Source organism: Cebus imitator, unplaced genomic scaffold (assembly GCF_001604975.1).
Source record: "Cebus imitator isolate Cc_AM_T3 unplaced genomic scaffold, Cebus_imitator-1.0 Scaffold307, whole genome shotgun sequence".
In the NCBI taxonomy this organism is placed as follows: domain Eukaryota; kingdom Metazoa; phylum Chordata; class Mammalia; order Primates; family Cebidae; genus Cebus; species Cebus imitator.
Window position 1 is genome coordinate 459,800 of NW_016107622.1, and position 72,089 is coordinate 531,888.

Consider the following 72,089-nt stretch of genomic DNA (forward strand, 5'->3'; position numbering starts at 1 on the left):
AATAAGCAAGAGAATTTATCTGGAGAGAGGTACCTTGTGCTGCAGTGGATTGAGGAAAGATTTCCCCCAACCTGAAGCTTCATGAGAGATTGATAAATAATACTTGGAAAGCTTTATATGTGTTACAGTGGTCTAATATCTGACACAAGCAAGCAAGGACATCATCAGAATTCTCCTGTGGTGTGATTTGGTGAGGCTCCTGTCTCATATCCTCCAAGCCTTGGTACTTCAAAGATTCTGTAAACAAATGAATGCCTTTTAATAAACAGCTTTCCTGCTTAAGGTAAAATAGACTTTTGTATTTGCAACTAAGAAGTAAGGGTGCCTCAAAGTCCCTTCTCTCTTCTTCCCACAGAAATGAATGCATTGGGCTGGGCGTGGTGGCTCACATCTGTAATCGCAGCACTTTGGGAAGCAGAGGTGGGTGGATCATGAGGTCAGGAGATAGAGACCATCCTGGCAAACATGGTGAAACCCCGTCTCTACTAAAAATACAAAAATTAGCTGGGCATGGTGGCATATGCCTGTAGTCCCAGCTACTTGGGAGGCTGAGGCAGGAGAATCGCTTGAACCTGGGAGGCAGAGGTTGCAGTGAGCCGAGATTGTGCCACTGCACTCCAGCCTGGGTGACAGGGCAAGACTCTGTCAAAAAAAAAAAAAAAAGGAAAAGAAAAGAAAAAGAAAATAAAACGAAGAAATGGATGTACTGAAATTACTTGAGCCTGGTACCACTGACACATGTAATGAGCATTCCCTTGCTCAGGAAGCAGCCTCATAATGATCACTGTGTCTACAAGGAGGAAATGCACAGAAAATGCTGGTGTATTCTAGAAACTGAAAGAGTTGTACTTCTTATTCTTAATTCATGAATTATACTTCCAATTAGTGCACGAGTCTTTTGTGAGCTTGCATTATTATGAATTAATCCTAAGAGACAGACATATTTGCTACGTGCTGACAAAATCAAGTTGCTGAACTTAAAAGTTACCATCACAAACTGGGCCATGTCACATTGTTTTGAGTTAGTTGGGCCCTTGTAAAGATACAGCCGGGACCACTTTTTGGTGACACTTTGATATTGCAATGAGATTTTCCTTTGAATATTTACAGTTCTTACTGAAGTTTCAAGAAGTATTACCCATGTGGCCATTTTGGACATGTTGAGTAGATTAATGAAATGTACTTTCTAAAAAAGATAAACTGCTTCGCCTTTAACAAAATTTTTTTTCTACCTAATGCTTTAAAGTTTTAATTTGATCCAGGTAATTGCTTTCTCTGCATTAACCCATCCAACCTAAATAAAAGGTGAAAAGAATCAGCCTCTTTTAAAGTCAAATTCAGGTTTATAGCTTTACATGTAAAGTGAGGAAGAGAGGCTATGGAAATGACAAGACAGATTTCGACACAGTCTAGAAATCTAGATCTATTCTGTTATCTCAGATAACAGAATAGATCTTTAATTTGCAGAATTCTTTTTACTGGAATGATTCCCCTTTAATGTTTAAACAATCCTATTGAGTGTGATGAGACTCTGTGAACCTGAGTTACATGCTCTCGTTTGGGCAATTCATTACAATTTCTTCTGTATTCTTTCAAGTAATTGAATCAACTTAAAAATTTGCCTTGGTGACCAAGTGAATAAGAAACTGCTTGTTAAGAAAGAGTGATTTAGATTTGATGATTGTGAGTCAGTCTCAAAAGGCACTTCCATAAAAAGCATAAAGTGAAAGTGTTCAAGTATACTTCAGGGAATTAATAGCAAAATTGAAAATGGCTTAGGAGGAATAGAAAGTGCCAGAACCTAGAAAAAGCCCTAACAGTCATGTAGGAAGCATTAGAAGTAATGTTAGTGGTCAGAGTGAAAGTTACCTTATGGAAGATTTGTTCTACAACAATCTCCAAAACCAGACATTTCAGTCAATTAGTCTTAATTTAAATTTTATGGAGCTATGTCAATTGATTTAGGAATTCACAAATAATTAGATGTGAAGAACATAGCAATCACATTTGGAAAATGATAGGATGGTATCTATTAAAACTAAGTATACACATAACCTGTGATCCAGCATTTCTACTCCTAGATATATGTCCAAGAGAAATGAGTTCATACACCCACAAAAATCCACGTGTAACAACGTTCATAGTGTATTTATTCACAATAGCCCCAACTGGAAACAATAACCTAAATCTCCATCAGTTGGAATGGCAAAATAAATTGTGAAATATTCTTATAATGGAACAGGGAAAAAACAAGAAGGAAAACTACAGCTACCCACAATAAAACGTATCAATTTCATAGATATAATATGAGAGTGAAAGAAGTCAGAAACAAAAGAGTACAAACTGTATGATTATATTTTTATAAAGTTCAAGAGTAGGCAAAGCTAAGTTATAGATTTATAAGTCAGAACAGTAATCACCCATCAGTGAAGTATTGACTGGAGGGGGACATGTGGTAACTTCCTGGGGTTCTGGGAATGTTCTTCTCTATTTGACAGTATAGTGGTTGCTCAGGCGTACATGCATGAAAGGTTCACTGAGTTGTGTTCTTAGAACTAGTGCACTTTATTGTATAGTATACTTCAACAAAGCCAGTTTTTAAAACTCGTATTCAGAGAGGATAATCCAATCATGTGATGCATAACAATGTTTTGGTTAACAATGGATCACATGTATAATGGTCCTGTAAGATGATGGTAGAGCTGAAAAATTTCTATCACTTAGTGACAGAGCAGTGCAACTGCTTTATTTTAAAAATAAATTCAGTGTAACCTGAGTGCACAGTGTTTATAATGTCTACAGTAGTGACAGGAATGTGCTACAGCTTCACATTCACTCACAACTCACTCATTGGCTCACCAGAGAAACTCCAGTCCTAAAATATTCATTCATGGTAAGTGCTCCATATAGGTGTGCATAATTTTAAAAATCTTTTATACTGTATTTTTCTGTACCGTTTCTATATTAGACATGTTTTGATACACAAATACCATTGTATTCCAAATACCTGCAATATTAAGTACAGTAAATGTTATATAGGTTTGCAGCTTAGAAGCAATAGGCTATACCATCAAGCCTAGGTATGTATTAGGCTATAACGTCTAGGTTTATGTAAGTACAAAATGAATATACTTGATTTCATGCATCTTTCTTTCCCACTTCTCAGCTAGATACTTTCTGCTTAGTAAACAAATACTTACATTATTAAATGAAGATTGTTAAATAGAACCTAAGGCTATGTGGCTACAACTCAGCTGCTGGAGTATTGCTAGTCATAGGTAGGAAAATCTCTTGTAAACTCAATATTTCTTATCCCTAAAAGCTGGTGTTGTCTATAGCCTTTCACATTATATAATCTGCCTCTTCTAGAATGGTATTTATCAGACTCAAAAATAACAGCAACCCTTTTCTGAAAGAAATCTTTCCGTTAGTTTTACTACCTGTCATCATGGTTTCATGAGAGTATCACTCAGGTGCAAGCTCTGTGACTTTGTTCATTCAAGCAGATTTAAAAAAAATATTTTATTGCATTTTAGGTTTGGGGGTACATGTGAAGAATATGCAGGATTGTTGCATAGGTACATACATGGCAGTGTGATTTGCTGCCTTCCTCCCCATCACCTATATCTGGCACTTCTCCCCATGTTATCCTTCCCTAACACCCCACCCCCCACTGTCCCTCCCCTAGTTCCCCCCCTACAGACCTCAGTTTGTGATGCTCCCCTCTCTGTGTCCATGTGTTCTCATTGTTCAACACCCACCTGTGAGTGAGAACATGCGGTGTTAGATTTTCTGTTCTTATGTCAGTTTGCTGAGAATGATGGTTTCCAGGTTCATCCATGTCCCTACAAAGGACACAAACTCATCATTTTTTATGGTTGCATAGTATTCCATGGTGTATATGTGCCACGTTTTCCCTGTCCAGTCTATCATGGATTGGTATCTGGGTTGGTTCCAAGTCTCTGCTATTGTAAACAGTGCTGTGATGAACATTCATGTGCACGTGTCCTTATAATAGAATGATTTATAATCCTTTAGATACATATCCAGTAAGGGGATTGCTGAATCAAATGGAATTTCTATTTCTACGTTCTTGAGGAATCGCCACACTGTCTTCCACAATGGTTGAACTAATTTACACTCCCACCAACAGTGTAAAAGTTTTCCTATTTCTCCACATCCTCTCCAGCATCTGCTGCCTCCATATTTTTTAATGATTGCCATTCTAACTGGCATGAGATGGTATTTCAGTGTAGTTTTGATTTGCATTTCTCTAATGACCGGTGATGATGAGCATTTTTTCATATGTTTTTTGGTGTCATATATGTCTTCTTTTGTAAAGTGTCTGTTCATGTCCTTTGCCCACTTTTGAATGGGCTTGTTTTTTTCTTGTAAATCTGTTTTAGTTCTTTGTAGATTCTGGATATAAGTCCTTTGTCAGATGGGTAGATTGCAAAACTTTTTTCCCATTCTTTTGGTTGCCAGTTCACTCTAATGATTCTTTCTTTTGCTGTGCAGAAGCTCTGGAGTTTAATTAGTCCCATTTGTCTATTTTGGCTTTTGTTGCCAATGCTTTTGGTGTTTTAGTCATGAAGTCCTTGCCTATGCCTATGTCCTGAATGGTTTTACCTAGATTTTCTTCTAGGGTTTTTATGGTGTTAGGTCTTATGTTTAAATCTTTAATCCATCTGGAGTTAATTTTAGTATAAGGTGTCAGGAAGGGGTCCAGTTTCTGCTTTCTGCACATGGCTAGCCAGCTTTCCCAACACTATTTATTAAACAGGGAATCCTTTCCCCATTGCTTGTTTTTATCAGGTTTGTCAAAGATCAGATGGTTGTAGATGTGTGGTGTTGCCTCTGAGGCCTCTGTTTGTTCCATTGGTCTATATCTCTGTTTTGGTACCAGTACCATGCTGTTTTGATTACTGTAATCTTGTAGTATAGTTTTAAGTCAGTTAGCATGATGCCTCCAGCTTTGTTCTTTTTGCTTAGGATTAACTTGGCTATGCGGGCTCTCTTTTAGTACCATACGATGTTTAAGGTGATTTTTTCCAGATCTGTGAAGAGGTCATTGATAGCTTGATGGGGACAGCGTTGAATCTATAAATTACTTTGGGTAGCATGGCCATGTTCATGACACTGATTCTTCTTAACCATGAGCATGGAATGTTTCTCTATCTGTTTGTGTCCTCTCTTATTTTGTTGAGCAGTGCTTTGTATTTCTCCTTGAAGAGGTCCTTTACATCCTTTGTTAGTTGTATTCCTAGGTATTTTATTCTCTTTGTAGCAATTGTGAATGGCAGTTTGTTCTTGATTCAGCTCTCTTTCTTACTTTTTTTGGAGACAGAATTTTACTCGTTTCCCAGGCTGGAGAGCAATGGTGCAATCTTGGCTCACCACAACCTCCGCCTACTAGTTCAAGTAATTCTCCTACCTCAGTCTCCCTAGTAGCTGGGATTACAGGTTACAGGTGCCTGCCACCACACCCAGCTAATTTTTTGTATTTTTAGTAGAGCTAGGGTTTCACTATGTTGACCAGGCTGGTCTCAAACTCCTGACCTCAGGTGATCTACCTGCCTTGGCCTCCAAAAGTGCTGGGATTACAGGCATGAGCCACCACACCTGACTCAAGCAGATTCTTATTCTTAACTCTACTCAGAACCACTGTGCATTTAACTAACACAATTTAAAACTATTTCCAGTTGCATTAAAAATGCGATGACGCAGCATGAAGACCCTCACTAAATGCTAGCACCCTGTTCCTGGACTTCCCAGCCTCCAGAACCATGAGCCAAATACATTTATTTGCTTTATTTAAAAAACAAAAAAAACAAAAAAAACAAAAAAAACCCTGTGTATTTGATTTGAAGAGTAAGTCAAGGAAAAAACAAAACCAACCATAGAAAAATAAAAGATAAATATACCCTTCCAAACTAAATACGAAAGAAATAGTAGGCCAGGTGGGGTGGTTCATACTTAACATCCCAGTTCTTTGGAGGGCCGAGGCAGGAGGATTGCTTGAGGCCAGGAGTTCTAAATATTGACCAGCCTAGTCAGTATAGTGAGACCCTGTCTTTTTTAAAAATAACAAAAAAATTAGCTGAGTGTGGTGGTACATGCCTCTAGTTACTCAGGAGTCTGAGGTGGGAGAATTGCTGGAGCCCAGGAGTTCAAAGCTATAGTGACCTATGATCATGCCACTGCACCCTAGCCTGGGAAACAGACTGAAACACCATCTCCTTAAAAAACCTTGAAAATAAACGAAGAAATTAAAAAAAAAAAAAAAGGCAGTAGCATAGTACCTAAAAAGTGCTAATTAATTCAAATAGGCACTTGCCTGACATGTTGCTATCATCACACCTAAGTCTGGACTATGATGCTGAGAGATTCCCATCAACTAATTCAGGAACATATGGAAATAAAACAGAAAGCTAAGACTTTAGTATCATTTCTTAAGGTACATATGCCTTTTGTATTGATGATATTAAGTGGAGTCTTATAATTTATTAACCTGGGGTACATTTCTACAAGAAAGAACTAAACTTGCATATGATCCTCAGAAATGCAAAATACGAAATCTGTAACTGGAATGTGATTGCAACTGACTATGGATGTGGCCCTTATTCTGAATGAAATAGAATATCAGTCTCTGGGGCGTGCTTCACCAGTTGCTATCTTTATGACTTTGGAAAAATGAGTCTTTATATCAGATAAAAGAAGGGGAAACTGAATTTATAACTATTTATTTCGGAATATTAAACACATGCCCTCATTAACTTCTACACCCTCTGAGCCCCTCAGTATATGTAGAGAATTGATTCCAGGACCCCCTTAGATGCTAGAATTTGAGGATGCTCAATTCCTTTATATACAATGGTGTAGTATTTGCATATAACTTATGCGCATCCTCTTGTGTACTTAAACTGCCTCTAGGTTACTTATAATAACTAATGCAGTGCCTACACATTGCTTCATTCAAGTGGGTTCAAATAGTACTCAGGGTGTGGCAAATTCAAGTTTTGCTTGTGAAATTTTGTGGATTTTCTTGCAAATATTTTTCATCCATAGTTGGTCAAATCCACTGATGTGGAATCCTTGGGTACAGAGGGCCAACTATACGTATAAATAAATGAACAAAGCATAAGCCCATAAAGACACATAAAATGTATGAAGTGCAGCAGGATCAATATGAAAGCAAATATCTAGAGAAAGAAAGCATGTGATTGTGAAGTCTCTGACTGAGCAGTGTGGATGGGGCACCAACAGGATGCAGGTACATGCTCATCCCACTGGAATTGGAATGATCAATTCCTGGAAGGTGAAGGTGAGTGGTTGTGCTAAAAACAGGGGAATCAGTTCCAAGTTGTATAAGGAGCAAGCAAATCTTTCCAAACCCATCCTACATGTCAGGTGGTCAGTTAACTACTGCTCTTCCACCTAGAAGAAGAGGAGCAGCTTCTCCTCTGGAAAAATGTAACTGAGGGACTGTATTCCTGGAGCACCAAAAACACTAAAGGGCAGGGGCAAAGTGCTAAAAACCAAAGGATTATGTAAAAGTCTAAAAAAGTCATTAAGTTTCTTACGAAGCCCCCCCTTCTGTGTTCCTAAGTGCTAGCTACCAAGTTTATAACCTTCAGTTTTTCTTGACTGGTCAAGGAGAAAGATCAATAAATGTTGCCGTTCAGATAGTTTACCCAAAACAGACTGATTTCTCCCTAATCGCCATAAAGAAAGCAATAGTTAAACTTTTAGTGCCCCATTATTAAATATGAATGAAACAAAAACCATCCTGGATATTTGAAGTAAGCTTCCAATACGAAAAAAAAAATAAAACAAACAAACAAAAAAAAAACAGAGACAAATGAGAAAAACAACTAAAGTCATTTAAAACCCATACATAATGTTCTTCTGAGAAAGTATTGTCTCCATATATTGGAAAGAGAAAACTGTAAATTGGTACTGAAAATAGAAAGCTTTTAGAAAATTGAAAACAAAACATGATGGTATAAATTTCAAAGAGATTCACAGAAAAATGAAACACAGAATTTGATAAAATCTCCTGAAAGCTAGGGTTAAAGGACAAAGAGGTGGAAAGCAAGAGAGGGAAAAAATTAGAGGGAAGAGAAAGAAGGCACCGTATCTGACAAGCAGAATTTCCAAAAATAATAAATAAAATGATGGTGGTTGGAGGTGGCTATCAAAGAGATAATATCAAATGTGACTTCAGATCAAAAGGCCCACTGTGTGTCCAGCACAGTGAGACAGAAAGAACTTCCATCATCATGCAATTTACAAATAAAGCTAAGGAAAGGAAGGGAATCACAAATGATTGTGTGATCAGATTGCGAATCAGATTAACACTAGACTTTTCAACAATACATTGAAAGCTAGAAAATAATGAAAAATCTCTTCAAAATGTAGAGGAAAATTTCTTTCCAATCTAGGGTTCTATATCTAGATAAATGAGTGTAAATGTGGAGGAAATTCATTTTCATATAGGGAAGAGCTTCAAAAATTTTGCCTCATCTTCACTCATCAAGCTGACAGAACCATTGCTCAATAAATACATTAATAAAAAAAACATAATGCATAAACAGAGGATTCTATGCAGGAGAAAGAAAAAAGCTAATGACTAAAGGAAGTCATTCTAAAGACACCTACCTATAAAAGAGAGAGAGTAGCTGGCTTAGATAGCACACATTGGATCAGGAAGACAAAGGCTCCAGGAAGAATTTCTAGAAAAAAAATTTATATGTTAGTGTCTCAATCCATTCGTGTTGCTATAATGGGATATCTGAGGCTCAGTAATTTATAAAGAAAAGAAGTTTATTTGATTCACGGTTCTGCAGGCTGTACAAGAAGCATGCTACTATTGCTTCTGATTCTAGTGAGGGACTCAGGTTGATTCTACTTGCGGAGCAAAGAAAAGAGGAGCCAATGTGTACAGAGATCATGTGGCAAGAGAGGAAGCAAGAAAGAGAGGAGGAGGTGCCAGACTCTTTTCAGCAACCAGCTCCCTAGGGAACTGAGAGTGAGAACACACTCAATCCCATAAGAAAGGCACTGAGCCATTTGTGAGGGATTCACGCCCATGATCCAAACACCTCCCACGAGGCCCCACCTCCAACAATGTACATCAAATTTCAACATGAGGCTTGGCAGGGCCAAACAAATCACATCCAAAACATAGTAGTTAGATTTCCTGATGTGATGATTTTTTATAGTTCTGTTGAATATCTGGGAAATAATTCGTGATAGAAACACTGAAATTAAGCAAAAAATAAAATAAAAAAGAGAGAAAAGGTACAATCCATAATTTCCAGAAAAATAAAACTATGTAAAAGAAAAGTGATGTTGTCATTGTATATTATGTGTCTCAGCACAATATACAATATGTAAAATATTTACAAGGTAATAATGATGTAAACACTGAATACTGAGAAGAGGGAGAAAGGGAAATGTGGGTGTACAAGTTGAACAAAGAGAGACATGACAGGTGGTATTTTCCAAAGGTGGCCCTATTAATGCTTCCCATCCATATGCTCTTTTCTGATGTGACCTCATTCATCTCTCATCAGGAGATAGAGTCCAATTTCACTTCTGATGAATCTAGATTAAGCTCCTGACCTAGTTGTTGCTGACGGAATGCAGTGGAAGTGACACGAAGTGACTATTGAGCCTAGGCTAGCCAAGTCCTTGCAATGCATGTCTGTTTCTCCTGGAACTCCTGCTTTTAGAACCTCATAGGTCATGGAAGAAATTGGTTTACCCTGAGACCACAGTGCAGAGAGACCATGTATATGCCCACAGGTTTCAGCTGTTTCAATCCTCAGTCATCTGAGTCATCACAGTCTGGTCATTCAATGTGTGAATGCAGAAGTCTTGAAGAAGACCCCAGACTCAGCCACTGTTTGACCGCTGCCACGTGAAGAACCCTGAGACAGCTAGATGTGTCTAGCTGAACCTAGTCAAACCATACAACTGTGAGAAGTGGTAATAATTGATTGTTGTTTTAAGCTTTTATGTTTTGGGGTCAATTTTTATAAAGCAATAGGGGAGCCGAACAAGTGCTAATACCTTATTTTTCATAATTTAAAGTCAAAAAAACAGCAAACAAAGTGAGCACATGTGAGACAGAGGGTCGCTGATCTTAGCTGTAACTCTTACAGGACTGTTTAGCTTTCAAAGTTAAATATTCATATTTATTTGATAAAAATTAAATTAAAAAAAATGGGGCTATCTACCCTGGTCTAGGAACCACACATTGTGAGTTCAAAATTTCCCAGAGTTTATGAGCATGAAAGTACTTTGAAAACTCTAAAATACTATCAATAGGTGGCATTTTACCTGTCATTATTCTTTAATTTCCCATTCTGCCTTCAAGCCTATTCAACAAAACTCTGAGAAAAATTTAGTTTAATTTATTATGAAAATACGGGTATAGTACCAGTTTTATTGATTTTATTTATTTATTCATTTATTTTTTGAGACGGAGTTTTACTCTTGTTACCCAGGCGGGAGTGCAATGGCGCGATCTCGACTCACCGCAACCTCCGCCTCCTGAGTTCAGGCAATTCTCCTGCCTCAGCCTCCCAAGTAGCTGGGATTACAGGCATGCGCCACCATGCCCAGCTAATGTTTTGTATTTTTAGTACAGACGGGGTTTCACCATGTTGACCAGGATGGTCTCGATCTCTTGACCTCGTGATCCACCCGCCTCGGCCTCCCAAAGTGCTGGGATTACAGTCTTGAGCCACCGCCCTCGGCTTAGTACCAGTTTTAAACTACAATGTTCAAGCCCTTCATCCAAGTCTCAGTTTTCTTACTTATTAATAAAGAATTGAGTAGGAGTGGACATAACACTGAATAAGTCACCCCAAAATGTTATAATATTTAGCATCTCTGGAACTCTACATTAGAGCTCATTATTGCTAGGTTCTATGTTAGACTTAAAATGGTCTAAGACAAGAATTCCCAAAGTTTGGGTTTCAGGAGACCTATGCACTCTTTCAGTCATTGAGGACCCCAAATAGCTATTGTTTATGTGAGTTACAGCTTTTGATAATTACTCATTAGAAATTAAAAATGGAAAATTTTAAATACTTATTTTAAAACAGTAAGCCCATTACATGTTAGAATATTTTTAATAAAGAATAATTGCTTTTCGAAATAAAACAATTTAATGAGAACAGTGAGACTGTCTTATATTATTGCAAGTTAATGTTGGCTTAACAGACAAGGGCTATATTATATTTGCTTCTGTATTTAATCCACTGCAGCATTACATATTAGGTAACTGCTGAAAACTCCACTGCACACTTGGGACAGAATGAGAGTGAAAAGGGCAAATAATGCCTTACTATTACTATAAAACTGATTTGAACTTCAGGGACCCCATGAAAGGGCTTTCAGAGGACCTCCAGGTGTAAGACATTAGAACCCCTGGTTTACAACAATGAAATGCACTGACTTTGAAGAAATTGAAAGAGTGAGCTTCTAAAAAGGCAATCAGCCTTTAGAAAGTCAGTAGACATAGATCAGAGATGAATCATCTTTCTTTGTTTTAAAAGTATAAGTGTGAACAGGATGTATCAACGAACTTAGGGCAGGAGCAGCATGTGATGTTTGAGAGCCCTGCCTCTGGAATCAGTCATCAAGGGTTCAAATCCTGTCCCTATTATTTACCAGCTGTGGCAACTAGGTCAAGTTACTTAGTTCCTCTGTGCCTCCAGTGTTAGTTTCAAAGTTAAGTGAGTAAATATCTTTAAATATTTAGAATATTGAATGGTGTGTAATTAATACTAACATATGTTTGTGAAATAATATAAATTTCTTCCAGGAAAAAATGTCAAATTCAGCTTATTATGTAAATACTGACCACAGACAGAGGTCCTGAGTTCTCTCCAGGCTTTACCACCAGTGAATCGCATGGCCATGGGAACTGGTATTCAAACACCTGGTCCCCAGTTTCTCTGAGCATCCATCCTTTATAAGACAGGTGTGTGTCTCATCTGAGATGATAATTATGAAAGCTTTTAAGGAAAAGTTGAGTCCTATGTTGCTCTGCAATATTAAAAGGTTATTCTTGTTCATATTCTCACCTGTGTGATGATCGGCTTTCTGTGAATGTATTAAGACTTTTCTTAACTTCAAGTATTCCTGGTCCTCCTGGATTTCCTTTGGCTTTGGAAATCAGAAAGGCAATGCTTCGAATATTCTTTTCTCTGCCTCTTGGCATTTTGATTTCTGCTTTCTGGGTAATGTTCTCTTCCAAAATAACCTCATTAGGAAGCTTTTGGATGTGTGATTTAGGTTTCACATCATGTAACATTTGCTGAGTTTATCAGTCCCCTGAGGCTTCTGCAGGACAGAAGAGGAGAGAGTGACAAAAAGCTCTTAGAAATACCATTATTATTGCAATTATTCACTAAGGCAGAAGGTGGTTTTATCTTAGATTCAAAGCTTTGCTGGGAGAAGGGAAGAGGGAGGAGCACATTGGCCAGAGATGCTCTAACCATATTGGAAGGACAAGAGGTCATAGGACATCTGGTCCCATTCCATCAACTTAGATCTGAGGGAGATGAAGTAGACATGGAAACTGAGCATTCAATCTAATAGAGCCAATGTCAGGCCCTCAAACTAGGCTATCCATGGATTCAGCTCGAGCTGCAACCAGGAGCATAGATTCTTTCAGGACTCAGAGGCCTATAAAACACAGTGCAAAACTTTTTACATAACAAAATCTGCAACACTTCCTACACCTCTATTCCCATCATGGAACTATGTGGAGCTTCCAGAATCTGCTGTGCTCTTTGGCCACTTTTCCTTTGCTCATGCTAGGGCTTCTGTCTGATGTGCCAGCTTTTAGGCTTGGCAAACACTTATTTTTCTTTCAAGACTCAGGTCAGTTACTAGCTTCTTTGGGACTCCCTAAGAAAACTTAGGTACTTCTTTTTGGCCTACTAATAGCATCTCAGCTTAACTTAAAGGCCCTAGGGAATTTATTCATAAATGTTTGGTTGACATAACTATAACTATTTCTACAATAGATATTGAAACAGGAGAGTTCCCTGACTCCCTTGAGAGATGTATGACAGGAGTGTGGCTCATTTATTTGGCCTCCATGTGCTCAAACCCCTATGGGAGGGGAGCATTCAGGTGAGCAAGTGCAGGAACCAAGATGAGCGCTTTTGGGCTCTGGCACCTTGGCAGTGCCTAGAGGTGTTACAAAGCTCTTTTAGCCCTGCTGTCGGGATGACTTAAGTGTTAAACAGCTCAGTGGAGAGTCAGTGTGATGGCCTTTTTTGAGATCCTTCACCTAGTGAGTCCTGAATTCTTGTCTGGTGTTCAGGAAGAATTAGGTCACACAGACTTGAAGGATATTGAATGTGGGGATTTTACTAAGTGATGGGGGTAGCTCTCAGTGAGTTGGGGAGCTGGAGAGGGGATAGAGGGGAAAGATGATCTTCCCCTGGCCATCCTGCAGCCAATCTCCTTTCTGACCAACCCCAGCTGAACTCCTCTTGAAGTTCAGACGCATCCTCTCCTGTCTCCTTCTCTGCCATTCCCTTCTATTGCTCTGCCACTCTGTTGCTCTTCTCATGGAGCCTGGGATTTGGAGTTTATACAGGCACAGGACTGGGGGGTGTAGTGGGCCAAAAGGCAAGATTTAGGCATGAAAACAGGAATGCCTGTTCTCATTTAGGGCCACGGGTTTCCAGGCTCAAGGGTGGAATCTTTGCTAGGGAGCTACCCACTTCTACCCATTATTTCCCTCCTCCTATCCATATCAAGATTAAGATTTTTGTGGATAAGGACTCTCACTGAAGTTTGCACATCTCTAAAAACTTAAGAGCATCCATAGTTCATATAGGAATATTAATAAATATTAGCAGAATGAATGCATAACAAATGCCAAGAATGCTACATGTCTGGAGTCTTACTGTAGGAGAAAAACGTTGAATTACTGCGGGAAACTTCCCTCCTTGGATCCTGGCAATCAGGCTACAGTGTGGCTAATAGCAGGAATACAGGCAGCGAGATGGTGACCATGTGGGGGCTGTGTTGGTGAGGGTGAAGTTCAGTTCTTGCTGAGACTGTTGCATAAGAGTGGGGTGGTACAAGGGGGCTAGGCAGAGAATATTACGACTCAAAGTCTCCATCTACCCACTGTTTAGATTATTATTGCTAAAATATACCCCAGCTAACAGACCAAATGGACATCCTGTGGCTAAAATGAGACACACCAGAAATGGAATCAAATGGCCATAACTGGGAGAAGGATCGGTCAGGTACCCCTATATTACCAGTTGCCATAAGGTCTTCTTTCCTGTAATTGAACAAAAACTATCTCTTAAAATAGCTACAATTTTAAGAGAGTTTCCCAACTGACCTGGGTGGACCACCCAACTCCAGCCAACTGAATTGCCCCCACCCTGCCTTGTGGCCCCACTAGCAACTCCGGCTGGAGCGGAGACTGACCTTACAAACATTCTTGCCTGATAGCCACAGACTTCAACCCAGTTTCAGCCAGCTTATGGAGCATGTGCAAATGTCTTCATGCTCTGTAGTTTACCTTTTGACATAGAATTTCACCTTATTTTAATGTTAAAACTCCATCTAAAAGTAAGCACATTTCTTTTATGTATATGTTTGCCTAATACCACAGGGCTTGACTTCCCTTGTAAATATTCATAGACATCCTCCAAACCTGCTAAATACACATGCTAGATGGCCCCTGAAAGACATAAATTCCAGTTCTTCCTCTCCCCTCTGCAGAGTGCACTTCCATTTTATACCAAAGGCTATGTCTTCCCAATCTTTAGATTTTTTTTTAAATAGAAAATAAAGCTCTCCTTTTTTCCTTCACAGATCTCATGGTCTTTTGTTAACATTATAAACATGTTGATTTCAGTCAGAATCCAAGAGGTAAGAAGGCGCTGTGGAGGGAACTTGGGCTTTGGATATCAAAGCCCACCACTAAATGGGAGCCCAGTTTTGTACAATTTATGTAACTACATCTATTCTCAGCCTGCTAGTTTTAAAACAGACTGAAACTTTAAGTTAGTGAGGAATTTTAAAAATTAAAGAGGATAGATTTTGCAGAGCTCCATATACAAACTTCAGCTCAGGCACTGACTGAAGTCCTGGGACAACATCAGTTTTCCCCTCTTTACACAGGAGCAAAAATAGTTTCTGGATGGTTATAAGCATTAAACGACTGAAAGCACAGAAAATGCTTTCCATAATGCCTGACATAAGAGCTTAAGAAGTGTAAGCTGGAATTTTTATTAAAAATTATGTAAAGGACTCAGCACACAGCAAAAACTCATCACATGTTAACTCCCTTACCCTTCAATATGTTGGACTCTGACCTAGTGGTCAATTGATCTCATAAAGGTTGGATAAATGTAGTATATGGAAATGCGAGCTTCCTTCTTCCTTCTCTCCCTCCTTCCTTCCCTCTCTGCCTTCTTGGCTGATAAAGAGCATTTGAAACTGCACAGGATTTTGCCCTCCTAGAACACCTGTTGGGCTTTGCACAATCCAGGCAAATCATGTTCCTACGGTGGCAGATTTCCTGTGCAGCCTGAGGATGAAAATGCCAAGGGGAAGGCCTGTTTCCTCTATGTTAAATGAACGTGTATTTTCTTCCCAGAAAAACACATTCAAATCTTGTGATGAAGAAGGTGTGCTTCAGAAACTCATGTTCCTGCTCTCCTGTGACTCTGATGATAAATCACAAGCACCTCCAACACTGATGTCTGGGAGAAAACCACATTGGAGCTGACAAAATACAGTTTAACTAAAAATAGAATCACAAGCTTTTAATCTATATTTTAAAAGTGTGTGGCAGGAATGGTAGGGCCCTGGAGGAGGGAAGGAAAAGAAAAGAGGCGATATTACCAGTTCAGCTAGAGCTTCTGCTCCTTTCCTAAGGAGCACTTAAATGCTGAGCTGCTGACTGTGACCTTGGCTTGGGACAGCCTTTTGTGGTGTTGAGGTTCAGGTGGGTCCCCAGCCTTTCTAGACCTAAATGAACTCTTTTTCCCCTAGAGCCAGCAGGAAGCCAGAAAAGGACCTCACTTCTACAGTATGGGAGGGCTGCAGGGTTCAGGGGATTAGCAAGTGGAGCTGAAGCTTCTTCAGTGGGTTGGATCCAGGCAAGACAGTTAGAAATATCTCAGGGATGCCTGTCAGCTGTTCAGTGGCTTATGAGAATTGAGTGTGGGTAGCTGCTAAGTTCCTTTGGACACATTTTTTATAAGCCTACAAAAAGTCTACTTTTGGTTCTTGACTATGCTGTAGTTTCTTATGTGTTTACTCCAAAGTCCTAAAAACATTGATAGGAGATAATTGTCCAAATGTAAACAATTATAGCTATATTAAGATCTGTATTCATAAACACAATTTTATTTTGATACGCTCATCCAATTTATCAGAAATGGGGCCATTACAAATGTTAAGATAGTCTCTGATACTGATGAACAAGATTAAAGTAAGCAAAGGCACAGATCTTTGCTCAGATGGAAACTGGTTGGATGGTTTTACTAATTCATTAAACCTTGACTGCCATCAAAGGCGTAGTTGCATTATCTGTGGATAGTATTTATGTTCATAGTATTTATGTTGATAGTATTTATCATAGCAAGAAAAGACCTCTGCATTTAGGCAGAGTCATAAGTGTTTGTGCTGATAAGTATATGCTTCTAACAGGATAGTCCACCAATGCTTTGGAGAGTAAATACCCATAACTAGAGCAAATTGAGCATGAAGTGCAATGCTGGCTTATCCAGTGAGCAGGAGCTCTTCAGTGGGACTTTTCTTTTTATTTGCAGAATAACTTTTAAATAATTTCTTTTATACTTTGTCCAAAACAATTCTTATCTAAGATACTTTTGAAATCCTGGTCTGAGTCATAAAATTCCACCTTAACAATTTTAGATTTCCCTGGGTTCTTGAATCAGTTCTATTGCTACCAGTGTAATCCTGTGCAGTCTCTTTCTCTCTTTGCATTTAGTTTCTTCAGTGTGAAATAGGATTGGATCAGGGCTGAGCTAGATGATTAATCAATTTCCTTTCATCTCTAAAAATAAAAAAAATTCTTTGTAAACAAGTTCATGTCACACTGAAGAGAATTTACCCCCCTAAATAATTCACAGACACCAGGAAAAAGTGATCCACTCATTCTATCCAATGTATGTATTCTCAAACTATTTTTGATTAAAGTAGACAATAGGGTGTTTTGTTGAATTTATATAAATCAGAATCACAGTCTCAATAGAAAATAGCTGGCATATTCAAATGGACACATTTAGAAGAACTTAGGTGGAATAACCATTTACATAGACATAGGTAGAATTAAAGAATATCAACCAGGTATGGTAAGCATCCAAATAAACAATATTAGGAACTGTCACTTACCCTGGGACTGAGGTTAAAAGGACAGAGTGGATACCAGGACACAGAGGGAGACCCATAGCATTAGCATAAGAAAGGGCCACTGGACAGGTGCCATGGCTTTGAGCAGGAGGGACGCAGTCATTGCTAACCCACGGCCCCACAGGAAGGGGCCATCTCCTTCCTCTCTCTGAGCTCCTTTCTGCATCTTCTATCAATCAAATCTAAAGTCAGAGGAAAGGGAGCCTTTGAATATGGTCTGTATTATTCAGGATTCTTTAGAGAAACTGAGCCAACAGGGTGTGTGTGTGTGTGTGTGTGTGTGTGTATACATATATATGTGCATATATATGTATGTATACACACGTATATACATGCATATATATACACACACATATATATGTATGCACACACATATATATATATATGCGCACACACACACACACACACACACACACACACACACACAGAGAGAGAGAGAGAGAGGGAGAGACAGAGAGAGAGATTCCCAGGAATAGCCTCACGTGATTGTGGGGACTGGCAAGTCTGAAGTATGTAGGCTGTCAATCTGGAAATCCAAGGAAGAGTTGATGTTGCAGTCTTGAGTCTAAAGATAGTATTAAGGCAGAATTTCTTCCTTCTTGGGATATTCTGGTCTTTTCCCCTAAACCTTCACCTGATTGGATGAAGCCACCCAAATTATGGCAGGTAATCTGTTTTGCTCGAAGTGTAGTATTTGAAATGTTAATCACATCTAAAAAACTACTCTCATCAATCGCAACATCCAGGTGGTATTTGAGCAAACAACTGGCAACCATTCTTATCTAAGTTGATGACTAAAATTAACCATGGCAATATTCACCTAGGTCAGCATTCAGGGGTAAGGAAGGTTGGAAAAGGTAGAGCGGTGATCAGAAGGGAGAGGACAAAAATAAAATATTCAGCAAACTCTGTATAGCAATTCCATCAGAGTTTCTATTCTTTTTTGCTGTGCTTCCTGAGAAAAGGAAGTAGGAGTATTTTGCACACCACTGGCTTCCAAGTGGCTAGTCCAATACCTGGCACATACTACAGTAGTTTCCTCCAAAGTAAGGGTTGAATTGACTTGAATATTTTAGAAGCAAGTTCTGAGAAATGAGTGTTTAGTGAATTTTCCCTGGAAAGTAGCAATATCTCAAGAGCAATTTGCAAGAAAAAGGTAAATGCCATCACAATTTTCTATCATCTTTTGAGCATAGGACAAAGCACCACATCAGATTAATCAGATGTGATCATCGTATCTGCTAAGGCTTAAGACCAGATGACATTTCCAAGCTTCACTCTTTGCCTTATTAATATAATAAATTTAGTCATTGAACTGGATGATCTCCTATGCTAGCAAAGACTTTAAATTGCTCCCTCTGTAACCATGCAATTTTATAAAGGGCTGGTTATATTGCTAGGGTATGATGGAAGTCATTTATCAGGTAAATAATCTTGAAAACAATCGAGTCTTAATGGTCCACACCTGCTAGGAATATGACATCAGATTTACTCCCAACAAAGAAATGGGCTGGGAATCAAAATGCATCTTATGTGCCTCGTGACAGTAAAGAAAGAATGAAAACAGATAAAGTTGAAAAGAATTGAATAAAGCGCACACTAGATTATTTGACACGTTATTTTTGAGGTCTCTGACTGATTGCGCAAGAAGCTACTGAAACATTATCCTTTGAGAAGTTATGTTTTGGGCCAGCTTATTTGGATCATCCTGAAACCAAGAGCAGGGAAAGGTAAAAAGGAGCAAAGACAGTCACAGGTCATCTGATGGAGGAAGGGCATCTCCAAGGCCATCATGCCACTGAGGAGCATGGCAGCTATTGATCGAAATGCCAGTTTGGCTTTGTGAGTCAGTTGGTCCTGATAAGCATCCGTTTCTTGTTTCTGTTGCTTTCCTGGTTTGCTCTCCAAATGACCAAGTCCCTTAAGTGGAAAATTCACAATTGGTTATCTGGGAAAAAAATGAAAAGAAAAATGTAAATACTTCATGCAGACACATGAGGCTTGGGTAGTACTGCTTCTCCTGTGTTATCAAAAGAAATTGTCTTACGGGGACAGCCTGAGGCTAAATGTGTGAAGTGGTTAAAAGTTGTCACATTCTCTTTCTGCACCTGCCTCTGTTCCTCTTCAAAAGTCCTTGTCTTCTCCCCAACATCTTCCCAACACAGGTACATCCACCCTCCCCCACCCCCACCCCCCCACTCCTGCAGCTGTCCTGGGTCTTATTCCTAGAGTCTGGTGAAGCTATTTCTCCACTAAGCTGGGGCTGTTGAATTTGTCTCTGTGTCCCCAGGGCTTAGCCCAGCACCTGAAATCATGAAAGTGCTCAATAAATCTTTCATGAGTGAAGGAAGCTTCAATAAGATGTTAGATAAAAGAGGCTCACTCACTTCTGGAGGAAGAGGTGTTTATGATTCAATGAGATATTCTTAAAGCTCGAGTCTCTAACAGAATTTCTGGCAACAGGGTGGGTGGTGCATCACATCAGGAACAGGAGCAGCTAGCTTTGTCTGGTAATGAGGTAGCCATGTCCTATACTGCCTATTGTTTGTAAGCAGAAGGCAGTTCCTGCATTTCTAGGGCTCTGGGTTCTATCTCAATCGGCGGCATCTAAGACACAGAAGGCTGCCACAGCTGGCACCTGCTCTTCTCTGCTCCAGAGTAAACCGGGGGCAGACAGGGGGTGCCCCTCTTTCCAGTCCCATGAGGAAAGCATGTGCTAAGATACTCAGCAGCAATCTGGGCCCTTGCTGATACACCATGTGTGTCTAATCACCCTTCTTCTCCAGAGTAATTGGAACAGTGAAAAGGAGGCCTAGCATGACTAACTCTATTTTGCTCCTACTCCCCAGCCTCCTGTGGTGGTCTCTTTTAGATTAGTTGCTTTTGCTGATTTCTGCATGTAGGCCAAGCTAACTATGGGAGGAATTTAGTTTGTAGTTTAAAGTTAGGGTAATAATAGTCCCTTCCCCAAGCTTGTTCCCAAGGAGATGATGAAGATGTATACGCAAGTAACAACGTTACATTAAATGCTCTTTAGGAGCAATGTGACCTGACGGACAAGTTTCACAACGCCCCTGGACCCTCACTGCTGCCCAGGTGCCTTTGGTCATTGGTCACCTCTTAACCTCAACCCTCTCCCTTATTCTACTTCCCCTAACCTAAAAGGAGCCTAAAGTTTGTGTTAACTTAAGACAGTTCTTTAAGACACTCATCTGCCATCTTCTTGGTTTGGTGGCTCTTGAATAAAGTCACTTTCCTAGCTTCAACACCTTGTCTCTTGACTTACTGGCTATGGTGTGGTGAGTGGTCTGAGCTTGGACACCGCTACGCAATCCGCTCTACCATCTTGACTCCAGATCCATGATTAGACCGTTGCCTTTATTTCAGATCAGAACCTAGCAGCGTATCTTGCAGATAAAAGTTGTTAAATAAAAGAATTTTTCTTTTTTTACCTGATCAATGTCAATTTGCTGCTTAGAACTATACACCTTTAAACCTCTGGTTTCCCTAAGAAAGTTACTTTTGTATTTTCCAATGCTTTTTTTATTTTGGTTAAAACATTACATATGTAAATTCTTGATTAAAATATTCTCCAGCAGCTTCTTATTTTATCAGAAAGTTATTTGCCAACCAATGTGCTAAAGATGGATGCCGGCATACTGAAATGCTGACCCTCACCCCAGCCCAAGGCCCTACAGATAGGGCTCTAGGTAGTTCAAGTCCTTGGTCTAGTTGCCTCTGATCAGCAACAGAATCTCTGTTTAACTCAACTTGCTGTTCAAATGTTATGCCATGATGTGGGAGAAAAAAGCAGTTGGAAAGTATTGCTCTTCAGCAGGGGTTGGCATTTGTTTTTTCTGTAGACAGCCAGATAGTAAAGATTTAGGTTTTGTGGGCCATATGGTCTCTGTCTCAACTAACCTCTGCCATTGTAGCATGAAAGTAGCAAGAGACAATACTGAACTAATGGGCATGCTGTGTTCCAATAAAGCCATTTACAAAGATAGGTGGCAGAATGTGGATTTGGCCTGAAGACCTTAGTTTGCTGACCTCTGCTTCACAGGATGAAATTTATTTCTTCGGTACAATTGATCTCCCCATGTTCTTGTTCCGGTCCCCAGTTCAGCCTCATCTTTTCTACAGGTTCAAATGTCCATGCCCTGGGAAGTTGTCCCCCTTGTCTCCAGGTATGTGTCCTGTGTCTCTGCACTCACTGCATCATGTTCACACATTTTCCCACTTTCATGTAATAACATGTTGGAGTGCCTGTCATCTCCGTCAGGCTGCAAAGTCCTGGATGGTTGGGGGACTGTATCGTGGTTAAATCTGTGTCTATTAGACATAGCACAGTATCTGTCATATCACTGGTTCTCACTGTTGGTTGCATGAAGAAGAAGGCAAGAAGGATAGATAGAAGGAAGGAAGAGGGAAGGGAAGGAGGAGCAGAGGAAAGAAATAAGGAAGCATTCTCTTTCTGGTTGAACATTGTAGGTTTCATTATCTCTAAGGAATATGCATGTCAGAGGAAGCTGTTGGGGACAAAGAAAGGCAAGTAAAGGCGGTAAAGAAAATGAGCAGGTGGTAGATTTAAGAAGGAGATGTGGCCAATGACAGGAGGAAGTTGTCTGGATTCTACAAAGTTCACTTGGTGCTATTGAGCCTGCATTATGTCAGAATTACTTGATGTTATCCAAGACAAACCAGTATCATAAAATATACGCCTTAAGCAGTGAAATAAAAGGTTACTGTGGCAAGAACCAATTCAGCAATGCATTAGCAGTACCTCTGGGGCTCTAAAATTTATGACAAGCAAATGAACTGGAAATCAATGAATCAAAAGCCATAATAAGGGATGGCTGCAAACTACAGTTCAGTTAATAATATACCTCAATTATGAAGCAAATCTAGAAACCTTATGAATTAATTTCTTCATCTTTTTTTCTCTCTCCCCCCTGCCCCGCTTTCTTTCTCAAATTATTTCCACATTTCCCTTGTGGTATAAATAATCGTATAATGATATTTTCTGTATACCACAAGCTGGAGTGAAAATTTTCTCATCTTAAAGATAAGTACAAAGTTTCAGGAGCTAACTATAAGTGTATCACCCTAAGTCATATTTCTTTAATCACTACGGCTTACCCTTCAAATATTTTTAGTAATGGGTGATACATAGTGAAATTTAAGACATAGAATATATAAATGTCAAAAATTATAATGTTGTTCTTCTATTCATGCCATAATTTATAACTTATAAATGATGTACTTCCACATGCATCATTTCAATTTGTCCTTAAGATCTGAATATTATGTACATGCTGTGAACCCAGCAAATGAGTTATATTTATTAAGTAGTAATATCTGCTGTCATGTTACTCTAAGAATGTATTATTTTTTCTTTCTGTGATGCCTGAGACTTTGAGAAAATCTTACTCAAATGTCTCAGTTTTGTATCAGCTGTATCATTAGGCACACAAGGGCAGGTCTGAAGAGATGCTTCTGCTAAATATTTGAAAAAGTGTCAGGATCTCTGAGACCAGAACGTAGGCAGCAGTGGGAAGTAGTGAGAGCTTTCTAAGCATAGATGGGCCTTAGGACACAGTTGGGTCTCCCTAGTCCAGTGACCAACATCCATGCACAGATTGTTCTTTAGGTTCCAAATGTGATTCATAATAAAAAGAGCAATGGCTGTTTGGGCCAGGAGTAAATCTTCCAAATTCATATCGTCTATTCCATGGGCTCCACATGCGAGTGAAGTAATTTGTACCAAATCTACACAAAGGTTGAAACAACATACTGGTTTATAACGTAGCTTCTAGCCATTTTCAGCTTACGGTAATAGTGCTTCTAATAATAGTGAGAATATAATTTGACAACACATAGGAGCAGTAATTTAAATTGTATTATGAGCAGATTAGTTTTTCTTCTCAGCCTCACTTGATTCCTCTAATATTTATTGTCACTCAAAAACATCCCAGTGCGCAATAATTTTTATAAGTCCTAAATGTATACTATATTTATGGAAATGAAGCTGATTTAGTACACGAATACACAAAGGTCCCCCCATTGTTCTAAAATCAGTTAACCCAGGACACTTCCATCATTGCCAAAGGAGATACAATTTCCTGCTGTCACTTATGCTTGAGGACAGCTTGTCATCCCATAATAAAACTTTTCCTCTCATGTTTTCCCCAAAGTGGGAGACTAGTTAAATAATTCACTACCAGGTAGAGCTCACATTAAGCTCAGCTTGTCAGAATGTTTGTTTGTTTCTGCTGTCGGTTATGCCCCTAGGATACGTTGGATTTGAACAGAAGCATCATTTGGGGGCAGTTGGGTAGTAAATCTCCCTCGAGTTCTCTGAGAAAGCAGTATTTCACTGGCCAAGTGAGATTTGCCTTTTATTTAACCAGCAACACAATAAAAGCAAATATTTTTAGCATCAGCATTTCCCTCGCCCTAATATATGTTTTAATGTTCTATAAACTTAAATGATTTTAATGGCCTTATGTTCAGTAAACAAAGCACATAAACACAATGTAGAGGAAATTTTCCTTCAGTGTTTTGCTTTTCAATGTCATGTTTGGGGAGAAGGAAATACAATTTCTCTATCTTGAAGAAAATATTCAAACCCCTCAAGTTATCCCTGGAAGGCATCAAGGGATATTTTTGATTCATTATTAGTATCTATGAACTAATATGTATTTAGCATTTACAATGCGACAAGATTTGTTTAAAATGTTTTGAATGTTTAAAAATCTTCTGAATTCTTAGTTAAAAGGCTCTATAAAGGAGGAGTTTTATTATTACTATCCCTATTTTATAGATGAAGAAATGCAGGTAAAAAGAGGTTAAATAACTTGTTGAAGGCTCTACTATCATTTAGTAGCAGAGGAAGCTTAAATTTGGACTTTCTCTAGAACCTGTAGTCTTAGCCACTAGGCTACCTTACACTCTATCATCTACTGGGTCATGACAGGTGGCAGAATAGGCTACCCCAAGTATGCCACTTCCAGATAGTAATTATTTTGAGCTGAGGATAAGTGAGAGGAATCAGTTGCAAGAAAAGCTCCCTGCCCTCCCTCATTTGCCTAAGAGCAGGAAATACATTTGTAAAGATGTCCCCACTCCCCTCTCTATAGGAAGGACAGAAGTGAATCACCAGAGACAAACTCTCAACCCTTAACAGATTAGAGGAATTTACTTGAAAGACTTTACTAATCAGCTTTACTAATCTTCTATTGGCTGCTCCTATATATTTACCTTTCCATAATTTTGTACCCTAAACACTCAAAGTCCTTTTCTTTTGTCTTGTCACTTCTCTGAAGTGTATTGTTCTTTTGCTAAGATGCTGTATAAGCCCAAGTTGTAACCATCCCTTCAAGTTACTCATCACTGAGATCTCTCGTGTGTACGTGCAATGCACATGTTACACACTTCCATTTATTTTTCTCTTATTAATCTGCATTTTGTCAATTTAATTGCATAGGGCTCTAGTTAATGACCTGAGATGTGTAGAGAATGAAAGGATATTTTTCCTCCTACACTGTACTATGTACAGATGCCTTGTATGCAATTTTGCTAACATCTATCATGGCAATGAAGTAGGTATTATCATCTTCCATTTTATAGATGAGGATTGTGAGGCTTATCATGACCAGAGAGCTTGCCAGAACTCATATAACTCATAAGTAGTAGATTTAGATTTGTAACGTGAATTCTGTTTTTATGATATTATAAGCATCATTAAATTTTGACTCAATTTAATGCTACTAAAATGTTTAGTTTTCACTGTGCATGCTAAGATCTATTTTGGAAGGAGGAACAATTTAAGAACTAATTCTAGAGCTTACAAGGAAACTTTCCAAGGGGGTTTGTATTTCACAGCAGAAATTACTAATTAAATTTAGGAGTAGATTCCCAAGGTACCTGTAATAGTAAATGGTAACTCAAAGGCAAGCCCTGGGCTGTGGTCAGCCTGGACTGGATTGGTTTTCCAAAAAGGCCCCTGGGAATGTAAAAATGGATGGTGAAGCATTAGGAAAGTACCTAGAATCAGGTAGGGCCTGTTGAAGGCCCTGTAACAGTTTTACGAAATCAGCTGAAAATGGGTCAGAAGCCATAAAGGCAACTAGATAAAACTTGTCCAAGTAGATTCAACTGCATCTGATTTTTTGGGTTAGATCTTAGGATGGTGAGTTATAAAAGACAACTAGTTTGTTCCAATCTTTTCATTTACAGCTGCCATACAAATAAAGTGTGTTTTGTTACTCTTGAAACATTCTAAAATAATCTTCTTTTCTAGAACCAGCAGAGCAAAACTTTTAAACTACCTGGGGGAACATGATGACAATGTGAGTGAAAATCAGGGGTTGTTGTATAAAAGCTGACAATTATTCTATTCAGACGTTTATCATTTATTCAGATATTTTCAGTATTCTGCTTTAAGGCACAAATAAAAGGGATAAAAAGACAAATACTTAAAATATCTAGTAGTGATGCTAAAAACGGCAGGAAAATGCCCCACAATTAGTTAACTGAAGTTAAAAAAATAGCTGAAACTTCCTATCCCAGCAGGGTGCCTCAGCTGATGATGACATTGCCCTCTGAGTGGCAGAAAGGGAGATGGGCTGAATGAGACTGGCAGAATGTTAATAAGCCTCTGAAGGTTCAGGCTTTCTATTTACTACGGTGACTCACCTTTGGTTCTGCAGAGGGGCAGAATCCTCCAACTTGAAGGGCAGGGCTAGCCTTAGGCAAAATCGGCTAGTAGACGAAGCTGATGTTGGGTGTTCACCTTCTCTTTTCCACGTTTCCCTCTCACTCTCTAGGTGGCTCCTCCAGACCTCTCTTTCCTTATAAAGTTAGCTTTCTAATAAGATCTTTCACATTGAGTCAACAGCGACTTGAGTGTAATTCACCCTGGAACCTTTTTTAAAAGGCAGGATTGAAGGTGGAGGTGTGAAAAATGGGAGAAGAAAGGACCACAAAACAAAGTGCATTTGCTGTAGTTTTTGAACTGCTGATTGTAATTAATTAGTGGGCAAAGTATTGTTTTACAAAGCTTCTACTTTAGGTGTTATTATTGTTGTGTGTGGGTGGGTGGGGGTGTGTGTGTATACACTAAGTGGCAATAAGAACTGTATCTCAAACTGTAGGTAGAGAACATTTGCAGTTTAAGGCTGTGTGGTTAATGATCTAACTTTGTAAGCCAGCATGCAATAGCTAAAACCCAGCTATGCAACTACACTTTGTGACTTTAGGCAAGGTTTTTTAAAACCCATTTGTGACTTAATCTCCGAATCTTAAATAGATATAATTCAGGGCCTTTCTCATTCCACTTGGGATGCTATAAAAAATACCATAGACTGGGAGGTTTAGCGACAACAGAAATTAATTTCTCATGGTTCTGGAGGCTGGGAAATCCAAAAATCAAGGCACCAGCAGATTCAATGCCTGACGGGGGCCTGCTTTGTGGCAACAGAAAGACTCTCCCTCCAGGATTCTCTGATCCAGTAGGACCAAGACGTTTCTGTTCTTTCCAGGTGAAAAGGGTGAGAACCTGGGCTCAGAAATGCTTATGGCTATACCCCTCTACCCCACAGGAAAAACTACTCTGAGAAAAACAAGCTGAGCATAGACAGGCATAAGTAAAAGAAACTGGAAGACAGTCCTGAAGCCAGTGTCACTCCTGTTCTTTTCAGATGGGTTTCATACTCTCTCTTCTTTTTTTAAACGTGTTAGTTTGAATTGGTTTTCTGCCTCTTGTTAATGGAATATTTGTTTTAGACATCTTAGAATGGATGATTTTGCTGACCCTCATCTTTCTCTCAAATGCAATCTACTGGCAAATTCTGTCGGCTCTTCAGTGAGTAACCAGGGTTCTACCACTTCCCACTTCTTTGAGAATGACCACCATATTTCTAGTTACTATCATTTTCCCCTGGATTTTTGCCTCTTACCTGATCTCCCTGCTCGCACCTCTACCTTGCTGTAGCCTTCTGCCAACAGCTAGAACTCCCAACAGCCCTAGAAACGGAAACAAATCTAGAACAGCTAGATCCTTTTGCAACAGTCCCTTCTCCAGTTGAAACACTCCAGTGACTTTTTGTCTCACTCCGAATAAAATCCAATGTCTCTATCATGGACTCGAAGGCCCTCCGTGATCTGACCCCTCTTGATCCCTCTGACCAATCTCAATTACTCTGTCCCTTTCCCACTGCATTTTATCTGTACTGGCCTCTTGGATATTCTTAGAGCACACCACACACCCATGCGTCTTAGGCCCTAAGCTTCCTTTGCAAGGAAGACTCCTCTCCCAGTCAGTTGCATTCTACCACCTACCTTCTTCAGTAAGGCCTCTGCTCAAACATCACCTTATCAGATATGCCTGTTCTGTCCCAACTAAAACAGCTCCTGCCCCCATTTCAATCTCTATTTTCCTTACTCTGTCTCATTTCCTGATAACACTTACCAATATCTGTCATATTTAAAATGTACTTGTTTATTGTCTTTCTCCCATTAAGAAATTCCTAAGGGAAGGAATCTTAGTCATTGTGCTATATCATCAGCAGCTGGAACGGCTCCTGGCACCTAGGAGGACTCTGAATATTTTCAGCATAATGCATACATGCATGCATGAACAATCACTGAGCTCTCTCCAGAGAGATATCAAGTTAAATGTACGTGGCTATGAAAGCAAGCAAGTGTAAACAGACATTGATCAGTTATTGCATACAGTACCTCAGATAAGCATTGGGAAACCAAGCCATTTGAGAACTGCATAAGCATTGCTGGTCTCAGGAAACACTTTCGCAGTCTCTCCTATGAGGGCAGTGGGCAGGGCATCAGCCAGCCAGCCTAAGTGATGCTAATAACAGTGGTAACAACACTCGTAAGTTCACATCCTTCAGGTGGCACTCACTCTACAGCCAGACACTGTTATAAGTGCTTTGCATTTGTTATCTGATTTAACAACCACAGCAGTCCCATGAGAATGGTCTTCTGGAAATGGAATGTTTGTATCCCTGCAAAATCCTTATGTGGAAACATAATCTCCAATGTGGTGGTATTAGGAGATGGGGCTTTTGGGAGGTGATTAGAACAAAAGGGTAGAGACCTCATGAATAGAATTGCACCCTTATAAAGGAGGCCCCAGAGACCTCTCCCATCCATTCTGCCATGTGAGGTTACAGCAAAAACATAGTCATTTTATGAACCAGGAAGCAGGCCCCCATCAGACCTTGAAACTGCTGGCGCCTTGATCTTAGACTTCCCTGCCTCCAGAACTGTGAGAACAACTGTCTGTTGTTTATAAACCTCCCAGTATAGTATTTTGTTAAAGCATCCCAAATGAAATAAGAAAGGCTCTGAATTATATCTATTCAAGATTAGGAAATTAAGTCACAAATGGGCTTTAAAAAAAACTTTCCCCAAGTCACAAAACTTGGTTGCATACCTGGGTTTTAACTATTACATGTTGGCTCTTATTGAGGGCATTCTAAGACAGCCCATCTCTGTCCATGGCCTCACTTTATCCCTTCAAGTAAGAATACAGACCAGTTAAGAACCTGGAAACCATCATTCTCAGCAAACCGACACAAGAACAGAAAATCAAACACCGCATGTTCTCACTCATAGGTGGGTGTTGAACAATAAGAATACATGGACACAGGGAGGGGACCATCACACACTGGGGTCTGTCGGGGGGAAATAGGGGAGGGTCAGTGGGGGGTGGGGAGTTAGGGAGAGATAGCATGCGGAGAAATGCCAGATACAGGTGATGGAGAGGAAGGCAGCACATCACACTGCCATGCGTGTACTGATGCAACAATTTTGCATGTTCTTCACATGTACCCCAAAACCTAAAATGCAATAAAAAAAAGAAGCTACAGACTTGCTGCCTGACACTGTGTGAATTTGGGGGAATTTCTGCTATTTGGACTGGTTAAGAATGCAGACACTGAGCTCTGGAGTGAGCTCAGTGATTTGCAGCAGTGAGCACTAGCTTTCCTTTTTAGTACTATAAATAGACCAGGACAGGAAAAGAAATGAAAGTTTGCATTGAGAGGACATGACAATCAGCAATTGAGGCTTCACAACTTAAACCATCCCCACTGAGATTGGTAAGGACTTCTCTTGTTTTCGAAACCCTTTCATAGTTTACTTGTTGTCTACAATAGCCCCTGAAAACAAGAAAGGCAGGAAACTGGCTGCCACCTGCCTCCTCTCCCCTCACCAGTCCTAAATGTTTGGAATGAAGGAAAAGAAGATTCAGAGACAGTGAGTTATCAATCAAAGCCAGAAAGATATGAGATGCAAGAGCTTCAGACTTGAGCTCCTCATTCTTCTTACCTGGATGCAGTGCTCTTCCAAATTGCATAGAAAAACATATGTGACTATCTGTATATTCTCTAAAGTAAAATGTTGATAATTCAGTGATTTTTCTTTCTTAAGCAGCTTACCAGAATGTGAGATTGCTTTCTTTGACAAAAACAAAAAAAAAAACAAAACAAAAAAAAAAACCCAAACACCAGACAAAGAAAAAGATACCAGACAACTCTCAGGCTGAGAAATGCAAATTGCTGCAAATAAGTATTGTAGAAACTATCTTAAGATACCTTGGACAACAACAACATCAGCACCATAATTAATAATAAGGTTACCAAAAGAACTAAAGGCTCTGTAAAAAACTAAACCAAACCAACCAACCAGTGAACCAAAAAATAGCAACAACAAGGACACCCCAAACAAAGAATTCCATAATGAATGGAAAGGACAGGCATTTATTCCCTGATCTGAGCAGCCCCCCTACAGAGCATGATGCCCATAGCATTGCCGTTGGATGCCAAGGGCAGTGATCTGACCTGGTGAGACAGGTTAGTCATACAAACCAAATTTTTCATGAATGTTTGTGAAAATCTTATTCAATTTTGCTCAAGGCAATTTCTGAACTGACAGCAATGATAGACACGGCTTCCAGAGTTTTGTTTTTCTAAAGTCTAAAAATATTTGTATTTTAAAAAATACCATGCACAATTAGTCTTCCTGTTGCAAATGGCTGTACAGTCCACAGACTGAGGATCTGAATCTGTACGAGTAAAGAAGCTCTGAAATTTGTTAATGTGAGCGATTTTCCTCGAGCCGTCATATTTCCTATCAGTTTGGCATTTGTTTCTTGATTCATTCACCCTTTCACTCCTCTCTCAGTTTAATTCACTAAACCATTTCGTGAGTGCCTCCTATGTACAAGGCTTAGGCTAGATTGGACAGGATTTCTGTTCTTGGGAAATTTATAGTCTCATGGAGTGTGAATATTGTTGGTGGGTGAATTCTGTGGCCAATGTTGTTCATGTGGCAAGCCACTAAAATAAAACCTTTGCTGTCAGCTTGGGTTGTAAACAACATACAAAATATGTTGTTAAGCAAATCAGTGTCAGCCTACCCCTAAAATCCAGCCTTCTCCTTTCTGCAGTTTTCTTTTTTTCGGTAGCTCTCATTTCCTCTCCAATTATGAGAACAATTAGCTTGAAGTAGACGTTTATCTATTGCAGGCAATTCCAAATAGACTTTGGGCTGATCTTTCATCTGCTGCTGACAAAGCCGGCCATTCAGGTGTAGATGCTTTTGATGCAGATTTTACAGTTTCATATTTATTTCTTTGAGTGAGGTGATAATTGTTCCCAAAGATTCATTTTAGAAGAATAAGGGCTTCATTTATATCTTGCCTTTTTTGCTTTCCCAAGGCTTTCAGACTAATTTTCTAATCTCATTGCAAGTTCCTAAAACCCATAAAACAATATTCACTATTTGGAAGCTCTTCTTCAAAAAGAGGCAGGGTGTGAGTAATGGGAAATGTTTTTTATCTTACATATTATGACTGCAAAAGTAAGCAAGAAAACTTAGGTGATGGTATTCTATGGTTCTTTCCTAATTAGTGTCCCCCTGACTTACAGAGTTTTCTCTTTTGAATTTTAAAAGAGCAGTCAGTATTCAACTATTGTGACATCTGTGTAAACTGGAAAACCACATAATTTTTTGGCTTATTTGTATTAGCTCTGAGCCCAAAACCAACAGTTTTATTCTTCCTGCAGTGTAACTGGTGCATGAGCTAAAAGTTTGAAGTTTACATGGCATCTTTTATGATTTTCCTGCCTGGTTACCTACATCCATATCATCAGCATTTAGATCTTACCTACATAATTCAAGAAGTATAAAAAAAATTCACAAACTTTATATTTAAGATCAAGGATTGATCCTTTTGTCTTAAAAATAGTAAATTGCCTGGAATTGTTGTTGTTCTTTTGACCCAGAAAGGATACCCATTGCTGCCACTTCACCAAAATGGTGTTTGCAATTAGGATAATTTCTCATTTCATATTTGGAACATGAATAATAACTGAAAAGTATCACGTCCTTGAGGTTGTATATCGTGGTATTTTAGTGTTATGACTCTGTGGCCCCATTTGCCCATGGTGCAGTCATAACACTGGACAGAACAGAATTTGTCTTTCTGATATATTGTCTCACTTGGCATGTTCAAGCAACCTCTCAATTTCAGCCTTATAATAAGCACATAATTTTTGTTACACCCTCAATTCCACTTTAAATTCCTTCTGCCATTGTTCCTTTCCCTTCCCCAGGAACAATTTGTCTTCACCTCCTCTGTAAATGTTGCTCTGTGACTCTGCTCCAACTGTGAACTCTAAGGAAAAGTGGTGTCTACTGAAAAGCCCTGGGGTTCAAAAAAGAGAAACTTAGAACTAGTACATACAGTGATCCACTCTGTCAGTAAGTCAAGTAAAATGCTTCACACAAGATATGTGAATTCAAATTTAGAACCTAGATAGATGTGCCTGGCTTTTCATACCAGATGCGGATGTGGGAACCAGAGACCATGTATTATTTTACCTGGTAACAAGATAAGTGGGATCTGAGTCACCTGGACACTGGGCTTGTCCTCTAACAGATGAATGGCATCCAAGAAGCTGCTGAAATGCGTTTGTTGTATGTTGGTGGACACATCAACATTTAGGAATTGCTCTGAAGAACTTCGGGAAAAGTGTTCTTCTTTTTCTCAGAGCTGTGGCTCTCGAACGCACTTCAAGATTCATTTCCAAATGCCACGTGGAATATCTATTAACAACTACCAACAACATATATTGTGATACCAGGCAGAGCCATTTCCCTTGGTAATTCTCTACTGTCATCTGTGACTGAGTCACTCTCACAAGGTTACATGGCGCCATATTTCTGAGAAGCATTAAGGGCTATGTGTGTGAGATCCCTTTGAACCAGATTTATCTTCTATTATTATTCATGTTCCATACAAGGTGACAAAGTCTACATAATATTTTGAAACTAAGGTTTGTTTATTAGGAGGAAATGTTTATTTGAAGCATATGGTAATAACACACATTGTAGGTATATTCATGTGTGATATGTGTAATGTTTTCCTAGGAAAAATAGTCAACACTATTTTTTCTTATGTGCAGAATATCAAATGAAGAGTTTTAGGGATGCAGTGAGGTCTGAGATAAAACCTCATAAATAGAGGGAAATATAATTGTGTGTGAATATCTAGATAAATTAGCTGCTGATGAGTTTAACTTCTCAGTTAAAAAAAAATTGATTTTTCTTTGTTTTTTCTCTTCCATCTTTTCCCCAAATACAGGGGAAAGATCTTTTAATATCTGTTTTTAAAAATGTTCCTCTGACAGTCTAGTTTGAAAAAAAAGTCAAACCTACAGAAAATTCACAAAAATAGTACAATCAACACCCATATGTCATTTACTTAGATTTATCACTTGCTAACATTTTGCCACCTTTCTTTCTCTCTGTCTCTCTGATGACTTGATGATATCTTTTAATGTTAGTTGCAGATAATCATGAAACTGTAGCCCTTAATATTTCGATAAATATCTTCTAAGAACAATAACTTTCTCCTACAAAACTATAATACAGTGATAGAGTTGATATATTTAACATGATCAATATTGTTTAATTTATAGCCCATATTTACATTTATACACCAATCTCAATAATATTCAGAACAGTTTCTTTTTAATCCAAGATCCTATTAAAAATCATACATTGGTAGCTAAGGCATTAGAAGAAATAGCCTTTGAAAATACTTCTATTTGGCGGTGGCTTTGTAAAAAAAATCTGCAAAGGAACCTCAATCCTTTCTAATAAAAAAATGACCACCAGGTTTGCACCAGTGCCCCTTGCTGTGCTGCTTGTTCTGTGTAGACCCTTCTGATAGCTCTCTATCTCATCGTCAATCAAATTAATCTTGCTATTAAGAAAAGGTACTTACTCCTGTGTTCTATTTGTAGAGGACTATTATTTCCTCTGAGACGAGAAAGATCATATGTAAATCTAGGCCAAAGTTTGGCTAACATTTTCTATAAGGAACTAGATAGTAACTATTTTAAATTTTGTGGACTTCAAATGGTCTCTGCCACAACTACTCAATTCTGCTCTTGTAGCTGGAAAATAGCCAGGAACAATATGTAAGTGAATGAGAATGGTTGTTTGAAAATAAAACTGTATATACAAAAGCAGTCATTGGGCCAGGGCATGGTGGCTCACCCCTGTAATCACAGCACTTTGCAAGGCTAAGGAGGGCAGATTACTTGAGGACTGGAGTTTGAGAGCAGCCTGGTGAGTATGGCAAAACCCTGTCTCTACAAAAAATACAAAAATTAGCCCGGTGTGGTGGTGCACACCTGTAATCCCAGTTACTAGAGAGACTGAGGTGGAGAGTTGCTTGAACCTGCAAGGCAGAGTTGGCAGTGAACTGAGGTCACACTGCTGCACTCCAGCCTGGGCAACAGAGCAACACTGTCTCTCAAAAAAAAAAAAAAAAAAGAAAGAAAGAAAGAAAGAAAATTAAAAAAAAAAAGCAGGCCAGGATTTGGTCCATGGACAATAGTTTGCTCACCTCTCCTCTTGGCTCACCCAAGCTAAGCTAATAATAAGTGTAACTGACGAATTATCCTGCTTGGAAAACTTAATTTTATGTTTTTAAGTTAGCTGCAGCATTCTGGAGACAGTCCTTACACAAGTAAAAGTTTTGTCAGAATCTTGGAGAATATGTAGCTTGACTTAAATATGTTCACAAACACAAGTTTGAGAAATTATTAAGAAAGTCTCTGCAAAAATAAACCAGTCTTTATAATGACAGACTATTCAAAGATTTTTATCCATATACAAGAAACAACAAAATTGGAAAATTCAATTGAAATCTCAGACTCACATTGTAAAACTGCTATTTTGACCTACTGGTATTTATTTCAGGGATTGTAGCAGGTTATTGGAAAGTAGGCTTTACCAGGGTGGGCAGGGGGTTTTCAGGAAACTCTAATGGTGCCAAAATATGGCCACATACTCTACACTGGAGACTGGTCTAGCTGGCCTGCCTGGCTGCTCTCTCTCCACTTGTTCAAATATACAGTGGAATAAAATGTGCATGTGGGGCTGGCAGGTAACCCAGGGTTACCTTCTGATAAAGAATAGCTATTTCAGTGCTTTCAATAGCAGAATGCCAATCTGCTTCTCTCATCCTTCTGTCCTAAACTTCTGCATTTGTGTGTACTACTAAACAGACAAATAATATCACATTATTTTTAAGCAGAATTCTTAAAACAAAATTTAGCATCCATATAGAAAACAAGTACAAATTATGTCACACTTATCTCAGTCAATTCTTCCTAAGTAAATATACCTATGTAAGCACTACTCAGATCAGCAGATAAAGCATTACAAACACCCGGTAGCTTCGTCATCCATCCCAGTCAACCCTTCCACCAGAGGAGACCACCATGGTGACTTCTTTTCTATAGATTACTTCTGCCTATTTGTGAACTTAGATAGTTGTAATTATGTAGTGTTTATATTTTGGTGTCTGGTCTCTTTATCTTGTGAGATTAAAACATTGTGTAGCAGTAATTTATTGATAATTGCCATAGAATATTATCTTATATGCATATTTCACATTTCATTTATTTATTCTCTGTTGATGGAAATAGAGTTGTTTCTAGATGTTGGCTTACACAGTCAATGCTGCTGTGAAGTACCCATTCATGTCTGTTGGTCTTTTGGAGCACAAAGTACAACAGAAGTGGAATTGCTGAGTCGCAGGTTCTCTGTATATTCAGTTTTAATATATACTACCAGTTTTCCAAAGTAATTACACCAATTTATAACCCTCACCATATGTATGAGAGTTCCAGCAGTCCTCTTGAAATTAGGCTATTTTTTTCTTATTGGCCTCTAGAAAGCCTTCTATATTTCAGGAACAAAAGTTTTTTAGGGTGTATATATTGCAAATACCTTCTCCCATTCTATGGCTTGCCATTTCAGTCTCCTAATTGCATCTTTTGATGAGTAGATGACTTTGATTTCGATAGCATTTCTCAGTCTTTTTCTTTGTAGTTAGTGTTTCTTGTGCTTTGTTAAGAAAACTTTGCTTATTTCAAAAACGGAAGATATTCTTCTATGTTGTTTTTGGAATTTGTATTGATTACCTTTCATCTTTCTTTTTTGTTGGATCGAGTTTCACTCTTGTTGCCCAGGCTGGAGTTCAATGTTGTGATCTTGGCTCACCGCAACCTCTGTCTCCCAGGTTCAAGCAATTCTCCTGCCTCAGCCTCCCGAGTATCTGGGATTACAGGCATGCGCCACCATGCCTGTCTAAATTTTTTGTATTTTTAGTAGTGCTTGGGTTTCTCCATGTTGGTCAGTCTGGTCCTGAATTCCTGGCCTCAGGTGATCTGCCCAACTTGGTTTCCCAAAGTACTGGGATTACAAGTGTGAGCCACCACGCCTGTGATTTCATTCTTCAGTCTACTTGGAAAAAATATTTTTGTGTGGAAATAATATTTTAGTGAAGTAAGGTCAAGATTCTGATATTACAATATGAATATACAATGGAGCCCTTAACTATTTATTGAAAAGATCATTCTATCCCTATTACATTTCTCTGTCAACTTTCTTATAAATCAATGATCATATATGTTTCTCTATTCTATCAAACTTGTTTATTTGTCTATATTTGAGCAATTATCACGCTGTTTTAATTAGTGAAGCTTTGTTATGAAAGTCTTGTTGCCTGTTATGTAAGTCTTCCAACTTTTCAACTTCAAAATTGTCTTGCCTTTTCTTGGCAATATACATGACTATTTATTTAGCTCTTAAACAATTTATTCAATAACGTTTTATAATTCTTTGTGTAAAGTATTTGGATGTCTTCCATTAGGTTTATGTGTAATTATTTTATTTTTAAAAGTTATCTTATCAGTGATATCATTTAAAAGTTTTTGTTTCTGTTTTTTGCTAGGATGTAGAAATTCTAACCATGTATCTAGTGTCCTTTCTTATTAAATCTAGAAGCTTTACTTATTACTTCTAATAGTTTACCCCCACAAGTATAACTACCATTATCACTATAGATTGGTTTTGCCTGATACATTAACTCACTACTTAATTTTTTTTTTAATTTTCATAGATTTTTGGGGAATAGGTGGTATTTGGTTGCATGAGTAACTTACTGCTTTTAATCAGTAGATTTCCTGGAATATTTTTACATGTAGAATCATGTGTTCTACAAGTGATGACCACTTATTTTCTTTCCTTTCAGTCCTTACATTTAAAAAATTTTAAATATTGCCTTAGTTCTCTGGTTAGGACCTCTGGTACAACATTTAAAGGAACTGGAGATGGGGCATCTTCGTCTCATTTCTGATCATTCAGGTGGAAAGATTTTAATATTTTATTATTAACCATGATGTTTGATGAGAATTTTTATTAATGACCTTTACTAGGATAAAACAAAATTTCTTTTATTTCTAGTCTACTGTGAGTTTTTTTAATTAAAAAATATGATCAATGTTAAATTTTAAAAGTTTAATAGTGTTTCCTTGCTTACATGGTTACATGGATAAATTATATAGTGAATTCTGAGATTTTAGTACACTGGTCACCTGAATAGTGTACTTTGTACCTAAACTGTAGATTTTTTTTATCCCTAGGCCTCAGTCATCCCCCATTTCTGAGTTTCTTAAATCCATTATAACACTCTGTATGCCTTTGCATACTTAGTGCTTAGCTCTCACTTGTGAGACCATACAGTTCTGATTTTCTACTCCTGTGTTACTTCACTTAGAATAACTTACTAAATGTTTTTCCTGAAAGTATTGAGATGATCATATGGTCTTTCTGCTCTATTCAATAAATTAATGAGTTGAGTTAACTGATTTTTAAATGCTGAAGCAACCTTGTATTATTGTAAAAACATGAATTTGGTCATAATGTATTACATATTTTATGTATCACAGGATCCAATTTGCTAATATTACATTTAGAAATTTTGCATCTATATTAATGTGAGAGACTGGTTTTATATTTTTATTTCTTGTAATGTCTTTACCAGGTTTTTGTATCAAGGTTACTCTGGCCTCATAAAATTAGTTTTGAAGTATTTTCTCTTTTGTTCTACTCTGCAAGAGTTTCTTCTGGAAGATTCTGTGACTTCTTTCTTAAATGTCATAAATAACTTACTTCGGGTGTCATCTGAGTCTTGAATATTTTGTTGCATAATTTTAAATTAAGAATTTTATGTGCATATGACACACACACATATATAAGTATGTATTTCTTGTGTCAGCTTTAATATTTGTAGTTTTTAAGAAATTTTGTTTACATTTTCAAATGTATTGTCATAATATTTATAGAACAATCTCCTTATATTTTTAATGTCCATAAACTTTGTAATTATGTTCCATTTCTATTACTAGTATTTATAATTTGTTTCTACTCTCTTATTTTCTTCTCTATCTATCCTGTGAGGATTTACTATTTTATTATTCTTTTCAGGGTCCAACTTTAGGCTTTGTGAATTGTTTTCTATTATACATTTGTTTCTCTTTCAGTTATTTCTACTCTTATCGTTATTATTTTCTTCTACTTTCTTCAGATTTGCCATTTTTTAATTGCTTGAGATACTTATGTAACTTTCAGATTTTCTTCTTTTATAATATACGCATTTAAGGTTATACATTTTCCTCTAAATATGGCTTTAGCTGCATCACATGAACTATGTTGTGCCATGTTTTTCATTATTATTTAGGTAAAATATTGTCTACTTTCCATTGTTACCATCTGCATCTCAAAAATAAGCTAATGTCTGGAGGGAAAATGTGGTGCAGAATGTAGGCTCACTTCTTTTGAGGTTATATTTTCTCTTTATTTTTTTTGATATGCAGAATCACTCTGTCACCCAGAATGGGGTGCAGTGGCATGATCTTGGCTCTCTGCAACCTCCACCTCCCAACTTCAAATGATTCTCCTGCCTTTTGAGTAGCTGGGATTTCAGGCACACACTACCATGCTAGGCTAATTTCTGTATTTTTAGTAGAGATGGGGTTTCACCATGTTGGCCAGGCTGGTCTTGAACTCCTGACCTCAAGTGTACCACCCACCTCGGCCTCACAAAGTGCTGGGATTATAGGTGTGAGCCACCATGCCTGGCCTGAGGTTATATTTTTGTAAGGATCTTGGCTACTCAAGTCCTGAATGCTTTTGTATACTTAAAATTTCAACTTCCAAAAGCTAAAACCACCAGTTTCTTCTCAGCTTCTGACTATTGCACTACATATAGAATCATCAAATTCCCAGAAAGAAAAATGATGGGGCAAATTAAGCAACTCCGTTATAGTACTCTATATGCAACTCATATGTGCCTCCCTTCTTTCTAGGATCTGTCACTCTTAAATGTTGGCTACCTTAGTTGCTCTCCCATTTTTAAGACACTGCTAATTTTTAAAAATTTCATTCAGTTTTTATAGATGTTCTCATTGGGAAAGCTAATCTGAATCAGATATTCTGTCACACCAGGAGCACAAATCACCTTCTCAAATAATTTATGAGCTGGGGAAAATTAATATTTCACTGTTGATGAAATGCTACAAATTACTTAGTGACAGAGAACTAGAATCTATAATTCTTGATTCCTTATAAACTAAAATGTGTGTTGGAATGTGGTTCCAGGGTCATAGACATGGCAGCTGGGACTCATTCTTCTCCAGTCTTGGCCTTAGGGGCAAACATTTTCTAATCCTGTAACATCTCCCAAATGCTTCCACTCTGTAAATCAAAATTATAATGCAAGAAAAAAACACATCCTCCTACTGTACTTCCAAACTGTCAACCTACAGATATTTTATGAAGCATATGCCACATATTAGGAAGGGTGCTAGTACTGCAGCTACAAAGATGGAAAGCACAGATTTTTTTTTTCTCATGCAGCTAACAAAAAATGGGAAAGAGAAGTGCAAACAAACAACAAGAAAATGACTTTCATGATTATACAGACAACATGCAATGAGTGCACTGCTGAAGGAGCAATGGAAGGCCTGGGGAGTTGAGAAAGGCTTTCCTAAAAGGCAGGAATGAAATACAATTCCATGATCAACAAATAAGAGAATGCAATTTTGGGAAAAGAAAGCAATATGTCCAAAGGAATAGAAATATAAAAGAGTATGATATGTTTTGGGAGATTCATAAGGCTTTTTTCTTCTCTTTTTGCTAAACTTTAAAGTGCAAGGTTGATAAAGAGACTAGCAGGTAGTTAGAGGCAAAGTTGTTGAACAAATGGGTTAAATGATAGGAGATGACTTGGAGAATGGGCCTCAGACCCAGCAGGGGGAGAGTTTGGTTGACTGTGTCAATTTCTCCTTTAGAGTCCAATGAGATAATAACTCTAATGAGTGCAACTTGAAAGTTATTGATATCTTTAGCAAGGGAAATTGGGAAGAATGAGTTTCAATGCAAAAATCAAGTCTAAAGCCGGACTGCAACTGATTGAGGCATAGGTAGAAAGAGAAGATACAGAAATACTCAACATAATTCTTTTTTTACTTGGCTGTTAAAAAAGGAGAAGCTTTTAAATAAAAATACAACTAAGAAGGTCAATGTAAAACTAATTTAAATTCCATAAATAATATACATTCACATTCTACCCTGGATTTTCATAATTTAATATCATGTGGGAATTGAATTAGGCCTAATGATCCCTGAAAGAAATATCAAAAGTCACTTGCTAGAAATGGTTTGCATATAAGGCAGGCTCCCTGAATGAGCCTCACTCTCTCACCTCCTCAGGTACTCCACACATATATTCATGAACAAGGAGGCTCTCTTCATTCTTTCAACATGATATAAGCATAAGTTGAAGGTCAGGCCTCATGCCTGGTGCTGGGGATACAATGGGGGCAAAACAGACCCCAGATCGTGTCCACCTCCTATTTCTCTCACAGAATCACAACAATATTATTCTAAGGGCTGTGAGGAAAAGGTGCAGAGTGCAGTGGAGATAACAGAGATGCGAATTTGTTTGAGGTGTGGGGAGAATGGGTAGGAGAGACATTCCCAAGGATATATAGAGTGTGACAATGATATGATTTGGCTCTGTGTCTCCACCCAAATGTCATCTTGTAGCTTTCATGATTCTCACATGTTGTGGGAGGGATCCGGTGGGAGATAACTGAATTATGGGGGCAGTTCTTTCCTGTGCTGTTCTCATTATAGAGAATGGGTCTCATGAGATCTGATGGTTTTAAAACGGGAGTTGCCCTGCACAACCGGCTGCCACCATCCACATAAGATGTGATTTACTCATCCTTGACTTCCACCGTGATTGTGAGGCCTTCCCAATCATGTGGAATTGTAAGTCCACTAAACCTGTTTGTTTTGTAAATTGCCCAGTCTCTGGTATGTCTTTATCAGTAGTGTGAAAACAGACTAATATAGGAAATTGGTACCAGGAGTAGAGTGCTGCTGAAAAGATACCAGAAAATGTGGAAGCAACTTTGGAACTAGGTAACAGGCAAAGATTGGAATAGTTTGGAGGGCTCAGAAGAAGACAGGAAAATACGGGAAAGTTTGGAATTTCCTAGAGACTTGTTGAATGGCTTTGACAAGAAATGCTGATAGTGATATGAACAATAAGGTCCAGGCTAGGGTGGTCTCAGATGGAGATGAGGGACTTGTTGGGAATTGGAGCAAAGGTGACTCTTGCTATGTTTTAGCAAAGAGACTGACAGCATTTTCCCCTGCCCTAGAGATTTGTGGAACTTTGAACTTGAGAGAGATAATTTAGGGTATCTGGAGGAAGAAATTTCTAAGCAACAAAGCATTCAAGAAGTGACTTGGGTTTGGCTAAAGGCATTCAGTTTTAAAAGGGAAGCAGAGCAGAAAAATTCTGAAAATTTGCAGCCTGACTATGTGATAGAAAAGAAAATCCCATTTTCTGAGGAGAAATTCAAGCTGGCTGAAAATATTGCATGAGTAAGGAGGAGCTGAATGTTAATGCTCAAGACAATGGTGGAAATGTCTCCAGGGTATGTCAGATGTTTTCATGGCAGCCCCTCCCATTACAGGCCTGGAAGTCTAGGAGAAAAAGATGGTATCATAGGACAGGCCCAGGGCACCCCTGCTCTGTGCAGTCTAGGGACTTGGTACCCTGCATTCCCACCACTCCAACCATGGCTGAAAGGGGCCAAGGTGCAGCTAGTCCTGTTCAGAGGATGAACACACTAAGCCTTGGCAGCTTGCATGTGTTGTTGAGCCTGCAAGTGCACAGAAGTTAAGAATTGAGGCTTGGGAACCTCTGCCTAGATTTCAGAAGATGTATGAAAATGCCTGGATGCCCAGGCAAAAGTTTACTGCAGGGGCTGGGCCCTCATGGAGAACCTCCGCTAAGGCAGTGCGGAAGGGAAGTGTGGGGTCAGAGCCCCCACACAGAGTTCCTGCTGGGGTACTGCCTAGTGGAGCTGTGAGAAGAGAGCCACCATCTTCCAGATCCCAGAATGGTATATCCACTGACAGCTTGTACCATGTGCCTGGAAAAGCTGCAGATACTCAATGCCAGCCTATGAAAGGAAAGCAGGTGTAAGGGAGGCTATACCCTGCAAAGCCACAGGGGTGAAGCTGCCCAAGACCACGGGAACCCACCTCTTGCATCAGCATGGCCTGGATGTGAGACATGGAGTCAAAGGAGATCATTTTGGAGATTTAAGATTTGACTGTCCCTCTGGGTTTTGACCTTGCATGGGGCCTGTAGCCCCTTCGTTTTGGCCAATTTCTCCCTTTTGGAATGATTGTATTTACTTAATGCCTGTACACCGGTTGTATTTAGAAAGTAACTAAATTGCTTTTGATTTTACAGACTCATAGGCAGAAGGGACTTGCCTTATCTCAGTTGAAACTTTGGACTGTGGACTTTTGAGTTATTGTGGAAATGAGTTGAGAGTTTGAAGGACTGTTGGGAAGGGATGATTGGGTTTGAACTATGAAGATATGAAATTTGGGAGAGGCCAGGAGCAGAATGATATGGCTTGTCTCTGTGTCCCCACCCAAATCTCATCTTATAGCTCCCATAATTCCCACTTTATAGTGGGGTGGGGATCTGGTGGAAGATAATTGAATTATGGGGGTGGGTCTTTCCTGTGCTATTCTCATGAATGAGAATAGATCTTATGAGATCCCATGATTTTAAATATGGGAATAGCCCTGCACAAGCTCTTTTCGTGTGCTGCCATCCACATAGGATATGATTTGCTCCTCCTTGCTTCTTGCCTTCTACCATGATTGTGAGGCCTCCCCAGCCATTTGGAGTTATAAGTCTAATAAACTTCTTTCTTTTGTAAATTGCCAAGTCTCAGATGTCTTTATCAGCAGTGTGAAAACAGAACTAATACAGGCATGAAATCCAAAGGAAGAGTGGAAGTTAAGAAGGGAAAAGGGAAAAGTATATTTGGGGCTGGAGGAGAAAGCATTTTAGCGTAGGTGGTGTCTGTGGTAGGAGTGTTGAAGTTGACGAGTGAGTGATCCAGACAGTAGTGAGAGCAAGAGTCTTGTGGCTTGTTTTCATGGCTTTGAAAAACCATAGAAAGGGTTTCAGAAGAGTAATGCCATAACCAGATTATAACTTTAAAATATTCTAGCTGAAAGAAGGAAAGGTTGGAGGTGTGTGGTGGTGGTAGTGGAAGAAGAAAACAGTAAAAAAAAATTTTTAAATTGAGTGAAATCAACAAGATTGTGGTAGATTAGTGAAAAAAAGGCATTAAGGATTGTAGTATATAATGAGCATAGAGGTCGAGAACAGTAGAAATGTTTGAGAGAAACAACAAAATGAGCCACCAAGGATGTATTTACTAAATTTGTAGAATTCTGTTTCCATTCATTCATATTTCCTAGGATGATGATGTTAAATCTAGCATAGTTACCTGATTGGGCATTTGGCTCAAAGGCAACCCCACAAAGTTACTTGTGCAGGGTTCAGGTTGGAAATTCTAAAAAGGATGAGGTCACCTCTAGAAAACAACACTCTAGGCTTTTTGTCCTCAACAGGATGGCTGGCCAGAATCAACAGAAGACGCTTCTTTTATGCTTTTCCTGCAAATGAGCTGGGTGCTGCTTGCAGCTGATTTAGAGTAATATATTTAATTGGCCTGAGAATGTTAGGGCAGACAGACTTTTTCACCCTCCCCGATTGTGAGTACTCATTCTCTAAGACTTTATTTGTAGGCCAAGTTGGGAATTTGTCTCCCTTATCATTTTAGATACATATTCCAAACAAATGATCTGTTTCACTTGGTTGAATTAGGCGCTATAGAGAAATCTATACCTGCAATGGCAAGATATGTTTATTCTTGTAGGCTGGTGTAGCACCAATTAGCACATTTGAGTAGTTATTGGTCAATTCATTCCCATTCAATCAACACTGATTGAGCATCTAATGTACCAGGTACTGGGTTATGCCCTAGAGATTTGTAAAGATCCATAAGAAATAGTCATTGTCTGAATAATTCATAATATAACAAGGAAAAAATATAAATAGGTAATTTTGTTCAAGTCACTCTCTTTATAGAGGACTTACTATATCTGCTGCTCTCTTACTATGATGGTACTCAATAAGCTACTGAATTATGAGCTTAGTCACACTAGAATGTCCATCTTCCTCTAGGATGCTTCATCAAAATACAGATAAGAGAATTGAGTTGATACTATGCAATTTTCTAATCAGTCCTATGATGACAGAGGTCCCAGATAAAGTTATCGTGGCTGCCACTAAAATAGTTGCCTTTGATTTTAGGCCTCACTTCCATTTTTCCTCTATTTTTAACTTCTTTTTTTAAAAAAATTGTACATGTGCAGATCATGCAAGATTGTTGCATAGGTACAGTCATGGCAGGGTGGTTTGGTGCCACTATGCCCCCATCACCTATACCTGACATTTATCCCCAGGTTCTCCTTTCCCCACCCTCCCTCCCACTATCCTTCCTGTAGCCCCTGCAACAGACCCCAGTGTGTGATGCTCCCCTCTTTGTGTCCAAGTTTTCTCATTGTCCAACACCCACCTATGAGTGGGTTATGTTCTTGTGTTAGTTTGCTGAGAATGATGGTTTCCAGATTCATTCATGTCCCTACAAAGTACACAAACTCATTGTTTTTTATGGCTGCACAGTATTCCATGGTATATATGTGCCACATTTTCTCTGTCCAGTCTATCATGGATGGGCATTTGGGTTGGTTACAGGTCTTTGCTATTGTAAACAGTGCCGCAATTAACATGTGTGTGCATGTGTCTTTATAATAGAATGATTTATAGTACTTTGAGTATATACCCAGTAATGGGATTGCTGGATCAGATGGAATTTCTATTTCTAAATCCTTGAGGAATTGCTACACTATCTTCCACAATGGTTGAACTAATTTACACTCCCACCAAGAGTGTAAAAGTGATCCTATTTTTCCACATCCTTTCCAGTATCATGTTGTCTCCAGATTTTTTAATGATCGCCATTCTAACTGGCATGAGATGGTATCTCAATGTGGTTTCGATTTGCATTTCTCTAATGAGCAGTGATGATGAGCATTTTTTTTGTATGTTTGTTGGCCTCATATATGTCTTCTTTTGAAAAGTGTCTGTTCATATCCTTCACCCACTTTTGAATGGGTTTTTTTTTCTTGTAAATCTGCTTTAGTTCTTTGTAGATTCTGAATATTAGCCCTTTGTCAGATGGGTAGATAGCAAAATTTTTTCCCCATTCTATTAGTTGCTGATTTGCTCTGATGATTGTTTCTATTGCTATACAGAAGCTCTGAAGTTTAATTAGATACCATTTGTCTATTTTGCCTTTTGTTGCCATTGCTTTTGGTGTTTTAGTCATGTAGCCCTTGCCTATGCCTATGTCCTGAATGGTTTTGCCCAGGTTTTCTTCTATGGTTTTTATGGTGTTAGGTCTTATGTTTAAGTCCTTAATCCATCTGGAGTTAATTTTATTGTAAGGTGTCAGAAAGGGGTCCAGTTTCTGCTTTCTGCACGTTGGTAACCAATTTTCCCAACACCATTTATTAAACAGGGGATCCTTTTCCCATTGTTTGTTTTGGTCAGGTTTGTCAAAGATCAGATGGTTGTAGATGTGTGGTGTTGCTCTGGAGGCTTCTGTTCTGTTCTACTGGTCTGTGTCTCTGTTTTGATACCAGTACCATGCTGTTTTGATTACTGTTGCCTTGTAGTATAGCTAGAAGTCCGGCAGCGTGACACTGCCAGCTTTGTTCTTTTTGCTTAGGATTGTCTTGGCTATGTGGGCTCTTTTTGGCTCCATATGAAGTTTAAAGTGTTTTTTTCCAGTTCTGTGAAGAAGGTCACTGGTAGTTGATGGGGATAGCATTAAATCTATAAATTACTTTCAGCAGTATGACCATTTTCACGATATTGATTCTTCCTAACCATGAGCATGGAATGCCTTTCTATCTGTTTGCGTCTTCTCTTATTTCCTTGAGCAGTGATTTGCAGTTCTCCTTGATGAGGTCCTTTACCTCCTTTGTTAGATGTATTCCTAGGTATTTTATTCTTCTTGTAGCAATTGTGAATGTGAGTTCAATCTTGATTTGGCTCTCTGTTTGTCTGTTATTTGTGTATAGGAATGGTTGTGATTTCTGCACATTGATATTGTATCCTGAGATTTTGATGAAGTTGCTTATAAGCTTAAGGAGAGTTTGGGCTGAGAAGAAGGGGTCTTCTAAATATACAATCATGTCCTCTGCAAATAGAGACAATTTGACTTCTTCCTTTCCTAATTGAATACCCTTTATTTCTTTTTCTTGCCTGACTGCTCTGGCCAAAGCTTTCAATACTATATTGAATAAAAGTGGAGAGAGAGGGCATCCTTGTCTAGTGCCAGATTTCCAAGGAAATGCTTCCAGTTTTTACCCATTCAGTATTATATTGGCTGTGGGTTTGTCATAAATAGTTTTTATTACTTTGTGATACAATCCATTGGTACCTAGTTTATTGAGAGTTTTTAGCATAAAGGGCTGTTGAATTTTGTCAAAGGTCTTCTTTGTATCTATTGAAATAATCATGTGGCTTTTGACTTTGTTTCTATTTATGTGTCGAATTACGATTATAGACTTGCATATGTTGAACAAGCCTTGCATCCCCAGGATGAAGCCTACTTGTTCTTGATATATAAGCTTTTTGATATGCTGTTGCAATCGGTTTGCCAGTATTTTATTGAATTTTTTTGTATCTATGTTCATCATGGATATTGGCCTAATGTTTTCTTTTTTTGTTCAGCCTTTGCCGGGTTTTGGTGTCAGGATGGTGTTGGTCTCATAAAATGAGTTGGGGAGGATTCCCTCTTTTTGGATTGTTTGGAATAGTTTCAGAAGGATTGGTCCCAGCTCCTCTTTGTACATCTGATAAAATTCAGCTGTGAACCCATCTGGACCTGGACTTTTTTTGGTTGGTAGGCTGTTAATTGCTGCCTCAACTTTGGCCCTTGTTATTGGTCTATTCAGGGTTTCAACTTCTTCCTGGTTTAGTTTTGGGAGGGTGCAAGTGTCCATGAATTTATCCATTTCTTCCAGGTTTACTAGTTTATGTGCATAGAGTTGTTTGTAGTAATCTCTGATGGTAGCTTGTATTTCTGTGGAATCAGTGGTGATATCCCCTTTATCGTTTTTTGTTGCATCTATTTGATTCTTCTCTCTTTTCTTTTTTATTACTCTGGTTAGCTGTCTATCTATTTTGTTGATCTTTTTGAAAAACCAGCTCCTGGATTTATTGATTTTTTGAAGGGTTTTTGTGTCTCTATCTCCTTCAGTTCTGCTCTGATCTTAGTTATTTCTTTTCTTCTCCTAGCTTTTGAATTTTTTTGGTCTTTCTCCTCTAGCTCTTTCAATTTTGACCATAGGGTGTCGATTTTAGATCTTTCCTCATTTCTCATGTGGCATTTATTGCTATAAATTTCCCTCTAGACACTGCTTTAAATGTGTCCCAGAGATTCTGGTACATTGTGTACTTGTTCTCATTGGTTTCAAAGAACATCTTTATGTCTGCCTTTATTTCATTGTTTATCCAGCCAATATTCAGGAGCCAGTTGTTCAGTTTCCATGAAGTTGTGTGGTTTTGAGTTACTTTCTTAATCCTGATATCTAATTTGATTGCACTGTGGTCTGAGAGACTGTTTGTTATGATTTCCGTTCTTTTGCAGTTGCTGAGGAGTGATTTATTTCCATTTATGTAGACAATTTTAGAGTAAGTGTGATGTGCTTCTGAGAAAAATGTATATTCTGTGACTGGGGTGGAGAGTTCTGTAGGTGTCTATTAGGTCTGCTTGTTCCAGTTCTGTGTTCAAGTCCCGGATAACCTTGCTGACTTTCTGTCTCTTTGATCTGTCTAATGTTAACAGTGGAGTGTTAAAGTCTCCCACTATTATTGTGCAGGAGTCTAAGTCCCTTAGTAGGTCATTAAGAGCTTGCTTTATGTATCTGGGCACTCCTTTATTGGGTGCATATATATTTAGGATAGTTAGCTCTCCTTGTTTTATTGATCCTTTTACCATTACCATTATGTAGTGTCCTTCATTGTCCATTTTGATCTTTGTTGGTTTAAAGTTTATTTTATCAGAGACTAAAGTTGCAACTCTTGCTTTTTTTGCTTTCCGTTTGCTTGGTAGATCTTCCATCCCTTTATTTTGAGTCCATATGTGTCTTTGCGTGTGAGATGTGTCTCCTGAATACAGCACATCAATGGGTTTTGACTTTTTACTCAGTTTGCCAGTCTGTGTCTTTCGATTGGGGCATTTAGACCATTTACATTGGTCTAATATTGTTATGTGTGAATTTGATCCTGCCATTTTGTTACTGGTTATTTGTTTTGCCCATTGGTCCATGCAGTTTCCTCATTGTGCTGTTGGTCTTTACTATTTGGTTCATTTTTGTAGTGGCTGGTACTAGATGTTTTCTCCTGTGTTTAGTACTTCCTTTAGGAGCTCTTGTAGGGCAGGTCTGGTTGTGACAAAATCTCTCAGTAATTGCTTGTCTGTAAAGGATTTTATTTTTCCTTCACTTATGAAACTTGGTTTGGCTGGATATGAGATTCTGGGTTGAAAGTTCTTTTCTTTAAGGATGTTGGATATTGGCCCACACTCTCTTCTGCCTTGTAGGGTTTCTGCCGAAAAATCCACTGTGAGTCTGATGGGCTTTCCTTTGTGGGTGACCTGATCTTTCTCTCTGACTGCCCTTAGCAATTTTTCCTTCATTTCAATCCTGGTAAATCTGATGATTATGTGCCTTGAGGTTGCTCTTCTTGAGGAGTATCTCTGTAGTGTTCTTTGTATTTTCTGTATTTGAATGTTGGCCTATTTTGCTAGGTTGGGAAGTTCTCCTGGATAATATTTTGAAGAATGTTTTCCACCTTGGATTCATTTTCCCCATCCTCTTCAAGTATACCCATCAGGCCTAGATTAGGTCTTTTCAAGTAATTCCATATTTCTTGGAGGCTTTGTTCATTTCTTTTCACTCGTTTTTCTCTTTTCTTGCCTTCTCTTTTATTTCGTTGAGTTGATCTTCGATCTCCGATATCCTTTCTTATGCTTTATCGATTTGGCTATTGAAACTTGTGTATGCTTCAAAAATTTATCCCGCTGTGTTTTTCAACTCCATCAAGTCATTTATGTTCTTCTCTAGGCTGGTTATTCTAGCTAGCATTTCATCTAATCTTTTTTCAAGGTTTTTAGTTTCTTTGCGTTGGGTTAAAACATGTTCTTTTAGCTCAGGGAAGTTTGTTATTACCTATCGTCTGAAGCCTGCTTCTGTCAGTTCATCAAAATCGTTTTCTGACCTGCTTTGTTGCCAGGCTGGTGAATCATTGTGATCTCTCTGGGGAGGAGAGGCATTCTGGACTTTGCCGTTTTCGTCCTTTTTGCACTGGTTTCTTCCCATCTTCTCCGAATGAACGTCCTTTCTGTTAAAGTTGGGGTTATTTCTCCTGTATGAGGCTTTTTTCTTTTAAAACGCAGGTGTCAGTGTGCCACTTAAGACAGTGTGTCCATTGTCTGCCTGTGGAGGCACTCCTGGGCTGCCTCGGTCTCAGCCAGGCTGCTGTTTATTCTTTGCCTGGTTTCTGTACTGGTGGGGATAGCCCTGCTTTTTGAATGGCGGGCTCTCTCCCTCTGCCAAGCCTGCTACTCCCAGATGGAGGATGTGTTAACTGCGAAACTCTCCCAGGAGAGGGACTCTGGTTGCTGGATCCTGTCGGGGAGGGGCCTGCCTGGTTGTATTCCCTCCCCCACTTTCAACACTCTCTTCTGTGGGATGAGCAGTTCTTTTTTGCAAGCTTTCCTGATATTAGTCCAAATCTTTGCCCTGGTCTGCACTGAGAAGGCACTGGTCTGGCTGGGGCTGCTGGCCTGAACTGTCACCCAGGTCTGCAACTCCGGGCAGTTCTCAGCTAGATGGAGTTTTCCTGCTCTGTGTGCTGCCAAAGTCTCAGAGTGAATTGCTGTATCTGATTCAGAGAGCCAAGGAGGTGACGCCCCCCCAATCTTCCGTGCGTGATACGCTTTCCAGGTGGGGTAATGCCCCGCCTTGCCTCGGCTGGACTCCTTTGGACCGCTTTCACTGCCTTTTTTGGGAGTTAATCCCACTGTTTAACCAGTCCCTTTAAAGCAAAACTGGTACTTCACTCAGAGATGTGGATATTGTTCTAGTTTTGTGTCTCGCTTGGTGGTAGTTACACTCTGGAGAAGCTTCCCTTTGGCCATCTTCCCCGCTTCCCTATCTTTAACTTTAAAAAATTTTTATAATATTTTACTTAAAAATATATAAAATATGCAGTAGGTGAATATTTTATGAAATATGTGAGATATTTTAGCACAGGGATGCATTAATCACCTCATGGAAAATGGAGTATCCATCCCTTAAGATATTTATTCTTAGTTACTTAAAAATGTACAATTAAATTATTGACTATAGTTACTCCATTGTGCTATCAAATACTAGACCTTATTCATTTATTCAATTTTTTATACCAATCCCCATTCCCCCTCACCGACCACCCCCACCTTCCCAGACCTTCATAACCATCCTTCTACTCTCTGTGTCCATGAGTTCAATTGTTTTGATTTTTAAATTCCACAAATAAGTGAGAACATGCAATATTTATCTTCCTGTGCCTGGCTTATTTCACTTAACATAATGATGTCTAGTTCCATCATGCTGCAGATGACTGGATCTCTTTTATTTATTTATTTATTTTTTTGAGACAGAGTTTTGCTCTTGTTTCCCAGGCCAGAGTGCAATGTTGAGATCTTGGCTTACTGCAAATTTTACCTCCCAGGTTCAAGTGAATCTCCTGCCTCAGCCTCCCAAGTAGCTGGGATTGCAGGCATGTGCCACCATGCCTGGCTAATTTGTATTTTTAGTAGAGATAGGGTTTCTCCATGTTGCTCAAGCTGGTCTCAAACTCCTGACTTTAGAGGATCCACGCACCTCAGCCTCCCAAAGTGCTGGGATTATGGTTTTTTATAGCTGAATAGTACTCCAATGCATATATGTCCACATTTTCTTTGTCCATTCATCTGTTGATGGACACTTAGGGTGCTTTCAAATCTTAGCTATTGTGAATGGTGCTGCAACAAACATGGGAGTGCAGATTTCTATTTACTATACTGATTTCCTTTCTTTTGAGTATATACCCAGCAGTGAAATTGCTAGATGGTATGATAGTTGTAGTTTTAGTTTTCTGAGGAACATCCAAGCTGTTCTCCATAGTGGTCGTACTACTTTACATTCCCGCCAACATTGTACAAGGGATCCCCTTTCTCCACATTCTTGCTAGCATTTGTTTTTGCCTGTCTTTTGGATATAAGCCATTTTCACTGGGATAATATGATATCTCATTGTATTTTTGATTTGCATTTCTCTTATGATCAATGATGCTGAGTACTTTTTCATATGTTTCTTTGCCATTTTTATGTCTTCTTTTGAGAAATGTTCATTCTAATCCTTTGCCCATCTTTAAGTCAGCTTATCAGATTTTTTCCTATAGAGTTGTCTGAGTCCCTTATATATTCTAGTCTTTAATCCCTTGTTATATGAATAGATTGCAAATATTTCCTCCCATTCTGTTGGTTGTCTCTTCACTTTGTTGATTGTTTTATTTGCTGTTCAGAAATTTTTTAGCTGGAGGTGGCCCCATTTGTTCCTTTTTCCTTTGGTTTCCTATGCTTGTGGGGGAAGGGATTTCAAATTTTCCCTGTTCAGTATGGTACTCTCTGTGGGTCTGTCATACNAACCTCCGCCTCCTGGGTTCAGGCAATTCTCCTGCCTCAGCCTCCTGAGTAGCTGGGATTACAGGCACGTGCCACCATGCCCAGCTCATTTTTTGTATTTTTAGTAGAGACGGAGTTTCACATGTTGACCAGGATGGTCTCGATCTCTTGACCTCGTGATCCACCCGCCTCGGCCTCCCAAAGTGCTGGGATTACAGGCTTGAGCCACCACGCCCAGCCTGTGCCTAATTTTTAATAAAGTTATTTATCCATAAATCTCTTCATTGTGTATACAAGTTTAATTTTCATAATTCTGCCTGTAAGGACCATTGAATTTTTCTGAGAGTAAAGATTAATAAAAACAAATTATTTTGTTTTTTAGAGGAAATCAGATCTTATACTCCAACGTGGTACATGAGAAACCCAAAATTCATTTTTAGGGCTTATGAGTTTATATCACTTTTATATAGTACCCTGACAACATCAATTAATTACTTTAATTTCATTCTGACTTTGAGATAAAGATTTTAAAAGATAATTGAAATTCAGGTCAAATTTGGCCAAGAAAATCTTAATTCTTCTTTTTCTTTTATGTAGTCCTTTGTGGTAGCAGTTTAAATAATATCTTATGTGAGGTTACTTGGATGAGAAAAAATACTTTAGCATCACAGAAATTTTATATTAGGAATATAAATGTTTTTCCAGATCTCACAAATCTGCTGAGACATTTCTACTAATTCTTTTTTCTTTTTCTCCTTCAAGAATTAAAACTGTTATTTTTCTGGATGTTCCTCCAAAGCTTTAAATTTTGCAATAAATCATCTCTCTTCCTTTTTGTCTCTACTTTCTATTTTTTTTCCTCTTATTGTTGCATTTTACACTTCCATTGCTCTCTGCAATATTGACTAGAAATAAGAAGTAAACAAAAACTAATACAGCTTCTGGAGAAATGTATTGGTCTGCCGTCTGACTTTTCTGTTTGCTTTATTATCTCTTTCGTAAACGATCCTAATATTTTGTTCTTCCTTTTAGATTTAGCTAAGTCAATTTTTAAAAATTTTTCTGATCTCTGAAAGCTCTTTACTAGATTTCCGAGATTAGCAATTTTTACATATTCTACTAGAAAGTATTTCTTACTGACTACGTGATCTGTCTGTTTCAAATGCAGGTAACCTCACATTTGTCTTTATCACAGTAGAACTAGTCATATCTAGCCAGCCAAGGTACAATAAATGACAATGTCCTGGCAGATTTATGGTATATTTTTCATATTAAATATGATTTGACCTCTCTTAATCATCACAGTGGCACAGCCATCTTTAGCACTGTAATTATTCAAAAGAACTGGCACAGCAAGTCATGCCAGATTTCATTCCACTTTATCCTTATTCTTTCAGAAGAGCTTCTCTACAGGCATGGTGGCTCACAACTGTAAACCCAGGACTTTGGGAAGCTGAGGTGGGTTGATCACCTGAGGTCAGGAGTTCAAGACCAGCCTGGCCAACATGATGAAACTCCATCTCTACCAAAAATACAAAAAATTAGCCAGGCGTGGTGGCTCGCACCTGTAATCCCAGGTACTTAGGAGGCTGAGGCAGGAGAATAGTTTGAACTTGGGAGGTGAAGGTTGCCATGAACCAAGATCATGCCAATGCACTCCAACCTGGGTGACAAGAGTGAAACTCGTCTAAAAACAACAAACAATAAAATCAGAAGAGCTTCTGTACTAAAACAGAAAAGAAACGCATACTTGTGAACATGCACATAAATCAGACAATTTTATATGCAACCTAATTCTGTATTTCTATATTTTGTCACCAAAATACCAGAGGATCAGTCTAGGTCCCATTGTTCGAAGCACAGAAAGTCAATTACCGAGACAAGTATTGCCAAGGAAGAAGGCTTTTTATTTGGTTGACATCAGCCAGAGAGATGAAAGCCAAACCTCAAATCCACATCCCCCAACCTACTAAAACTGGGGGCTTAGATAGTAGGAAAGGAATGTAGCTACATGTAGGAAGGAATAAGGGAGAGGTAAGATAGCAATTACTAGCCTGGCATCTCATTGTCTGCACGAGGTGATCTGATGACTTTTAGTTCCTTACTGAGAGGGTGGTTTCCTGAAAAAGGAACTTACATAAGGCAAATATAAGTTTCAAGTTTTAAGACCAAGAAGGTGCTTGAGCCCAGGAGTTCAAGGCTGCAGTGACCTATGATCAAGCCTGGGCAACACAGAAAGACCCTCTCTCTAAAAAGAATTTAAAAAAGGAAAAGACCAGGGAGGGTCATTTTCTATGTTTATTCAAAAAACTGTAAATGTTAGTTATATGGGACAACTAGGCTTGTTTCACTTTCTTCATTTTCCAGATAACATTGCTGAAGTCAAGTGGTTATGGAATTTTCCCGAAGTCATTACACAGTGGATCTATGATTCAAGTCCTCATAGGTCTGCCTTTAATATACCATGATGTTTGTAATACAGCATGTATCTGTCCTCTTAAGGAGAAATATATTACCGCTATACAACCATTTAGGAGAAAGGTCTAAATACCTTTCTTTTCTTTTTTTTTTTTTTTTTTTTTTTTTTTTTTTTTTTTTTTTTTTTGAGACGGAGTTTCACTCATGTTACCCAGGTGTCCTTCATATTCTTGATATGATGTATTCTACCAATTTATTTGTGTATGTTAAACCATCCTTGCATCCCAGGAATAAATCCCACTTGATCATGATGAATGATTTATTTAATGCATTGTTGAATTCTGTTTGCTAATATTTTATTGAAGATTTTGCATCAATATTCATCAAGGGTATTGACCTGTAGTTTTCATTTTTGGATGTGTCTTTGTCTGGTTTAGGTATCAGGGTAATACTGGTCCCATAGAATGAGTTTGGAAGTATTCCCTTCTTCTCTATTTCTTGAAATTGTTTGAGTAGAATTAGTATTAATTCTTCTTTAAATGTTTGGTAGGATTCAGTAGTGAAGCCATCAGGTCCCAGGCTTTACTTTACTGGAAGACTTTTTATTATAGTTTATTTGTTATTAATATGTTCAGGTTTTGGATTTCTTCCTGGTTCAATCTTGGTAGGTTGTATATGTCTATGAATTTGTACATTTCTTCTAGATTTTCAAATTTGTTGGCATCGTAGTCACTAATGATCCTTTGAATTTTTGCATTATCAGTTGTAATATCTCCTTTTCCTTTTTCTTTTCTTTTTGTATTGCACTTTAAGTTTTGTGATACATGTGCAGAACTTGCATGTTTGTTACATAGGTATACATGTGCCATGGTGGTTTGCTGCACTCATCAATTCATCATCAACATTAGGCATTTCTCCTGATGCTATCTGTTCCCTAGCCCCACCCCAAGACAGCCCCTGGTGTGTGATGTTCCCCTCCTAGTGTCCATGTGTTCTCATTGTTCAACTCCCACTTATGAGTGAGAACATGTGGTGTTTGTATTTTCTGTTCTTATGTTAGTTTGCTGAGAATGATGTTTTCCAGCTTCACCCATGTCCCTGCAAAGGACATGAACTCATCCTTTTTCATGGCCTGTATAGCATTTTATGGTGTATATGTGCCACATTTTCTTTATCCAGTCTACTAGTAATGGGCATTTGGGTTGGTTCCAAGTCTTTGCTATTGTGAACAATGCCACAACAAATATACATGTGCATGTGCCTTTATAGTAGAATGCTTTATAATCCTTTGGGTATATACCCAGTAATGGGATTGCTGGGTGAAATTGTATTTCTGGTTCTAAATCCTTGCAGCATCACCACACTGTCTTCCACAATGGTTGAACTGATGTACATTCCCACCAGCAGTGTAAAAGCATTCCTGTTTCTTCACATTCTCTCCAGTATCTGTTGTTTCCTGACTTTTTAATGATTGCCATTCTAACTGGCATGAGATGGTATCTCATTGCGGTTTTGATTTGCATTTCTCTAATACCAGGGATGATGAGCTTTTTTTCATATGTTTGTTGGCCGCATAAATGTCTTCTTTTGAGAATTGTCTGTTCATATCCTTTGCCCACTTTTTGATGAGTTTTTTTTTCTTGTAAATTTATTTCAGTTTTTTTGTAGATTCTGGATATTAGCCCTTTGTCAGATGATAGATTGCCATAATTTCCTCCCATTCTGTAGGTTGCCTGTTCATGCTGATGAGGTTTCATTTGCTGTGCAGAAGCTCTTTACTTTAATTAGATCCCATTTGTTAATTTTCGCTGTTGTTGCCATTGCTTTTGGTGTTTTAATCATGAAGTCTTTGCCCACGCCAGTTTTTCATCTTCAATTTTATATATTTGAATCTTCTGTCTTTTTTTTTTTTTTTTTTTTTTTTTTTTTTTCTGTCTTTCAATTTTTTTTTTTTTTGCTCTTATCTTTATTATTTTTTCTTCTACTCATTTTGAGTTTGGTTGGCTCTTGCTTTTCCTATTCCTTTATATGCATTGTTAGGTTGTTTACTTAAATAATTTTTTTTCTTTTTTTGAGGTGGGCACTTATAGCTATGCACTTCCCTTTTAGTACTACTTTCATTCTGTCCCACAGGTTTTTGGTATGTCCTGTTTTTATTATAATTCGTTTCAAAAAATTTTTTTAACTTTCTTCTTAATTTCTTCATTGACTGACTATAATTCAATACCATATTGTTTAATTTCCATATATTAGTATAGTTTCAAAAGTTCCTCATTTTTTATTTCTAGATTTATTTTATTGTGGTCAGAGAATATGCTTTATATTATTTAATTTTTTTTTGAGTGGTAAAAGTTGTTTTGTGTCCTAACATGTGGTCTAGCCTTAGGAATGATCCATGTGCTTAGAGAAAGAATGAGTTTTCAGTAGCCATTTGATGAAATGTTCCCTAAATCTTTATTAGATCCATTTGTTCTCTAATACAGATTATGTCTGATGTTTCTTTGTTGATTTTCTGTCTAGAAGAGCTGACCAGTGCTGAAAATGGGATGTTGAAATCTTCAGCTATTATTGTATTGAAGTCTGTATCTCCCGTTAGCTCTAATAATATTTGCTTTATATACTTAGGTACTCCAGTGTTGGGTGCATATATATATCTAAAATTGTTATATTCTCTTGCTAAATTGACTCCTTTATCATATATAGTGGCCTTCTCTGTCTCTTCTTATGGTTCTTGTCTTGAAATCTATTTTGTCTGATATGAGCATAGCTACTCCTCCTTCTCTGGGTTTCCATTGTTGTGCAATATCTTTTTTCGTCCTTTCATCTTCAGTCTATGTGTGTCTTTATAGGTGAAGTGTAGTGTGTTTCTTGTAAGCAATAGATTAATACTTTTATTTTTTAAAGATAGAATCTTGTTCTGTTGTCAAGGTTGGAGTGCAGTGACACAATCTCAGCTCACTGCAACCTCTGCCTCCCAGGTTCAAGCGAGTCTCCTGCCTTAGCCTTCTGAGTAGCTGAGATTACAGGTGCCTGTCACCATGCCCAGCTAATTTTTGTATTTTTGGTAGAGATATGGTTTCACCATGTTGGCCAGACTTGTCTTGAACTCCTGACCTCAAGTGATCTGCCCACCTAGGTGTGAGCCACTGCACTAAGCCCACTCTCTATCTTTTGATTGGAGAGTTTATTTCTTTAAAATTCAATGTTATTATTGACAAGTAAGGACTTCCTCCTGCCATTTTGTTATTTTTGTTTTTCTGGTTGTTTTATAGTTTTGTCTTCTTTCTTTCTTTTCATTCTTGTCTTCCTTTCAGTGAAGGTGGTTTTCTCTGGAGATATAATTGTTTCCTGCTTTGTCTGTGTGTGTCTATCTATTGCATGTTTTGTGGTTTGAGGTTACCATGAGGTTTGTAAATACTATCTTGTAACCCTTTATTTTAAGCAGATAACAACTTAAAACTGTTGGCACGAGCAAACAAACAAGCAAGTAAAAAGAAAACTAATAAAGATTCTACACCTTCACTTCATTCTTCTGCTTTTTAATTCTTTGTTGTGACTATTTATATCTTATTGTACTATGTCTTGAAAACTTGTTGTAGTTGTTATTTTTTGACTGGTTTATAATTTAGTCTTTCTACTTAAGAATAGTTCATATATGGCTATTACAACATTATAATATTCTGTGCTTTTCTGTGTACTTACTATTTCCAGTGAGTTTTGTACTTTCAGGTGATTATTTATTTATTTCTCATTAACATCCTTTTCTTTATAATTGCAGTACTTCCTTTAGCATTTCCTATAGGACAGGTCTGGTATTGATGAAATCCCTAGGCTTTTGATTGTCTGGGATGGTCTTTATTTCTCCTTAATATTTGAATGATAGTTTCACCGAATATGCTATTTTATGGTAAAAGTTATGTTTTCCTTTAGTACTTTAAGTGGCCACTTTTTCCTTGCCTGTAAGATTTCCACTGAAAAGTCTGCTGCCAAACATATTGGAGCTCCATTGTATGTTATTTATTCCTTTTCTCTTGCTGCTTTTAGGATCCTTTCTTTAATTTTAACCTTTGAGAGTTTGATTATTAAATGCCTTGAGGAACATCTTTTTTGGGGGAGGCGGTAAGTCTGCTTGATGTTCTTTAACCTTCTTGCATTTAGATGTTAATATCTTTCTCTAGGTTTGAAAAGTTATTTGCTATTTTAATATTTTTGCTTTGAATAAACTTTCTACCCCAGTCTCATTCTCTACCTCCTCTTAAAGTTCAGTAACTCTTATTTGCCCTTTTGAGACTATTTTCTAGATCCTTTAGGGGTGCTCCATTGTTTTTGATCCTGTTTGCTTTTATCTTCTCTGACTGTATATTTTTAAATAGCCTGTCTTTAAGCTCACTAATTCTTTCTTCTGCTTAATTAATACTGCTATTAAATGCATTCTTCAGTATGCCAATTGCATTTTTCATTCCTAGAATTTCTATTTGATTATTTTTAATTATTTCAATCTCTTTGTTAAATTTGTCTAATAGAATTTTTATTTCCTTTCCTGTGTTATCTTGAATTTATTTGTGTTTCTTCAAAACATCTATTTTGAATTCTCTGTCTGAAAGGTCACATAGGTTTTTCCAGGATTGGTCTATTGTGCCTTATGCAGTTCATCTGGTGAAGTAATATTTTCTTGGATCATCTTGATATTTTTAGTCATTCATCTATGTCTGAGTATTGAAAAGTTAGGTATTTATTGTAGTCTTCATAGTCTGGGCTTGTTTGTACCCACTCTTCTTCAGAAGGGTTTCCTGATATTTGAAAGGACTTGGATCTTGTGATCTAAGCTATATCTGCTTTGGGGGGGCCCAAGCCCATTAACACTGTGGTTCTTACAGACTGATAGAGGTACCACCTTGATGGCCCTGGGTAAGCTCCAGAAGACTCTCTGGATTACCAGGAAGAGACTCTTGTTCTTTTCCCTTGCTTTTCCCCAAACAAATGGAGTTTCTCTCTCCCTCTGTTCTGAGCCAGCTGGAATTGTGGATGGGGTAACACAAGCACCCCTGTGGCCACCACCCTAGGACTGCACTGGGTCAGGCCTGAGGCCAGCACAGCACTGAGTCCTTAGACTGACTTTAAGGTTTATTTGTGGTCCCAGAGCTTTTAATCTATGGTGGTGAGACTTGTGGGAAATCAAGTTCTCACTGCTGGGATTGTAAATTTTCTTATGGTTAAGACTGGTTTAAATGCTCGCTCTGTGGGCAAGTATCAGCTTAATTTGGCTTGGTTTTTCTTTTGCTATAACAGGTCAGCATTAAGTTCAATGACTCACAATTGCTGTGCTCTCCCTCTCCCCACACAGAGAATTGCTCTCTGCACCATGACACTGCTGCCAAATGTTGGGAGAGGGGTGGCATTAGTGATTCAAGACTGTTTTTCCTACCTCTTCAGTGCCTCTCTCAGTGATATGAAGTTAAAACCAGGTAGCATGAGTGCTCATCTAATTTTTGGTTCTTATGAAGTTGCTTTGTTTGTGTAGATAGTTGTTAAGTCTGTGTTCTTGCAGTGGGGTACAGCCAGTAAAGTTTTCTATTCCGCCACCTTGCTCCACCCCTCTCCTGACTCCTATCTTTTACTTGAAAAGCTTTGTCTTCATCTGCCAACAGGAAAAATACCTACAACCTCATTCTTTTTCGTGGGATAGGAAAGAAAAGACTGTTCACAGAGGAACATCATAAACAAGGACATATGGGAAAGACAACACTTAAGTTTCTGCCATTCCAATGACAAGTGAAGGGAGGGTCTTGCTTATGTTCATTGTTACTTGCATGCTTTGATACTCACGTGATCAAGACATCATTTGGGCATGACTCTTGGGTAGGTATGAGAGATTCCAGCACTCTGAATCTATAATGACACTTGCTGCTGCTCCCTCACCCAGATGCTTCTTCTGTTAGGTTTTCCCACAGCTTTCAGATAGTCTTAAAAATGTGTATTTGCTGAGAGGTGCCACAATGTAGTGATTTCTCATTAACATGGGATGTTTTTTGAAAAATGGCAGCTGGTCATGTGTCTTGTATACTTTTAAACTGCTGCTGGTTCCATGAGGATAAATTCCAAAATAATTTAGTCATTAATTATCTAGCTTTTGTTAACCTCACCAGCATCACCTTCTACCTCTTCTCTCCATACAATTTAGGTTCCTGAAACTTTCTGAACTTTGAATCTCTGAACACATCAGGCCATGTCATATCTTTGTGCTTTTACACAGGTTTTTTTTTTGTCTGCCAAAAGTACTTTTTCCCCCATAATCACTTTAGAAGGCAATTATGCTTCTTACCAATATTTTTGATTCCTTTGCCTTTCCAGGAATATACAAGACTGTACTTCCCTATTCCCTTAAACTTAAGTATGGCCATGTGACTTGGCCAATATAGTGTGAGAAGTTCACTGTTTCCTTCTGCTTGGAAACAAGTAAGAGCCTGTGCATGAGTCTATATATGTTTTTTTTCACCTTGCTGAATCAACTGAAGAGGCCATGTGTTCAAGATGATGGAGCTACTGAGAGGTAAATCTTCCCTCAGCCATGGACCAGTGTGTAACCATAAAGGGAACAGTTGACCAGGTGGGTGACCAGACCATACTACAGTAGAATTTGCATAAGTGAGAAATAAATCTCTGTTCTGTTAAGGCCATAGGAGTTCGGAACAGTTTGTTGCCATAGCACAATCTACCCCATCTTGATTGATAACACATACCTAACTCCTCCAGGAAGATGTACCTGCTAACGCAGTATCCACACACAGCATTTTACTAAATAAACATAAGCATAAACATCTGTTTTGTGAATACCACATTATTATTAAATTCTTTGTACATCAGTTTTCGTAAGTAGTCTGTGACTTCCTCAATAATGAGGGCCATGTCTTATTAATTTCCATATCCCCCAAACTAAGCACAGTTTCTGGAATATAGATGCTCAATACATATTCATTGGGACTGAAATTCTAACCCTGGCTCTGTTGAGAAATTTATTTGATATTTATATGCTTTTAGCTCCCTCTTGTGAAAATGTAGATGAGAATGACCAGACGGTTCCTTCAAGGTCAAATAAATTAGTAAGAGTGAGAACACATTGAAAAGTAAAAGGATAGAAAACAATACATTATTGTTGTTATGAGCTAGGGCCAGAATTGCTTGGGAAAACCGCAGAACTGGAAACTGTCTGCAGGATATTTTGGGAGGATGACTTTGCATTTACATGCAATTGTCAATGTTTTTCTTTCTTTTGTGGGACATAGTTTTTACAATCACTGTAGAAGACAGAGGACAAGAAGGTAGCAATTTCCCAATCCCCCGATCCTTTGACGGAATTCCTACTCTTCCTTTTCTGTACTATCCAATCAGTGGCCTGCAGAAAATGATTTCCCCCAACTAGGAGCTGGACCCAGCCTATTTTGGAGATGCTACTGTTCCCAGCCCATCTCTCCCTTGTGTTTATGTGTCTATGCACAAGCACAACTTCTTACTGTGGCACCTCTGACTTTCTGCTGCAGGACTGGACTCAGTCTATATGAAATTCAGGTCCAAATTTCCTTGGTGCTAATATCCCTGGAGGCATCCCTCCACCAATAATAACATAGATGGTGGTGGGTAAGTACCCCAACTTCCTTGATTCTTAGATAGAAGAATGTTAAGCCATGTTTTACAAAATGGCTTAGAGGATTCCTTGCAATCAGAACCCTGGCTGCCCATACTGGTGCCTGCTCTTTAACCCATTCATATTGGTATCTTTCCTATCTCTCAGTTTTCTTTCCTGATTCTTTGCCAGTGATTACTAGAATTACCCTGCAAATAAACTATTTCCACTCAAATCCTTGTCTCTGACTCTGCCTATGGAGAGCCCAAATGTAAAATAATCTGCTTTCCCCAAAGTATTTCTTATATTTTAATATACAAATACATTAACACACTTTAGAAGTCCAAGACAGAAGGATTTCTGAAGGCCAGGAGTTCAAAACTAGTCTGGCCAATATAGCAACACCCAGTCTCTGTAAAAATATATATAATAAATAAATATATATCTATTAGTAACCATACAATAAATATCATAAGCACATAATTCAAAAAATATCAGCATGAAACAAATAAAATTAAATAATAGGAAATAAAAACTACTACTGATTGCTGCATGAATGGACATTCCTTGGATTTATAAAGATTATTTAGTGCAATATTTTATCAAAAGTACCAATGCATTAAACACTCCATTCCAAGTACTATTCACCATTGGAAAATTTTTTCAAAAGCATTCTTCCCCTGCTTCCAATGAGGCCCTGCAGTCATTAGGGAAATCCTTGAGAGGGTGTGGGATGGTGAAGGCCCTGGCTTTGATCTTCAAGAGGGTGCCAATTCGTAACACTTAAGTATGAGATTTATCACAAATGACACAGGTACCTTCGTCCTGAGCGCTGAAGCCTCATTCTGTTTCTTTGTTAGAGTTTCCTTTCAGTCACCGGGGAAACAAAGAAGAGGACCAGCCCCTTGTCTTCTTTCTTCTTCTAACTTTAAAAGGGCTGATTATGAAGAGAGGCTGCCTTTTATCAGCATTCTGACAGCTGTGGCAGAATTGTTCTTCAAACCTTATTACCTTTTGATTTCTAGCTTCTTCCCCAATATTGTTTTCTACATTTCAGAGAATAAATTAGATACCATTTTCACCGTGGCTTGTGAATGTCAGAGTTAAAGCTTCCCTGCTTACGAGTAAAGGAGGCCCAAGAGAAATAAGACATTACAGAAATAAGCTAGCTCCAGAACTATGGCAAGGAGAGGAAAAAATGCCATGGAGAATATATTAGAAATTCGAAATATTGCACTTATTTTAGCAAGTGGAATAAGTTCTTTCACATGAAATATCTCAGATTATAATAAAGCCTAATTAATAAAAAAGAAGCTTTGAGAGGCACGTTGAGAGGGAAAATATATGCAAACTTGGGCCAAGCATGTGTGTATGTGTGTCCTGGACATTTTGGCCACTTTCCCAATCAGCACTGATGGCAGAGAGTAATTCACATTGATTGCTAAACTGCTGAAGTGATTGAGTCTCCTGCTGTGCAGCAGTCCAGGCATTTGGGGTGAGAGTGCACTTGCTGTGTACAATGACCATTGGCAGCCTTTCAGAAACTCTGGCTAAATTTGAAAATGGGTTTGGGAACAATATCAATTTATGCCAAGCCAATTCAGTAATTGGTGGAAAAACTAAAAAGGAGTCTGTTTTGGAAATAGAACATTTCCAAATTAGAGGGTTGACTTTCTTATATCATCCTCATTCCGGGATTCTTCTCCATTTGTGAATTGTTTATCTTATTGTATGCTGCTGCACAATTAGTAGAATCGTGGTAAATTGTTATTCAGGCATTTCACATTTAATATGTCCATTCATTTATTCTGTAACTCTTTATTAAGGACTTACTATGTTTAAAGGTAGTATCTAAAGTTTTCCTAAGTAAAATTATTGAGGACGTGGACTATGTCATGCGTAAAGTTATGACAAGCAATGGGCTGAACTGAGTAAGACTGGCAGGATCTGGGAAGCTGGGTGTATATCACATGTGCTTGTCTGCTCTCTGTCTGTCTCCTTCACATACAAATGTACATAAACATACACACAGACACACTTTCAGGATCCTGAGTCTTCAAGGTCAACGTGAAAGTAGCAAAATTATAACAGTAGAAAAATACCGCCATGATTTCTGCAGGTTAGGAGACCTAGGGGACTAAGCCTGATTGTGCCAGTGACTATCAATTTGACCTTCAGAAAATAAATTTACCTCTCTCCACCTCAATATCCTAGGAAGGCAAGGACTTTCTCAGTTAGTTTTACTTTATCCTCAGCTCCTAGAATACAGCCCAGCACTGCTACAGCTCAATAAATATCTCTTGAGAGAATAAATAAAATAATTTGATCTCAAATGGCTAAGGTCTGGGCTAGGCCACAAATGAACTGCAAAGATACATTGATTGCCTGAGCCTCTGGCCAACACTAAAAACAGCTTAGGGACATCCTTGTCCCTTCACCTTAGGCCCTACAGCTAATCAGATAGTCAAGCCTCTAGTCACTCTGTGATGAAGACTGGTGAGCACACAGGTGAAAAGAAGAGGCAGGAGGAGAATCTACCCCGAAGCTTAGCACAGAACTGGTCTGCATGTAGGGTTCAGGAAGGGTGAAGTGGGGTGGAGACAGCGAGATGATTTTGGTGGTGGACAAATATACAGATATGAGTCAAGCACCGAATCAAAAATCCAATAATCTCTTTTCTAATTACTTTGGGCAATCTGAAGTGTTGGTTTCTCTGTGATTCCATTGCGTCTCATACCTACCTCTTTTATTGCCAATGATGTAGTTCATTGTCAGTATTTGCTTACATATTACTCACAAAGTTCTGTGTTCATGGGGACTAGGATGCTCAGCACATAGCAGATGCTCAATAAATGTTTGTTTGAAGGATACACTGCCTTTCCTAGGCATGAACATTCACAGATGCTGAGTTCTTGCTTCACTTCATGAACATTTGAAAAATTTAGTTTTATATTTATTAACCTTTCTTGCCTGTCAGGAAATATTTTAATGCAACTTACTCTACAAAGTGGTGGGAGGGAAGATACTTTCCACAGCCCTCCTCTGAGGTCTGTCTCAATTTCATTTCTTCCACAGAAATAATTAATCATTTATCCTCTACCTTCTAGCAATTGATTCTTTAGGTCATCCACAAAATACACATCATGACCTTTTGAAAACCTTGATGTAAACTTGCCACAAGGACTCTCTTTCTCTTTTCCCAAAGGGAAATTGGATAGTGTTCTTTTCCACTGTGACAGTATGCCATTTGCAATAAATAAAATCAGAAGAAGGAAAGAAAACATTGTTTTTGTTACAAAGACAATTTCTACATAGTCAGGAAGTAGTGATGATAATGGTTCGTCAGAAAGTGCCACTGAACAAAATTTTTATGGGCAAGGAAACAAATCTGTCAAGCACTGTTACAACTGTCCATCTATCTGCCAGGCATCATAGAAATGGCCTTTTCGTACAGCACTTAAATTCACTGTACAATGAGCTTTATTTAAACACATTTAAATATGCTATTTGGCGTTATAAGCAGGGAAAGGATCCCCAAGAACAGCCTGTTTGCTCATTCATTTGGCAGTGTACACTGTTGCTAGGTGATAATCAGCTCTAGTGTTACTGGAATATTTGATGCATTAGGTTAAAATTTGAATTTTTTATACACAGATTCGATTTGATGGGGAAGCATGGACCTAGGTGAAAATGCAGGGGCTCTCTGCTTCCTTGACAAAGGGATAGGTCTCCTAACTCTGCCTGGTTTACTTCAGCTCACTGAAGATTCTCAAAATTAGTTTTTTTACCTTAGTTCTCTTGACTCATTCAGTTGGGAAGTGCTGACTCCCCGAGTTTCACTCTTGGCATCGCCAAGGGCAGCTCAGTAGGACTTCTCTCTGTAGTGGGCAATGACCTCGGCTGACAGAATACAGGGAGTCTTGAGTCCTAGGGCTTTGAACTTGATTAAAATAACAATAAAAGAATTTTTTTCAGGCTGGACATGGCCGGGTGGACCACTCCTTTACTTTGATTAAGTTGAATATTTTAGACCAAGCATGAATATCTTGTTTTACTTCTTTATGTGAATGGGATTTGTCAATTTAATGTAAACAGCCAAGAGTAGAATTAATGAGCTTAGATATTTAGAAATCTGATGAGAGACAGGAGTGATTTTTCTGTTTCTTGTAATTTTATTTTTGTAAAATTAGTAAAGGGGTAGTAATTAAAATGTTGGTAAAACGTTTGACTTATTCAACAAATTTGTATTGAAAGCCTAATATGAGCTAGATTCTGTGCTAGGCTCTTTCAATGCAAAGACCCTGTCCTGGGAGAACTCACGATATATTGGAGGAAATATCAACCAAAAAAATACAGTACAGAGTAAGAATTACTTTAGTAGAGTAGAGTGGGAGCATGAAAAGGGACCAACTCACCATCACCTGAGTTTCTAACCTGTGTCATGCTTTCCTGGATAGTTTACATATATCATCTCATTGCTGAAAGACCCTAACATACCCAAGAAATCATTGAGAATAACAATAACTATTTTTAAAATAATTAATGCCTAATAAAGACATTGTCTTGCACTCACAAGAAATATGCATAAATAATTTAGTAATGGGTGACTCAAGAATATATACTTGTTTTTTATCCGAGTGGTTAAAGAATAACCAAATGAGAAGGTGAGTAAAGTAATACGGAGAGCTAGAGGCAAAGAACTTGAGAAAGTGGCTACTAAAAACTCAGATTAATGTAAGAGTAACAGCGTTTCTATGTATCCATTTGTTCACTGGCCATGCATGTGTGGAGCCCCTGTATGATATCACTCATTTAAAAAGAAAGAGACTAAGCCAAAAGGAGGGTGGTCAGGAATTGCTTATTTTATATAAACATTTGGGAATTAGAATGAAGGAACTAGGTAAATTTGGGAGAACAACTTGTTCCAATGCTTACTGCCACAATCTACCATTTGTTGGGCACCACATCTGTGAGAGACACTACAGCTAGATGTGTCAAGTACGCTAACACGCCTCCCAGCCAGGCACTGTTAATTCTTCTCAAAAATAAGTGTGCTGGGCCTCCCAGCATTCAATGATTTGTTTAGATTGACCTTTGGTGGCAGAGCTGGAATACAAACCCAGGTCTGTCTGATTCCTCTAATTGTAGGTTCCCCCTAATTTAGCATTAGACAGGGGGTGTAAAAGAATTTTCTAAAGCCAGGAATATATGGGCTAACACTTAAAGATGCCCTGAAACAAGTGAGGAGCTGCATAAGTGAGGAGCTGAACAGTCATGCCCAAGTTGCTCGTGTCTGCCGGTTTGCCTTTGCCTGCTCATTTCTGGGTACAGAAAGTACAGAATGGTGGGTTCTGCATCTGTAGATTCAACAAACCATAGATGGGAAATGTTTGAAAAAATTGCTTTGGCACTAAATATGTGCAGACTTTTTTCTTATTATTCCCTAAACAATTCATTATAACAACTACTTCATATACTTTATATCATATTAATTATTATTAGTAATATAAAGATGATTTAAAGTATATGGGAGAATGTATGCAGGTTATATGTGAAAACTATGCATGTATAAATATATATTTACATCAGAGATTTGAGCATCTGTGGATTTTGATATCCATAGAAGGTCTTAAAGTTCTCCAGAGATACCGAGGGATGACTATATATATTTGATAATATGAAAACTATTCATACTATAATATAGAGTTAATGAGAATGAAATTTCAAAGTCTATAAACAATTAGATAGGTTTTGTTTAACAATAGCATGTGAAAATACATAAGAAATAAAACAGTGGCAAATGCTTAAACTAAGCTTTTATACTAAGCAAAAGAAATGTATTTAATGTTCTACTGATAATAGTCAATGTGTCCTTTATCAATAATTGTGTAAATTTTTTAAATGCCATTTTTTCCCTTTCTTATCTTACAATGATTTTATAATCTCTTGAGTTGCTAGTTTGTCTAATTGGCTGCTGAAATAATTAGTAAACTTAGACACACAGTGAAACTCTTTAAAATTAAGAACTCTTGTCTCTTAGCAATGATGCTATGCAGTTCAGTCTTACAAATTTTTCAAAATTCTTGGCATAGTAATAGTGTTTTTTGTAATCTTTATCAATAAAAGAGCTATTGGCTAATTTTTTTAAAATATTTGATGTCCTTGAAGACCAATTATTTGCTCTGTGGGATATTTGTGAGATCCCTGCATGATGTATAATTTTTGCTTTGTGTTGTATATTCTTTCATTTTTCCATTTGAAATGTAATTTTCTTACAGACAATCAAAAGTCTTGATCTTCAAGATTGTAGTGTAACTTAAGGGTATAGTTTGACTCACTGTGGTGATGCAGTGTCTGAGGAGAAAAATAGAAGAATAGAAATTTGCCTTCCTGTTTCAAGATTAGGACTTTTCAAACCTTAGGAAAATCCTTTTACTAGTTTGCTAAACTAGATAACTGGGCTTATTTTTTCAGATACCCTTGCCTTCAGATAATATGAATTATCAAAAAGATGGTTAGGATGGAGTCTTGCTGCCTAAATCAAACCTCTTTCTCCCTTTTTAGTTGGATTTATTTCAAAATGTCTTTCTCCCAGGATTCACTGTGTATATGATTTGCTAGGTACATACCATTGAGAGATTGCTTGGCATTCAGCTTAAATTGAGATAGGCCTGTGCTGTAACTACTCTCTGGAAGGCTTAGAAAATAATGTCAGTGGCCATTTAATAAATAACATGGGGAGACTGAAGGAAAGCAAGACTTTTGTTCAACCTCTGAACAAAGTAGGTGGAGAGGTTGGGGGATGGAACACCCAACATCACCCCACTCCTGGGAAAAAGGACGCTGGCTCTGGAGTGGCAGTTGAGATACAGTGAATGTCTGACCTTATCTATGGCCAGAAGAGCATTCCAGCCCCTACGGGGCCCTTTGATGTGGGCAAAGAGTTGGCAAGTCCTGAGGTGAACTGCAAGGTCACTGAGGTGGTTGAATAGTGAATATTTGGGGCAGCTTTCTGACATGAGAATTTCTTGAGCCATTAACTGAGTCCAAGAGCATCAGATGGCATCTTCTGTTCAGGTAGATCTCCAAGAAGTGCTCTGTGAGAACAGCTCATGCACTATATTGCTGTGTAAACTTCCAGGGACTCCAGTGGAGGTCATCATGGCATCCATTGCCACAGCTGTGAAGAAAACACTCAGGATGTATAAATCCTGCATTCAAGGATGGAAAGGTAATTCACTAAGGAATTAGAGATGTATGTATTAGAGATGAATGAGACAGAGATTCACTCCCGAGATATTGGAACCTTTAAAAAAAATTCTAACCACTTGCTTTTATAACATAAAACATAGGGGCTGAGTAAGAAATAGTAGTAGATATGTCACCAAAGAACCCAGCCTAAGACCAGTATCAAGAAGAGCGGTAGATGCCAATGGAGGCCACACTTAGCTCTGATTTCCCTGGGAATCAGGGGATGGAGAAATTGTGAGTGTGGTAACTCTATGTCAACCACAAGAGTAGAGACAACAAGAAAGCAAGCATAACAGTTTATTAAACATGAGTATGTTTCCAACACTTTAAAACACTTAATTCTGCAGTTGCGTAGTAACTTAAGCAGCTTTAATTTTCACACATGGCCATACAAGACATGAGGAAAACAATTTTTGAGATGCTCAAATAGGTGGGAACAGAGAGATTAAGAGTCATCTTGTTGAAAGCAGGGGACAGATTATGTTTCCCTTATCTAATTTCTAGCCACTTGACTTTGCAATATTGATAAAAACAATCAATACCTGTTTAATGACATAGTAATAAAATGAATTGTATTCTGAGTAATCAAATATGATGTCAATTAGAGGCTGTATATTTAACAATCAGAGCTCGTGATTTCTATATGAATATTTGTCAATGAATCATATGGACTATACCAACACAAACTGTATTTTACATGTTTGGAAAATAGGTGTGTGTGTGTGTGTGTGTGTGTGTGTGTGTGTGTATTTGTATGTATGTGTCTTTTTTGATATGAATCTTAGAAGACAAATAAATGAGTTTTTCAAAAGGCAGGTAGGAATAGATGAAAAAAAGAAAGATTGAATGGTATAACACTGTGAACCAGACTACTTTAAATTTTGATGCTAGTAAATATATTTGAAATATCTGGGAAACATGCCAGATGAGAAATATTGAATATATTTTTAAGTTTTTTTTAAAAGTTAGACTGAGGCATATAACAAAACATCCTGATAGAATGGGAAAAATCAATCAATCATATGTGTGTGGCACTTTCAGGATGCAAAGCATCTCGCTATGATTGAATGACTAATTTCCACACTTCTTCTTATCCTAACATTTTACCCAATATTTAGAATCATACAGATACAGCAGAACTGATCAGCTTTGTAGGATTTAAACATAAATAAATGAAAGAAGAGATAACGTCTGTGAAAACATACTGTGAGTTGCAAATGACCACATAGATATAAATTATTGTTTTTAATTAATGACTCTGTTAACACCATTAACTGTTAAGTGATAGGATAGAAGACAAATGGCAGTTTTCTTGGGAATTTTCTAATAGATTAGATTCCTTTCTTCTGTTCTTACCTGCTGGGTCCAGGCAAGTAGGGATGAGATGAGAAAGGACGCTGAAAATAAGATTCTGCGGCTATTTCTTTCCTTGGTGATCTCTGCATTTCTTCAATTGTATTTTTGGCTACAATATTTCCTTTGTGATAAGTTTGTTGAATAAATTTGAGCATAATAATTAAGAGCATAATTCAAGAGAATAAAATTTATTTATTTTATTCAGAAGTGAGATCTTGGGCAAACTGTGTAATCCCTCTAAGCCTTATTTCCTTACCTGTCAAATGTGGGATAAGTGTAGTTATTATAGTTTGTTTTCTGTAGGGTATATGCTAGTACTTTCTTACACTAATGCTTACTCTTCAGTATTTATTTTAAGCAGTATTCTATAACAGCCTTAGCATCTTGTCAGCACACAGAGTCCCTTTATCCATATAATCATGATTGCATTAAAAAATTAGAATCAATAGTTATATTCAGCACATTTGCTGTTCCTTAAAATACAGCAAGTCATGCAATATATAATCAATATATTTTTGTTCTACTTTCATGCTCATCTTTTCAATCTGTCAGATTGAACCACAGTACTGTAGAAGAAGTATTAAGTAAAGTGAGCAAAATCCATATGTCTAGTCCCTGAAGAGTGCCCACATGCAAGACAGCAAGACCTCAGTGTCTGGGAACTCTTTATATCTGTCATTCTGACCACATGCCACCTCTGCTGGCTGCCCTTTCATTCCTCAGTGCTCAGCCTCTTCACTTACACTGTTTCCATCCCATCTGCTTTCTCACCTCCTGCAGACTAGCTAGCTGCAGCTTGAAAATCACATCTCCCTCAACTATGCTTATTCTCTCTAAAAGAGGCCTTACATGACATCAGAAATTCTTAATGATATAGTCTGAGTCATACACGTTTGGATTACTGTACCCTCATTTTAGCCTCCCCAACAATACTTACTGAATATTCTCTTCATAATTATAAGACTTTGAGTGATTCTGGGCCCCTTCTAAAGAAAGAAGTCACGCTCTAACATAACTTGCCATCATAAATCTGCATCTAAGCTTTGCCATCACTTTTAATGCAAGTGTTTCAAGAAGGATGACAGGTAGACAAGTAGGCAGACAGAGAGATAGCTATAGACCCAGATCTGGACCTGTGCAGGCATAGATATATGGTACACATCCTAAATATAGTCCTGGTTAAAGACAGAGCTCTGGAGTATCTTCTGCCTCACCAGTCCCTGGCTACCAGGGGGGAAGAAGGCTGCTACATGAACCAAAGAAGGGCTGCAAGGGTGTTCCCTTTAACATGACACAGCAGTAGTAGTCTTCTGAACAGGTGCAGGAACTTATTTCCATCAGCTTAGACAGTTCTTTAGACTCACAAGGAACTGAGT